We start from the raw sequence: 63,503 nt of genomic DNA on the forward strand, positions 1-63,503 counted from the left end.
AAAAGGAGAGACAGAAGGCTCGAGAAGAAGCCGAAAAGGAGAGAGAGGGTTGAAAAGGAGAGACAGCGCTCGAGAAGAAGCCGAAAAGGAGAGAGAGAGGGTTGAAAAAGAAAGACGAAAGGCTCGAGAAGAAGCTAAGAACGAGAGAGAGAATTCGAATGCGAAAAACAACTGCTTGCCATGAAGCTTGAGCTCCAACGTGCTGCGACCCACTCAGCGGAAGTCCATAGCACTAGAGAAGAAGGCAGCCGCCTGCGGATAGATGCCAGCAGATTACACCCCAGATTTGATGAAAAAAGGGACGGTCTCGACGTGTTCCTCAGGCGATTCGAAGGAATCGCGGGAAGTCAGAATTGGTCAGACGGTGAATGTGCTACCGTTCTTAGCACATATCTCAGCGGGGAAGCTCTAAGCGTATTCGGGCGACTTTCTCCGGACGATGCTGCAAGCTACAGAAAGGTAAAGGCCGCCTTGCTTAAGCGATTCCGACTCACCACCGAGGGATTCCGAGATAAATTCAGAACAGGGAAGCCCACAGATGGCGAAACGGCAACCCAGTATGCGGCAAGGTTAAGCCACTACTTTGATCGGTGGATGGAACTTTCAGAAATTGCACAAGAATACAGTGAACTTCGCGAGCTTCTCATCAAGGAACAATTCCTGAGTAGCTTTCACCCGAGCTTGTCGCTGTTTCTGAAGGAAAGAAGAGCCAAGACTCTTTCCGAAATGCTAGATCTTGCCGATCAATTTCTAGAAGCTCAAGGAGGAACGAATCTGACCAAGATTAAGATTACGAATTCGGAGAGCGCGGGAAAAACCGACAGCCGTGATGCCCGATTTAGCCCAAAGGCTCCACCGAAGTGCTACCTGTGCAACAAGTTAGGCCTTTACGCATCTTACTGCCGCAACAGCGCTACAAACAGTAGCCCAACAGTTTGTTTTATGTGCGGCCAAAGGGGGCACAGAGCCGCGGTTTGTCTGAACCTAAACAATCCCATCCCCCAGGTATCGTGTGTAAGAGCGTCCTCAGAGGACCACTTGGAGGATGAAGATGAAAATGGCTTTGTAGAACTGAAAAACGGCAAGAAGGTACCAGTCGTGAACGCCGTAGTGAACGCGCTGCCCGATGCCGAAATGAACAGAATGCCGATCCTGAAAGAGAAGGTAGGAGCAAAAACAATTAGTGTGGCGAGACACGGGAAACAGCGCTGTAATAATAAAACGAAGATTAGTGAGAGATAAGGTTCTCACTGGAACGAAGAGCCTCGTGCGGCTAGTGGACGGCTCGTTTCAGCGCTTGCCGGAAGCTGAAGTACATGTGCAGACTCCCTACTACAGCGGGAAACTAACTGCACTGTGCATGGAGCGCCCCATATACGACCTCATATTGGGAAGTATAAAAGGGGCCAAATTTACGAAGGGCCCAGAAAGTAGCCACGAGACAGAGAAATCCGAATCCTGCTCTTCGGAACTGTGCAGTGATCGGCAAGCGAAAAAGAAGTGGCGAAGGAAGCGCGAGCGTGCTAGCTCAAACAAAAGAGCAGTGAAGCAGACAGTCAAGCACGAAGATCGGAAGAGTCCCGCGGAGGAACATTCCGAGGAAGAAAAAAACGTTTCCGCAGGAAGGGACGGGCACTGCAGCAGAAAGCTGTACGAAGCCGAAAGGCCACGGAATAGTCACACGGACGCAGCGAAACGCGGAAGTCAGCTCAAAAGGGCAAGGTGTCTGAAACTCCGGCTAGGCTCAGCTTAGCGCAGGTTGTGGACATGTACTTCGTGCTTTTGTGCACATTACTTCACCTACCTTTCGATCACACAGGCAAATTCTGGAATGTGACTAAGAGGGTATTCACACCGGTCAATATTGTGAGCCTGTGTGTTTTGACGCAGGTGCCCTGCAATCCATCAATTGCCTTGTTTGTGTGTGCATACCTAAGCGCACAATTCTTTTCCGAGACGGCAAATATATCTACAGGGTTCAGGTGTGGCGAAGCAGAAGCCCAGGTTGACCGAGAGAAATACCCGCGAGTCGAAGAGACCCTTGCGGCGACAAAAGGCAACTGTGAAGGTCCTCACGTGCGCATTACGGAAGCGCAAGTAGGAAATGTAGGTGTAAGTATCGGCTAAAGTATGTATCATACATGTGTGCTCCCTGTGTAATGTTATGCTAATGTGTTGCCGAGTTGCGGCATGTATTGAAGTGAATCTTCACGGTTGTCAAGTGCTCTGTGCGTGCAGACATCATTGTATTCATGTGGTATTCTGGCATTCGCCATATAGACTGTGAGCGCAAGCATGTGCGCACGAATTTTGTGTTTTGTGAATATTGTTGCACAATATTCTTAAAGGAAGGAGCAGTGTCTCAAAATTCGGCGCATTTTCGAAAAAAAACTGGCGCTGAGCCTAAGCAATTGTGCCCGCGCGCGGTAAAATAAAACAAAAAAACGGCGTGGAAGGGCTTCCGGAGAGTGCGTAGCTTTGTGTACTACTGCAACTCAGCTCGCCGGCGCGGCGCCGAGGGGGGCATGGCCGCGCACGGTGTCGATTTTTCTCGAATGTCGGAGAAGTTTTTGCTCGTTGTCGACGCAAAGGGGGTACCTTGTCCGCGCTAAAGTGATACCCTCTCCCTTCGCTCCTGCGCCGATGACTCAGCGTGCCGAGAATGACGTAGATATTTCTGGACGGTGATTTCCGCGCTCGACCAATGGGGTCGCGCGCCCGCCGCGAGAAGGAGAAGGAGTTTGTGCAGTTGAAGCTGCGTTTATGTGCGCGCCTGCCTTGGCGTGACGAACAGACGCGGGCTGCGCCTATAAATGCGGGGCTGCAGCCACTGTCTGTTAGCCCGAGCCGCCGTTTAAGCTTCCGAGAAGCGCGCCCGCTCGACTCCCGGGAGAACACCACTCGCCCAGCCAAGGACCAGCGAGGCAACGTGCGCCAACCTGCAGGACGGCCCCGTCGAGCTCCTCAGGTCGTCGGACTGCCGCAGTGCCCGGTGAACAAATTGTGTTTTGTTTATTTGCCTTTCTCTCTGTTTGTGCACTTTAGGTGCAAACATTTTGTTGAATTGAAATCTCTCGATTGTTACTTTGCACGGGTTGCATTGTAGTTGTAAATCACTTTGTATCTGCTCGTACGAGTGGTAGTGAAATCCTTTGTATCGTCTCTTCGCTGTATAAGCTTTGGTTTTGTGAACCTTTGGCTCCGACCCATTCTCTGGCTTGCGACCGGCAAAGCTGAGCACAAACGACCAACCCCCCTGTCACTTAGTAGCTGGTCTCCGGCTGAACTTGCCACGCTGAGTCGAGGGCATCTCCTTTGTTACCGAGACCGCTACCCCCACACGCTCTAAGGGTGTCTGGGAGCGCACGCAAAAGTGCGCGAAGTGGTGACACGGGGCGACCACCTAATTCCTTATCAATTCTGCAATGAAACTGCCGCCGCTTCCGGGCGGAGCGCACCCCTCCCCTCACTTCCCACGCCCCACACCCTCCTCCTTCAGGACACACATGCCCCTGCCACACTTCCCAGTTACACATCCGCTCACTCGGATGCAACGAATACACCCAGGGCTTCCCCACTCAGACATCGCTCCATTGCACACCAAACGCATCAGATCACCTCCGAGACGCCCTGCGTGATCACAGAAATCATACCAGATGGCCACTCCACACCATCTATTTTTATTACAAATATATGGCACACACCGTCTCATCCGATGGCTTCATTGGAAACGCTACTACGCGATCTCCACCGTATTGCAGGCAAGCATCCATTGATTATCGGAGGGGACTTCGACAGTCAGCATACTGACTGGGGCTACCGCGCCACCACGGGACGAGGAAGGCGACTCTGGTCCTTGGTACAACAGCTCCGCCTCACAATACACAACAACTTCAACACTCCCACGGGAATTGGCAACAGTGTCAGCGCGGACACCAGCCCGGACTTGACACTGAGCTGCAACCTTGCGGGTATTACGTGGAACACAACACATTACACATTATTGAGCGATCATTACATCCTCTCCGTTACAGTACCGTACAAAGAACGACCATTCACCTAACACACAAACTCACCAACTGGGATGCGGTCCGTACCTTACGGGCGGCCCTTCCTGACGCTCCCATTACAGACATCGACCAGTGGATGGCATCACTCATGAACGATGTCTCCGCACATACTCGAACGCTTGACACCACACTAGATACGCCCACCCTCAACACTCGCCAGGCCCACCTATGGCAGGCCCACCATAGCATCCTAGAGCGCTGGAAAGGGCAAAAGCTCAATCGGACCCTTAAAAAGCGGCTAGCCGCACTGCAAACACAAATTACTGAGCACTCTGAGGAGCTCTGCCGATCCAACTGGGGACAAATTTGCGACAGTATGGCTGGCAATCTGTCCTCCAAACGCAGTCGGCAACTCCTCCATCACTTAATTGACCCCACGCAATCCAAAACAGCCACACAACACCACGTCACACGCCTTATACACAAGACCGAACTTTCTCCCGACGCACTCATCGACATACTTAGGAACACACATAAAACTCCCAGTACCTCAAACCTCCTGCCCCCCTATGCCGGCACCCCAAATGCGAATCTCGACGCGGAGATTACGGAAGCAGAAGTCAGAGCGGCCCTCCTGACTCTCCGCTCTAACTCCACTCCAGGAGTTGACAATTTCTCATATAGCATGCTCCGCAATTTGGACGATCAATCGAGTACTTCAACACATGCTGGCACGAGGGCACCCTTCCGCAATCCTGGCGTCACGCCAAAATCTTATTCCTACCCAAGCCCCACAAACCCTTTACACCTGCAAATCTTCGTCCCATCTCACTAACACCATGCCTGGGAAAGCTTTTGGAGCATGTCGCACTCTCCCGACTCACCCAACACATGACGGAGCAAGACCTCTATCCGCACAGCATGGTGGGCTTCCGTCCCCACCTCTCTGCCCAGGACGCCATGCTCCAGCTCACAAAGGATATTTTGAGACCTCATACCGGGCCACACAAAAGCTGTCCTCGCCTTTGATCTCTCCAAGGCCTTTGATCGCCTAGACCATAAAGCGATCATGGCGGTGCTCTCCCCCTTGAACATAGGAGAACGTATGTGAACCTATATTCAAGCATTCCTTACTAACCCGGCACGGCCGAAATTCACTTCGGTCCCCACACATCCCGCCCATACACCCTTAGTGGGGTTGGCACCCCCCAGGGATCAGTCCTCTCCCCTTTCCTCTTCAATGTCACACTCATCCCCCTAGCCCGCAAACTACTAACTATCCCTCACCTTCGGCATACACTCTATGCTGATGATATCACTCTATGGACCACCCATGGCAGTGATGGAGACATAGAGAATACTCTGCAGTCGGCAGCTACCCTCACCCAAACACATGCGCGGAGTATCGGACTCTCATGCTCTCCGGAGAGGTCGGAGCTCCTCATACACCGCCCCACAACCCGAAACTGCCCCAGCCCCACAACCCTCATAACCGTGAAACTGGAAAACCGGTACAGCCCGGAGGTACACACTCTCCGGGTACTGGGCCTTCACATACAGAACAACGCGAAAAACACTCTCACTATCCAGAAACTCAAGCAGACAGCGGTGTCGATATCCCACCTAATCCGCCGAGTTTCTGGACACCACCGGGGCATGAAGGAGCATGACCTATGCGTCTCATTCATGCCTTCGTCCTCAGCCTCTTTCTCTTCACGCTCCCCTACCTGAAAGTCCAGGGCACAGAAATCTCCACCCTTGATGCCATGATCCGAACAGCATTTAAGACAGCACTACACCTACCCCTAAATACCTCAACCGAGAAACTCCTCCAGCTAGGCCTACACAACACGATAGGCGAGTCAGTGCCTCCTCTATAGGCACACTGCACCCGCCAGGCACCGCCACCGTCGACGCTGCGTTCAGCGCCCCTCGCGGCCAGTTCCTCGTCCCTGTCAGGAAGGCTCGCCTCGCGACTTCGAAGGGATGGCGTCTGCCAGCGGCGTGCCACTTATTGTAGAGGCGGGATTTCGCGCTATTCACGATGCGGAAAAATTCTTTAGAGGAGCAAACATCAAGAAAGGCACGAAGCTTTTTGAAGCAGGACACGTACACAACGTGAAAGAGGTGGTGTCGTGCGACGGGAGCGAAGTAGCAGCCCGGTGCATTGCGCAGACGAGCATCACTGCGCCACCGAAAACCATCAAATTAACGGTAAGAAATATTTCTATCTAATGTCTGTTAGTGCTGCGATCTTACTTTATTTTTTTATGCAGCTATCTTCCAGTAGAGAGCTTGTTGCCGCGAGCTGCAGTTGCAAGGCAGGCGTCGCAGGCAAATGCAAACACGCTGCTGCCGTTGCCGTGTATTTGGAGCAGTGTGAAACGCTCTCTAAAACGAGCCAACCGCAAGCCTGGGGTGTTCCTACATTTAAGAAGGTTTACCCTAAACTTTCGAAGACGGCCCAGCGGCATAACATTGAAGGTAACTAGAAAACTCCAGTTTTTGAGTGAACGGCGCAAACCTGACTTGATAACATTCTCGTTTGCAGCACCTTCGGTTTTCGATATGAAATTCCCTGTTGAAACTATCCCTTCAAATGATGTACCCGCTGTGTAATCTGCCGCTCATATTTTTTTCATTTTTTCAGCAACTGCTAGGTCGTTATCGCTGCAACACGTGCGTCAATATTTTGGGGATATCAAATGTCCAATAAACGAGCTTTTACAAGCAGAAGAGGATGAAAGCTGTGGTGAAGCGCCTGTGCGCACTGAAACTCCTGCCGGCAACGTAAAACTTTTTGACTGAGATTGTTCAGAAAAGGAGTACCCCAGCTACTTCATGCAGGATTCTTGCGGAAAGCTTGTGCTAAAAAAGCGGAATTTCACTGCAAGGTTTGTTTAATTTCTACACAGTTAGGACAAGTGCCCTGATTCTTCGACATTAGGATATGTGATTACTGTACTAAATTATCACCCAGTCTTTCAGATGTGGAGGCAAAGATTTATGAGGAACATGTTGCTGTTGCCCCTGAAAACGTGCCTTCACTGTCCAAAAAGACGCTGGACGACAAGGCGCAGTGGATGCGAGCTAGGATTCCGCGCATAACTGGAACAAAGGTAAGCGATTCTTTGCTGCGCAAAATTTGGGCTTCCTCAGGTGTGAGCTCGGACGAGTTGCGAAGTCAATGACCGGAAATCGCAGGTGCAAGAAGAGGGAAGGGTTCCCAGAGATCCATTCGCATTCCTCGGCGTCTGTTGAATGTGCCATGAGTTAAAAACCTGTCTAGGAGGTAATGCAAGAGTCAAGCAAACGCCTTCCGCACGGGTTTGACCATTGTTAGACCAGAAACCGCGCGCGCGTGTTGGCCGTCGCGAAGGGTGGGCCCCGCAGTGGCACAGTCATTGGAATGGCAGCTGCGGAGCCGAACGAGCTCCTCCGAGGGCCTTAAATTCCAAGTAAAACCCGCCGGCCGCCAATGGTGAAAAAAAAACACCAATAATAATAATTGGTTTTGGGGGAAAGGAAATGGCGCAGTATCTGTCTCATATATCGTTGGACACCTGAACCGCGCCGTAAGGGAAGGGATAAGGGAGGGAGTTAAAGAAGAAAGGAAGAATGAGGTGCCGTAGTGGAGGGCTCCGGAATAATTTCGACCACCTGGGGATCTTTAACGTGCACTGACATCGCACAGCACACGGGCGCCTTAGCGTTTTTCCTCCATAAAAACGCAGCCGCCGCGGTCGGGTTCGAACCCGGGAACTCCGGATCAGTAGTCGAGCGCCCTAACCACTGAGCCACCGCGGCGGGTATTAAAAAAAGGGGATTCGGAGGACTCACTACGAAATAAAAGAACTTTCGCATACCACAGTAAAAGGTTGGAAATAGCAGTTCGCTGTGAGCAAACAAAATTGTGATAATGTGAGTAAACTTGCCCTTGGCGCAGAAATATCGTTTTGGCTGCAAAATATTTATTCTAAGCTCTAATTTTCTTTTGCTGTTTCAAGCCAGACAATTGGAACGAATTATTCCTCTTTACCGAGCGTATATTACAACTCCGTGTAAAAACGTCTACATTTAATGAACCCTGCAAAATTTATGAAGTGCGCTATTTGCTTTCTTTTCAGGCCTACAGAGTACTTTGCTGTCGGCCAGAAAATATTGACAGAAGAGCGAGGTCCCTCATTTTCGAGCAAGACTTCGGAGGGCCGACCGTGCGATACGGCATCGCGATGGAGCCCAAAGCCCGCCGAGCATTTGAGAATGAACACGGCGTTGAAGTTTCATTGTTCGGCCTGGTTGTTTCACGCAAGGAGTCGTGGTTAGCGTGCTCTCCGGACGGAATCTTTCTGTAAGTATATAATAATTTTTGTACAAGATATCACCTTTTTGCTATTTTGCCAGAACATCAATAACTTCCATTGCTGCATTTGATTATTCTGTTCTGAAACGCAGGACTCACGAGAACGAGGCTGTGCTTTTGGAGATAAAGTGTCCCTTCAGTCGCAGAGGTCAGACGCTGAGAACAGATCCACTTTTGACATATTTGCAAAAGAACGATGCTCTGGAGCTGCGAAAAAAGCACACTTACTACGCTCAAATACAGATCTCCCTGTACGCCCTGGAGCTTCAACACTGCTGGTTTTACGTCTACACGGAAGCTGATTCCCTGACGATTAAAATTTCCCGGGATGAAGAATACCTCGCCGAAGCGATTCCGGTGCTCCGGGAGTTTTACTTCGCAAAGTACCTGACATGCTTGAAAGAATACTACAACACGTAAACTGGGCACTCGTCGCAAATGGTGGCATCACAAGTGTCGCCTGTTGCACCCCAACGTCAGTGCGAATTCCCGGAAAGCCTTTGTCCGCTAGAATGACATCGCCAGGCTCTAGAAGGAATAACAGCTTGCCGTCCACTGTGATGGTCGCGTCCGAAGTCCTTCCGCCGTACCCTTCTGATACGAAAGTTATTGAACCGTTCGGTGCGATGCAGATTAAATGCTTCAGGGTGTACCTGCCCTTGTAGTGGGAAAACCACAGGTTGCGTGTCTCCACATCTGGCGGCATTTCGGTTTCTATTTCAGTACAATCTATAATAGCCCTGCACGTATCGTAGTGCCTTTTGAAGCTCGGCGGCATTGTGGGCTGCACTGCTAGTCGTGACGGCCAATAGATCCAGTCTTTCGTTGGTACTTTTATGTTCACAAGAACGGACTTGAATACCCTGGACGCCGTTGTGCTGTGCACGCAAAACAGTGAAGCGAGAAACGAAAACGGCAAGCCATGTTTCAGCTTCATCAAAAACAAAAGAAGCTTGTCCTCAACGGAAAGCTCCCTTAACCTTTGCGTTCCTGGCGGAAGAACACTTAGGAGCAACGAAAAGAGCTGAAATGACACCGCAGTGAAGGATTGCAGCGCAGCCTCATTACCATGGAGTGCTCTAAAACCTCCAAAGTACGGCTGTTTCCGCACAGGGCCCACGTTTTTGTCGCACAATTGAGCTGAATCACATGAGGTTCCGCGTTCAGCGGTGGTGGAAGTCCTGTGGTGCACATAGCAACTTGCGTTGCAATTTGATGTTGTCGAGATGAACGTAAATTCCCCGGAAAGGCATTCGGGCTCCATGTCGGTCATCGTGCATGCCTGCAATGCACGAAATACAAAAAAAAAGTAGCAGGTCAGCGGCTGCTGTTAACATTTTCCGGATTGCTTGCATACTGATCCTTTTCAAGATTCCGTGAGTCAACTTCCCTGCGTAGCAAAAACTCTACCATGAAGACGCTGCCTATCCTAGGAAGAGAAGTTGGGTGCAGCGCTAAGACATCTGTCCAAGCCGTACGCTGTGTATGCATTGACATGAATTGCCTTGGCGCACCCTTCCTTCGCGATTGCAGCGCGGGGAGAGTGAGTTGTACCTGCTAAGGAATGGCTTGGTAGAGCTGCACTTAACTACCTTTATCGCGAAAGCAACAAATTGCGGAAATGTGCAGGAATTATGTGTGTCTACAGCACTGCACCCTATTTTCTGTCCCCGGAACCGGCTTGGCTGCCATGGTGAAGTAGTTTTCGCTGCGCAAATAAGCTACCTCTCACAGTTTTGCAAACGCTCAATGCTGCTTTGAAGGAAAACCTACGTACAGTACTCACGGATTGAAATAGGACATTCGGAGCGCGTGGCCGTCGCTTCATGGAGCGCCGCCCGTAGATGCTCATGGAACCAAGGTGGTGCATTGTGGTATGGCGCGAGGGGGAGAACATCTACAAAGCAGAATTGTTCCTTCCAGTCGCCAACGAGCCGGCCTGTGGTTTACCACATGCCTGCGTGGCACTGCAAGGCTTGCGCTTCGAATGTCCTATTTCAATCCGTGAGTACTGTACATCGGCAAACTTCTTTTGTGACGCAGTTTCGTCACCGCCACTCGGTGGAGAGTTGGCGTCAGGTGAAACTGCATTCAGTGGGCGAGGATCATCGTCGATCTGCTGATCATGCTTTCTGCTCTCTCTTTCCTTTCGCCTGCAAATATTATGCAACAAAACTAAGCGGAAGTGCAAAAAGAAAAGAAATCAAGGTCAGTCGTCAAACGAACAGACGTTTCGCTCACCGCCGCCAGCACAATGTATTAAAACAACTAAGCTCTCGACCAGGCGGAGCAAAAAAAAAGTATTGTGACACGCCGCTCTGAACGGGGAATAAATACAGCAGCGTAGTACATTTAAAATGGTCTAAGAGATGTGCAGCAAGACGACAGGAATAGAGACGTTCGAGATTGTGGCGAACACATATGATAGTTTTACAAGCGCACCTGCATGCACCCATGTGCCTGCTGTCGTTTTTCAGGCCAATTACGCGTTCTTGGAGAAAATATCTAGCCCCGAAAACACAACAACAAGTACACATTAATGAACCCGAAGTTGATACATTTGTCAGCATACCTGTCGTGACGCCCGGACGAACCACTTGTGCTTGCTTTTTTGTACGCTGATGGAAAGATGCTTGGGTCGTAGGATGGGTACCCTTCTTCATTCGATTTAGCATTGCTTACAAAATGCCTGCTGCATATTTTTGATTTCCTCGAAGGCATCCAATCCGTACCATCTTCGCTGCATAGTTCAAAATAACAACAAATATACATGATACTCCGCTACACGTTTGCAAGGAACAATGCTGCGGCGCTTTTTATCTATCGTCATACAAGTTCACGAAAGTGCATCAAGACAGTGCCAAAATACTTGATTTTTCCTGCACTGTAAAACTGCAACGAGTCCCTATGTCTACAGCATGGTATGAGAACAAGAAAAGGAGCTCAAACTTACTTTTGGCGACGAATAAGCCGAATCCAGCGCTCACGCCGTTCCGTCTCCCAGTGTCGCGTCGGGAATCCATAAAACCTTGTCCCAGGCGAATTCAGATACGTATTACTGCATCCTACTACACAGCAATGTGTCCTGCTGTTGTTATTAGCCATTTTGTGCTCGGAAAGGAGGCGCACAACTGCTTCGCGACGGCGCGTGCAACACAGCGCGAGCTGTCAGACTGCCCCCGCCTTCCTGACAGGGACGCGCGCGCCGGCGCGCCGCCGCCAGTGGCGCGCGCGTCGCGCGGGAGTTAGATGCGCAGGGTGCCTATACTTTCTGTGCCTGGGAGAACACTCTCCTCAGGCCGTCGGGCGCCGGCAGCGCCACCGCTCGCATCTGCCACACGGCGGCGCTGTGTGAGTAGAATACGCAGGGTGCCTCGATGCCCACTCGCCTCCGCTCTCAGGGTGAGGACACTGCCCGCGACGGCAACATGTTGGGTCACACTCTCCCGTTCGGCTGCATAGAGCGCAATGCGGCGGCGGGCCGTTCGGAAGACAAAACTGCCACTAACGCGTGAAAATCCGCAAACCTGGTGTTCTAACAAGAAAGGGTGGTACCAGAGATGTTTCAAACAGTGAATCGGAGTTAGTTAAGCTAAAATATGTCATGTTTCGCAGCTCATCTGCTGAGAAATTCGGTGCCTTGCGAACACTCGTTACATTCTCACAGCGGTTGTAACATTTCCAGCGCTATCTGTACACCCGGATACTCTACATCTCGATTGCTTTTCCAACAGTCAGAATTGCTTATTTAGAGCTGGAGTTTCATAATCGCCAAGCACTGCCACTCGGGCAGTTCTAATGAGAATATCAAGCTTTCCTGTCAACGACAGTTTCGAGGATGTTTAGGCGCTCTAGCTGGTAAGCGAGTGTGTGAAGCTGTCGTCGCTGCATATGCTGTTTCTTTTATCTTGATGCCATGAAGGCACTCCTAACACCCCTCCCCCCTCTCACTCCATCTACTTCTTGGCGCCAGTTCACCCCGAATATCCAGGCGCCGAACCTACCTTAAGCGCGTCAGTAAACAAGAGAGCATGCGTGACTAATTACACTGTCGTCAACAAGAGGCGCCTCATTTTTGGTATCGCTTTTCAGTAAATCCCTACTGGGTAAAATATGCTACTTTGGTTGCCGTCACGTATAGCACGAGATAAGTAAAAATCGTCACGCGTGCTTCTGAGCAGGCATGTCCTGGAGCTTACTATTTTTCTCTTTCTTGATGACAGCAGCAGGGATGAGAGCTTGCCTGCCGCGCGTTTCTGCTCAACATCAGTCAAGTCCTCTCCTCCTGTCCCTTCACCTCTTTCATTTCATTTCTCTATTCTGTCTGCTATCCTTTATTTCCGCTGCCCCAACTCAGGTGCTTCCGTATCGATGTCAGATGCCGGGGCTAGCAGAAATATTTTCCTTCCTTTATATTATTTTAATAAAACCACTTACTACAACTAACCCAGAACAGTACCTAATGAGAGGTCTACTGCCTTGGCCAGTGACTATGGAGTAAGGCGGCAAGCCAGCGTCTTTTGGCAACTAGAGCAGACAATTCCGCTGAAGGGAGAAAGGCGGCCTGTGTTGCTCCGACTCCCCTTAGTTGAGTTTGGCGTGATTAGTGGCATTGAAATGAAGCCGTAATCTAGAGTTGAATTTTTCAGGTTTCTTTGTGAATCGGTCGCTTTTATTGTTTTTCCTTCATGCTTTGAACAGAAGGAAAACTAACGTTTTTTATTGTTAGGAACTGAAGTTTGTTGTTGCTATGTTGCTTTATTCAATTACAAATTTCACTGAACCGATTCACTGAACCGAGAAAGTATGAACGTATTGTTTCAGACACGTTCTCAGTTGTCCGCCCCAGAAGAGTGTGGCGACGGATCGCGTGGAAAAGAAATTTCCTATTGCTCTTTGGAATGCTTTGCATATGGCGGAGTAAGACAAAAGTCATCCCAGTTAATTTTGGACAAGCGGGTGTTAACCACGCAAAACAATAGTTATGTTCGGCAGATCGTCATCCGCGCTGCTGGCACACCTGAGAAACTTGGGATCTAGTAAACAGTTTTTACGTTAGAACAGCAAATGTAGCATAATCCAACAGCATTCGGCGACCCTGATACTGTAAATTATGACTACGCAGGAGGCGCCAATAAGCGCAGGCTCTTTTTCAGTGTAGCCAGCGAGTGGGGAACGCAGCGGCCAGTCATAACTTTCGATCGGCGTGCATTCGCAGCGACTGCATCATGCAAAAAACATTCAAAACTGGCAGAATATTGCTGCCACGAGCGAAACAACTATGTAGCATCAATTTCCAGTTTATTCGCATCATTGCAGTGGCCACGCAACCGCAAAAAAACGACGCCACATGTATAGCGCGCAGTATACGCGACCGGCGCGTGTGACCCAACATGCCGCTGCGAGGGGGAAACGGCGGTGCGGGGTGTTACAAAGGGTGTCCTCACCCTGAAAGCAGAGGCGAGGTGAGCGGGCATCAAGGCATCAAAAATATGTCGGGCGCGCCGGGTGCCTCCGCTCTCCTGGAGAATACGAGAAGCTGGGCTGGCGCTGATCCGCCGCGCGCAGTACAAATCTTGCTTTCGTGTTTAATTGCATTGGTCGTGTTTAATTGCATTGGTTAATTGCATGGTTTTGTGAGGCTTTTGCAGGTACGTATTCCGCATGCAATCTCTCCGACTGCACTTCCAGTGCGAAACTTGCATTCGTATTTGATTGTATTCGTGTTTTTTGTCTTTCGCACGCACGTGTTTTGTAAGCAGTCCTTCCGGCCGCGCTGACAATGCGAAGCTTTATCCGTGTTTATTTTTTTTCAGGCTTTTGCAAGAACGCGTTCCATATGCCTCGGTATGTCGTACTGTTGTGTTCCATTGTGCAAATCAAACGGAAAGAAAAAGGTTCCCGGGCTGTCGTTCCATGAAATACCAGCTGCCGCTGGTGTACGAGAGAGCTGGCTTGCAGTAATTCGGCGAGATAATTGGTCGCCTAATACAGAATCGAACTACACTAGAGTATGCAGCCGCCATTTCAGAACAGAAGACTTCATAGAAGGTAAAAAGCGGCGGCTCAGAAAGCATGCAGTACCATCCGTCCTTCAAGATTCCCCTTCACGTTTGCAGCCCAAAGCGACCTCTGAACGAACCACGGCAAGTATTACTAAACGTAACCGTGCTGTGAACGAACAGGCAACGAATGCTTGCACCAGTAGCAACACTACCTCGCGAACACTGCCGTGTGCGACGATGATGCTATCAGGTCCCGAAGCTGAAGAATCGGAGCCATGGACACTACAAGCACTGCAGACGGAACAACGGACCTTCATGCTGATAGACTGCCAAAATGAATGGGTGCACAAGGCTGCACAGGCATCTACATGCGATAGAGGCGTCCAGGTTGACAGCAATTGGGCTTCTTCTTTGCTCACTACAGAAAAGGCCAAATAGAAGAGAAAAGGAAGAGACCTGAGAAGCCAGATACTGAGACTACAGCAGACGCTTGACAAGTACAAGATGGAGCTCAAGAAACTGCAAGAGGATTCTTTGACAGCAGACATTTCCTACATCAGAGAAAGAGCAGCAGAAAAAGAGGCTTCAGCTTTGCTTCTCATGGATCAAATCAGCAATTTCAAGAAAAAAGGCCTACCTGGTCTGAAGAAACAACTCGACGTTGTGTGATACTCAGGCATTTATTAACAAAAGCCTACTAACATATTCGGGGGAAATGCTTTTGAAGCTACCTGACCAAAAGACCCTAACCAACTATATTGGAACAAGTGGTGAGACTGTGTTCAGCCAACTGGTGGAAACTCGGCTGATATCTGAAGCCCAAAACTTGGGCAATCCACAGTCAAAGGTCTGCTCGCTCATTGTTGACGAGATGAAGGTAAAGGAGAAGCTGCAGTACAATAAGCAACGTGACTACTTTGTCGGGCAAGTGGACATTGGGCTGGAAGAGCAAAATGCCGACCTTGTCTTAGCCAACTCGCTTTCGCGCTTTGTCCTCAGTGGATTGTCAACAACGTTTCGAATCCCAGTCACATACTATTTTACAAGAGGGCTAACTGGGCCCCAACTCCACCAGTTGACTATTTTTGTGATGCAAAAAGTGGAAGCCTGTGGATTTAGGATTGTTCGCCTTGTGACTGACAATCATAAAGTGAATGTGAACTGCATGAAACTGCTCGGAAATGGTGGGCTTACCTACCGGATCGAACACCCCTGTGACCGCAACAGGCTTCTTTTCATCAGGTTTGATCCGTGCCACGTGATGAAGAACGTGAGGTCACAGTTTCTGTCGCGTGACCTTGGCCCGAAAGGTGAGATTTCTGCTTCTCACGTAAAAGACCTGTACGAGCTGCAGAAAGGCTTGTCTGTAAAGCCTGCAGCATGGCGGCGCCGCCACGTGGTCATGTGGTCGGTCACGTGGAGCGGAGCAGCTGCCGGCGGAGCGGCGTGTCGGCGAAACTGAGTGGGGGGGGGGGGGGGGGGGGGGTGCGGAAGAGGGTGAATCACGTCCAGGGACGAAGATGAAGAAGGAACGCCCAGCGAAGCGGGGCGGCAAAAAACTGACTGCAATTCAACTGATCAAGCTCCACTCGGCCAGCTGTAGCTATCGCATCACTCCAGGTTTAACCAGAGCTAAACCACAACCATTTTTTTACCTACACTGGCTACACTAGTGTAGCGTCACCAGTGTAGCATGAAATCATTTTTTTTGCCAGTTGTAGACATAGTGTAGCTCCGCCTACCTACGCGAACGCATTTTTTAAACAAAAAGTGTAGTTTGCAAACTAGACTTGTTACACTGCGATTTTTACGAGTGTAGCGAGCAGACGACAGAACAGAGGCGGGAGTTTCGAACATGCGACGCCATATTTGAAACGGCAGCCTTGGCCACAACGGATCATTGCCTCAATGGACCGCGTCATAAACATACGTGCGGAAGACGGCAGCGAACTGCGGGCACGGCCGTACACCACGGAAGGTGGGCAACTCATTTTTTTCATGAGGATAAGCTGGTTTATGTTGCAGACGGTGAGTATATCAACTTTTCTCTGCTCTAGATGCATGACCCAGCCGGTCTCAAAGGGAATTTGATGTTTTTCCCTTTTGCGCCACGACTTATGTGTGTGCAGTTGGCGAGCCCATCCTCATCACACTTGAGGACGCTGGGCTTCATTTCGAGCAGAGCGCACCATCAGCAGGGTCTGCTCCGGCCCTTGCAGCCGCGCCGCCACCTGCAGAGGGCCTATCGACACCTGCCAAGACCATATCACTAATAGAGCTGGTGAAGGTCAGCGAACTTTCTGGCCATATATATACGCGTGCACGTACGTCTGTTTGAAAAGTTTATAGTTCACCGCACCGGTTCATTTCTGTGCCGCGGTGAAACTTTTGCAACGGACGTACGTGCATTAGTGCTGCGTATGCCAGCTGAACGGCAGTACCTATCGAAAAAAAAACTTCGCGAGATAGGTTTATCGGCTGATATCGCATGGATCACATCAAAACACAGCACTGTGTTTCGCTGGCTACTCATACTCAAAATCTACTTGCAGCAGTTATTGATGAAAATAGATATCAGAAAATTCCTCGCGCACCAACATTTGAAGCTATTCTAAACTGAATATTGTCCATTCTGCGGGCGTTGTGAACATCTTATATATATATATATATATATATATATATATATATATATATATATATATATATATATATATATATATATATATATATATATATATATATATATATATATATATATATATATTTATCTCATGCATGCATTTAAAAAAATGATTGTTTTTGTTTGCCTTTTAATATCTATGCTGACGAAAGTACTGTATATATGCCCGATTTTAACCTGTGTTTTTTTTGTCACGCTTGTTGCTTCAGAGTGCATAATGGGTAGCAGATGGTAAGGACATAGCATTTTTTGCTACTTTCACACGTACAGCAACCTCAACCACAACGCTTCTTAGCTAGGCGGAGAAGCCAAGCTCGGCTACGATCATAAAGGGACGCGCCATTGAGAAAGGGAAAGCAGTAAGAGCTGTGTAAAGAAAGAAAGGAAAGAAAAGGGTGCGAACGGCCCCTGCAGAATGCACGGTCGGATGACTGATCTACGTACGACATATATGCATGCATTGGTGGTTCCGGCGGCTTCCACTGCATGAGAGGTTGTGTGCGTTAATGCATTCGCCGCCCTAGATTTCACGCACGAAGTGCTGCATGTGAAGTAACGCTGCTTCCGGATTTTTTCTTGCCGGCTCCGCAACGAAACAATAACGCCCGAAGATGTTAAGTGGAGCCAATTGCAACCAGCTAAGCATCCAGAAAACCTAACTATCTGCGAGTGGTCCTATTAGATTCCACCTCGAAAAATTCTAGTTGGAGCCTACACACGCTGAAGACAACCGAAGATTCAGCAATAAGGCTGGCTGAATAATATTCGTATATAATAATATATTTATTATTTCCCGGAGTCTCAAACTCCCTCTTCGCTTTGTTTTCGTGATCACATATATTAATTTATGTAAAAATACGGCAATTATATGGTACTCTGTTCTTTTTCCTATGCAGGCCCGAACTTGTGACGGAACCAGTGCATGCATGAACTCAGAGTTCTCGACAAGCACTGTCATCACACCCCTCCAGGCTGGAAACAAGCGGAAGACGGGAGGACCACAGAGAGTGACGGACGCGCAAGCTGCACGACAAAGCGCTCGTGCAGTGAACTGGAAGAAATCCTATTTGGCAACTTTAAGTTGGCAGGGCCTGGCCGCATGCAGTCCACCACAGAGTACGTAGCTTTTAGTTCGTGGTAAATAAAACAGAAGGCATATAAATGTGCTGTTGCATACCGTTGTAATAGTAAACAGATGTTGATATGTTTGATTTGTAAAAAATGGCTATGTGTGTATATGCAAAATAATCATGGACAAGGGTTCTTATACGTAGATTTCATCTCAGACATCTGCTTCATGACGGACACTCCGCTAGTACCCATTTCGATCATTTTGCATTAATTCACACAGGAGCACGCCCTTGGACACATTGCGCATATGTGCCTTCTAAGGCACGCATGCCTTAAGGTGTAAGGGTTAAGTTAAAGGTGGGAGTTGTACAAGCATGCTTTTTACTTACCTTTTGAACCAATATACGTATGAACCTTACATATTTAATTTTCACCTTGCTTGCGTGCATATATAGCATACATAGTGTGTACAATGGTTGATGTGACCAAAACTTGAGCTGACAGCCTTTTATTAGCTCATGAAAGTGCATGGCCATGGGAGGGGGCTCCAAAAATTTATTCCATGATTTCGTTAGTCAGGAACAAAAGTTTATGCAATTGGAACATTGTGTCGTAGCATTAAAAGGAACGTTCCTAGTAGTACAACTTACTGTGGTACCACTAGGTCTCATTTAGGATGGGCGCTTCTTATATAGTATGTCTGTGATGGAAATGAACGGCAGAGAATAATGGCCCTGAAATTAGGACATTGATCATCAGCGAATGCATGGAACATTTAACAGGCTGCAAATAAAATTCCTAAGGATATTTAGTACAACTGCCAAGTGCAGTGAAATGATGCTGAAAAGCTATACAGTTAAAACCAAAACGCCTCTTATTTGCATGCATAACTGATTACTGCAGCCATTCGTGAAGTAGTTAATAGTAGCCAGTATCGTGGAAGGTCTACAAGTGCATTAACTGAAGCCATAACATCTACCTCCTATATTCAGCTCTGTTTCTAGTACTACAGCGTTCAACCAGAGGCACCAACTTGCCCAATCCAGACTAATATGAAGACTCGGCAGACTTTGATCAGTGATACCAGTTTCATCCGGAAAATAACTTTTCCGGCTCAATGTCGAGCTGGAGTGACATTCTCCGGTTGGAAATGGAAAATAATCCAATTGGTGTAGCTTCAGTTGAAGATGACTAGAAATGTAAAGTATCTTCAACTTATCTCGATCTTCAGGTCAATAATTCCATCCAAAATTGAAAGTTTCCACCTTGAATGGCGTGGTTTCCAACTCAAAAGGTGTAATTTCCAGCTCAGCAACCTAAAATGCTTGAAATGCGAGTCTTTTTCGCCATTGCTGCCATATGAAATGCTATGTGCAAGAAGTAAAAAATTCTTTGTTTCTTAATTATTTTCAGAATGTCAGAGGACTCAAAAGATTGGCCGAGTGGGTGCCAAGAAGCAGCGCAAAGTGCTCCAGAAGCAGCATGAACAAAAAAAAGATCACGAAAAGAGTGCAAAAAAGTGATGTGACATATTCGAGAAAGCCTTTGACAAACAATGAAAAACGAGGAAAAAAGGCATGATGAAAGAGTGGAAATTGAAAGAAAGAAGCTGAGTCTATTAGAAAGATTGGTAAATGTCTTAGAAAACAAGGCCAATAATGAAGTAGACTGTTAAAGCAGAAAAGCTTGTTGCTTTTATTGATTGCTAGTGCGCGTGCTATACCGGGTGTCCCAGTTAACTAGAGCCAAGGGTTAAAAAACAATCATTAGAGGCAGGCGAGTGAAACCAGTTGCATATTGGTGACAGTTATCTTGCGCACCCCAGACGCTTTTTGTTTCTCAAATAATAATTTAATTAGGTTTAATTACCTAAATTAATAAATATTGAATTTAGACAGCAAATTGTATTTGAAGAGTTGTCGAGCACATGAAACCCCCATTCCACCATTTACGTTAAGGAAATCCTCACGTGCGTCTTTTTTTCCCAGTTCTAAATAAAGCCCACGAAATACAAAATAAACCACGTGACTAACGCACTTGCGCGCCACGATCGTGCTGCTCTCAAGCGTCGTTTGAGCAAACGAAATCGCTGCAGCCCTGGCTCGACGGCCCCGCAGCAGCGGCAGGCCGATAAGTTGCCGGCGGCAATTCACACCGTCATATGTGTCACTGGCTGACGCAGACGAGAAACCACCGCCAACATATCGGCCTGCCGCTGGTGCGAGGCCGTCGAGTCAAGGCTGCAGGTGATTTCGTTTGGTCAAACCACGCTTGAGAGCAGCACGATCTTGGCGCGCAAGTGCGTTAGTCACGTGGTATATTTTGTATTTCGCGGGCTTTCTATGCAGCCGGGATAAAAAGACAGACGTGAGTGTATCCTTATCGTAAATGATGGAATGGGGGTTTCTGAAGGCGCTGTACAACTTTGCAAATGCAATTTGTTGCCTAAAGTCAATGTTTAATAATTTTGATAATTAAACTTAATTAAACTAATAAATAATTGCGATACAAAAAATTGCCTGCGGTGCGCAAGATGGCTGTCACTAATATGCAATTGGTTTCACTCGGCTGTCTCTAATAATTCATTTTTTAACCCTTGGTTCTAGTTAGCTGGGACACTCGGTATATATCTATGTATAAGAAACAAATTGCCATTTGATTTCTGCTGGAAGCTGCTTGGAATGAACTGGGAACATGTTTCAGTTGGTTTTTAATTGGTTTTAGGGGAATGGAAATGGCGCAGTATCTGTCCCACATCTCGGCGGACACCTGAACCACGCCGTAAGCGAAGGGATAAAAGAGGGAGTGAAAGAAGAAAGGAAGAGGAACGAAAGGAAGAAGAACGGAAGAAAGAGGTGCCGTAGTGGAGGGCTCCAGAATAATTTCGACCACCAGGGGATCTTTGCGTGCACTGACATCGCACAGCACACGGGCGCCTTAGCGTTTCGCCTACATCGAAACGCGACCACCGTGGTCGGGTTCGAACCCGGGTACTCCGGATCAGTATCCGTGCGCCCAAACCACTGATCCACCACTTCTTCCTTAAACCAATTTGCGCAATTAGGATTTCACCTGATATTAAATTAAGGTTAATACATACAAATTAGGTGTATTTATTCTCTAAATACTGTTCATGTATGCTGCCTGCAAGGCGTTATGAAATGAGCTTGAAAAGTTAATGTTAATTCAAGAACTAGAATAGCAAAACTGGCATGGGAAAATTAAACTTGGACAAAATACCCAGAAGCGCTGACATACAATTTATATTTGTCACTTCCTTATTCTAGCAATGAAGTCTGCTTTTTTGCAAGGGCTTCCTCGAATGTGTCACAGAGCTTCGTGCATATTTATTGTTTCAGTCATTTCCTGGTCAGTACTTATGTTAGGACAATCCATATGTTATTGGAATAATTTATTTCAGCAGAAAATAAGCGTGCCCTTCATACCTATGGGGGCTCTGTAAATAGAGATGTATTTTAACAAAACAGCATTTTTTTTGTTTTAATAAAACTTATATGTTGCCATTATATGCAGCGCTGGATTAGGGGGGGGAGGCTAAGTGCCTCACCTCGGACAGTGGCCTATTTATTCTAACCTGATTAGTATATGGAACCATGAGCAACGGATCTTCGAGCGACATGTATGAAGCGAGAAAACAGGAACGAGCAGACGGGGCCCCCGCCTAATGTAACAGCATGCGTTTAGCCTGATCTTTTGGGGAGAGCTTGTCGAGCTGCAAAAACAGGAATCCCCGCCACCCCGGCGGGACCATCTTTATTAAGAAGCGAGGTGCGTTTGCTTGGGAGAGTGTTCGTGGTTTCCTGCCAGTCCGTCTGTCCAGTGCTGACTGGAGAGTAGGGGCAAGGGGAAACACCTAAATCACGTAATGTGGGATGAGGACCTAAATCTCCCTTGCCCCTAGTCACCACCACGCCACCCTCCACCTCTCGGATAGTTCCGCCGCAGTCCTCACAGAAAGGATGTGCTGCAGTACCCAACAGTGCCTCTCATTCGACTTTTCTTTACCGTGATGGTAATTTGGGCGGGGGAGGGTGAGCCCGATAGCAGGTGATGATGAGTCTGATGGCAGAGTCCAGGCAGGAAAGGAAAGAAGACGTCACACGTGCTTTTTTCCGCGTGCCGTGGGGCATGGAATGTTCACTGTTCGGGCTAGGGTTGTGGAAGTGTGAAGGGGGAAGTTGGAGAGCTGGACCCAAAGGCCTGTCTCCAGGTCCCATTCCGGCTGTTAGATGCGGGCCCCTTGTTCGCCTGGGCCGTCTGTCGCGAGGCCGCGGTCCACGGGTTCCAGATTGGGAGTCTGCTGCTACGGGATCACGAAGAGAGGAGATGGGCTTCGAGGTGGAAGAGAGACTGAAAAGGGTTTATTTCAATTTTTACACAGTTCAAGAGTGAATGGGGAGCTCGTTGATCACATGCGAGATTACTGCTTAAATAGGGTCCCCAGGTCCCTAGTTGGGAAATTTAGTTAATTAAAAATGCGTCCAATCACTGTGATGTCGATCACCTGTCCAGTCTTTAGGATCCGCCTTCCAGGACGTCGCCAGGAACACACTCTCGCTACTTCTGGCAAGTTATGTACCGTGCTGTCCCTGCAGCAGTGATGAAAAGCCCGAATGGGGGCCCAATCGGCGTCGAAGGTCAGTCACCTGCACTGCGCAGCGCTGCGTGGGAACGAAAGGCCGCCGCTGCACTTGTGCAGATTGTTCCACGTAAGGGAAGAAACTTAGGGTAAGACGAGGTCGTTTCCGAAGCACGAGCATTCCGGTGTCGTTGGCTTAGTCAAACACAGCTGCATCTGCCGCGGCTCACTTGCAGCCCCACGCCGCACGCCGCCCCCGCCGACCATTAGGGGAAAACGACGTCGTTATGTCCCGGGTGGGTCGGACGTCGTGAACTAATGAGAATCATGCTCCCGAGAAACGTTCCCAGGCAGCGGATGACCATTTCACCCCGTAAACAAGGGGGGGGGGGGTTCTCGTTGATGCCGCCGCCTGCATTCGTGGCGCCGCAGCCACGCCGAGAGGCCCCTTGAAGCATCTGTCGATTAACGACTCCCAGTCACTTTAGCATTCTTGGCTTGTTGCCGTTCTCCATCTGTAACACTAACTAGTGGCTGCGCACCTTCGCGCGCACTCGACGGAAAAAGTAGGTCAGACTGGTCGCCGAACTTTCCAGAACGAAGTAGAAAAAGATGACTCAGAGGCGACGGAGGGCGTGTAACTTCGCCCGCGCTAGGAGTCGCCTTCGGTCTCGCGCTCGGCATCGACGGGGCGAAAGAAAAATCGAGAACCTCCCAGAACAGACGATTGCTCCTAGCCAATAGGAAGACGAGACCGGAACTGGAGAAGGAGTGAGTTTGTACGGAGAAGGAGGGAATTTGTACAAGGAAATCTATGCGTGTGTAAACGCTTGCTTTGGCGTTAGTAACAGCCAGACGCGGCGCGCGTCTATGAAAGGAAGTCGATCGCGGGCTGCGATTCAGCCCTGAGCCGCCGGTTAGGCTTGCACAAGCACGCCCGCTGAGGAGCTCCCGGGGGATGCACCACTCTCGGCCAGCCACGGACCATCCAGGCAGCGTACATGTGCCAGTCATGGGGACGGCCACCGTTGGACACCTGCGGTCGCGTCGGACTGACGAAGTGCCCGGTGCGGTGAACAATTAGCATCCATTCATGCGAAAATGCTGCGTCGGAAGCATCAAAGTGGTGCGTCTAAACGAAAGGCGAAGTTAGAAAGAAAAGAGCGTGAAAATAAGCTACCAAAGATCTCAAAGTTCCTACTGAATGCAGCTTCCGCGGAACAGTGTGATCGCTCTACCCAGAGTCCGTGTCAAACTCCCAATAGTACCGACTGTGCTTCTGTGGAGGACTTGCCAACTCCATCATCACCGTTTCCTGGCAAGAAGCAAGGTTTGACTCATCTTGGTTGTCTGGATCCTGTGAAAACGGTGTCAACCTCGGTCGTCCATATTTCTGAGCAACCGACGCTAAACCAGCCCTGTTCTGTTCCTGAGCCAGCAACGTCTATGCTACTCGGCCGGGCCCCTGCCACAGCGCTCCAGGTGGCCAGTCCACCACCCCCGATTTCTACTACACACTAAACAATTTCTCACCCTTAAGGGTGTAAATCAGCTGTCCCAAGACGAGCACCCTTTTCCAATTGTTCGGAGCTAAAAAAGGGTGCAAAGATCAGCACCCTTAAGGAAGGGTGCACTTAATGATACTTTAGAGGATGTAATGGTTACACCCTCATTAAAGGGTATTATTTTTCTATAACACCTCTACGAATGCATGTTGGAAAGGTGCTCCACATTGATCCACCCATGAAGGAAAAGCCTTGGACTGACGCACGCCCTCTAAACTTTCATGCTGTGTACCCTTCCTGAAGGGTGCTGATCTCCGCACCCTTTTTAGAACCCGAAAGGGTGTTCGTCTGGGGACAGCTGATTTGCACCCTTAAGGGTGAGAATTTGTTTAGTGTGTACTGCTGATCAACAGGTGCCAAACCTCCCCGATGAGCCTCCTTCTACTGACGAGCGCCAGGAAACAACACTCCAAGAACCGACTCGCTTGTTTTCGGTTAGATTGGCTTCAAATAATCAAGTTCCCACCCACAAAGTGTTCCTCGAGGGAACGAATGAGACGGCTTCTCGTTGCGGCAACAGAGAAGTACAGACACCCCCGCAGCAAGAGGTACGTTGCGAGATTCTCCGAAGTGCCCCTGCTAAGTAGCCGAGCGTTATTACTGACAGTTTTCGGAGTGTATACCTTAAAGGACTGTCGTATTTTCGAAATCGGGCAGAAAATTTTCTGTCTTCCGAAAGGCAATACAAAACTCAGAAACGCTATATGTCGCCTCATCTTTACGTGCGAAAGGCTGTAAATCGGGCGGCGTACGAGCGACACTGGTTAATGTACTCGGAGTCCAAAGGTTGCGTTCACTGTTTCATGTGCAAACTATTTTCGATTTCAAGCTCCCCCGGTGATTTCACCACGCACGGAGTTTCTGATTGGAAAAGAACAGAAGAAAAGGTTTGCGCACATGAAAATAGCGTCGAGCACCGGAACTGCGTGGCAGCATGGCTCGCCCGCTCTAACTCGAGCAGCACAATTGACAAGGAGCTGGTTAAGCATCTTGTCACTGAGACCGTTTACTGGACAGAGGTGTTGAAGCGCGTAGTCGTTGCAGTTAAGCTTCTAGCTGAGCGCAACCTAGCGTTTAGGGGCAGTGGGGAAATTTTTGGTTCACCGAAAAATGGTTAATTATATGGGAGTGCTTGAGGCCATTGCCAAGTTTGATCCCTTTCTAGAGGAGCACATCCAACGCTACGGAAACAAAGGAAAAAGGTCACCCATCGTATCTGTCAAAAACCACTTGTGATGATTTTATCGAGCATATGCAAAGACTGTCAAGGAACAACTCTTTGACGAAGTGAAACGGGCAAAATACTTCTCTTTAATTGTTTATTCGACTCCAGACCTTACTCACGTTGATCAGCTGTCAGTTGGCTTACGGTACTATTTAAATGGGAAGTGTACGAACGCCTTCTTGGAAATGTTCCAATCGAATCGCATACCGGCTTGTATCTTTTCAATGCCGTGATGTCCCTCTTGACGATCAGTGACATCTCAATTGATGATTGTAGGTGCCAAGCTCATGATAATAAGAGTAATATGACAGGAAAATACAAATGACTGCAAGGTCAAATCAAACACCTGAACGAATTTGCAGTCTACGTCCCGTGCGCTGGTCATTCACTGAACTTAGTTGGCGCGTGTAGCGTTGACAGTTGCCTTGAGGCAGTCAAACTTTTCACTGTAATTCAGAGAGCGCATGTGTTGTTTGTTGCCTCACCTAAGCGATGGAGGTATCTTTGGACAGCATGGGCGGAAGTGACCAGCAGCTTGTTTTGAAAAGTCTTTCTGAGACCAGGTGGTCAGGGCACGCGAATCATGTAAGGCCATTCTGAAAAATTTCAATACAGTCTTTTGTTGCCTTGAAGCTATATCGAAGACCGAGGAAGAAAATGGTGACACTAGGAACGAAGCGCACCCTTTCTTTAAGAAAATGACATAACTAGAGACTGCATTCATGGCGATTTTCTGGAGTGAAATCTTGGAGCGCTTTGACAAAACGAGCGTAGCACCTCAGAAACCAGGCCTAGACATTTCAACTGCTGTAGGCCTGCGGAGCTCTCTAGAAGACTTTGTCAATTCTTTGCGACCTCTCTTTGATACCTTCGAAGAGAGAACACGCATGCTAAGTACCAATCAATGCTATCAGGATGAGGGCAAACGCATCGTTTTATGTAAGCACACGGACGGAAAAAGCGATAGTGCGCTACAAGGTAGAAAAACGTTTATCGTAGAGACCTACAGTGTTATACTTGACAGTCTAGGCTCTGCTTTCCGAGCGCGAAAGGCTGCCTACACTGAACTCTGCGAAAGGGTCGTAATCTTAAAATTGCTGACAGAAGTTAGGAGCGAGGCCTCCTTGATACAGCAGGCTGAGAAGTTGGTGAAAACCTACAAAAATGATTTCGAGCCAGCATCTTCCGCTGAAATCGTTCAGTTTGCGAACTTTCTGCACACCTCTTGGTGCCAGGACACGAGTCCCCTGGGAACAATGAAGTTGCTGCACGATAGAAAGCTTATTGATGTGTTTCCGAACCTTTCAATTGCTTTGCGAATGTACATGCTTAAGCATACCCGTGGCAAACTGTGAGACCGAATGATCGTTTTCCAAGTTGTCGCTGATTAAAAATCGCCTTCGTTCGAGCCTCCTTGACAACTAGGTGAACTCGCTTGCTATCATGTCCATTGAAAGTGACCTCCTCCGCGATCTATCCTTCGAACAGGCTATATCTGATTCCTTCAAGGCGGAGGCACGAAAGATGCCATTTTAAGAGAGGACTGTTTGCGCTATACACGAACAGTTTCAATAAGTTCGCTATGTAGCCTCCCAGCCTCCACGTTGCCAATGAAACGCTGAGGAGTGTAATTAAAGATATGGAAATCTTCGTTGTTCATATCTTGTTTGTTCTATTTATTTATGTTTATTTTATTTTACAGGTACTGCCAGCCTTACTATCAGGCCTTAGGCAGGAGTAGACAACACCAATCACAAATTCAAAAACATCAAAATTAGCAAACAAGATACAGGACGCTGAATAATAAATCAGAACAAAAACAAAAACACAAGATACTATTTACAACATCAATATCATTTTTGTGGGGGGAGGCACATGTCACTCAGGACTTATGCACAAGTGCACAGAGGAATGACGAAACCGTTGGGCAAACAACCGTGTCGGCGTATAATGCATTCCAATCGCAAATATTGCGCGGAAAAAAAGGGAATTTTTAAATGCGTTAGTCCTGCACGAAAAATCTAGGACTTTTTTGGTGTGATATGAGCGCGTAGAGCGGCGGTTAGCTGGCAGAATGTATAAACTTTTGTCTATCCCCAACTGGTTATGATAGAGTAAGTAGAAAAATGTCATCCTATCCCGGTAACGTCTCAATGTGAGACTTTCCAGTTCTGCAGCTCCTAGAAGTATTGATGGGGACGTGCGCCAGCTGTATGAGTTATAGGTGAACCTAGCTGATTTTCTTTGAACTTTCTCAATTTCGGTAATATTAGATTGTGTATGTGGATACCAGACAATCACGGCATAGTCTAGGACGGGCCGGATAAATGTTTTGTAGGCTAAAATTTTATTTTTAGGTGAAGCGTTTTCTAACGTACGCCTTAAAAATCCTAGTTTCTTTACAGCTGTATTGTAGGTGTGTGTTACATGTTCATTCCACCTAAGATGTGATTAAATAATTACTCCCGAGTATTTGTGGCTGGAAACGACATACAAGCACTGGTTGTTAATATATAAGCAAATGTTAAGGGGTTCTTTTTGCGTGTAACGGTCATTGCCACGGTCTTTTTACGATTAATACTCATCTGCCAATTCGAGCACCAAGTTTGTATTTTAGATAGACAGGTGTTTAAAACTGCCTGGTCATTCGCATTACGTATTTCATGATACAGGACGCAGTCGTCTGAAAAAAACCTGATATTCACGCTTATGTCACTGACGATATCATTTATGAAAATCAGAAAGAATAGCGGACCTAAAACGGAGCCTTGTGGAATGCGTGAGTGAACGTTTGCGGAAGAAGCTGCATCATTGACGTGAACACATTGCTTCCGTATGAGAGGTATTCTTGAATCCACTTAATTAAGGTGTTGATATTTAGTATGGGCCTTAGTTTCAGCAGTAATTTGGAGTGAGAGACAGCGGTCAAATGCTTTCTCGAAATCGAGGAAAATTATGTAAACTTGGCTTTGCTTATCTAAAGCTGCTGCTAAATCGTGAACTGTTTCGATGAGCTGAGCTACGGTGGAAAACCCTCGCCTAAACCCATGTTGTCTGGTATCAACTATTGCGTTGTCATTCAGAAAGACAGATATGTGTTTGAATATTATGTGTTCGAGCAATTTAGCACATGTGCAAAGTAAAGAAATTGGCCTGTATGACGTGAGGAGGGACGGATTTTCTGTTTTTGGTATGGGAACGATCTTTGCGTACTTCCATTCGGTTGGGAGTTCCGCGCTTGATAATGACTTCTTGAATATTGAAAATAGGTATATTGAAGAACACTCGGCGTAGCGCAAAAAATATGCATTCGGAATTCCATCAGCTTCAGGCGATTTTTTGGTGTCTAGATTGAGTAAAAGTGCTAACACCCCTTCCTGAGTAATCGTGCCGTCACCAATTGGAAGAATGTGTTCATAAACTGGAAAGTGTGGGCTGATACCGTCATCATACGTAAACACCGAGCAGACGTACTGGTTGAGCGCATCTGCGATATTTGCATTGTCAGCGGTAAAAGTATCACCGATACAGAGTTTGGGTGCAACTTTCGTTTTCGGCGATAAGTGCTGCCAGAACTTCTCCGGGGAAGAGACCAGAAAGTTTTTTAGCGTTATTTTCTGAAAGTGATCTTTTGCGTTTTTTATTTTTTCAGCTAATGAACACGGATGCTAAGCAACCTGTTACAAGTGGAAATAGTGGGGCGTAGTTTGTGTTGTTTTCTTGCCTTTTTTAGCTTACGTTCTAGCCGCACGATTTCTTGTGTTACCCAGGGATTGCGTTTCTGCAGCACTTTTCGCTTCACCGGAACAAACTTTTGCACACATTCTAAGACGAGGCATTTGAAGGAACACCACAGGTCACCAATTGAATATTCATTTGACCCACACATAACTTGAAATGTAGAAAACGAGCTTTCCAGTGCATCAAGTACATCAATATCATTGGCACGGCAGAAAATAGGGACAGTTCTTTCTTGCTTTTCAATATGGGAATCGAAGTTCACTTCCAAAGTTAGGTAAACAGTTTTGTGGTCTGATATGCCTTCGAACACCTGAACTTGTGGGTTTCGACGAATAACAGCGGCGTTTGCAAGAAAAAGGTCCAGAATTGACAGTGTGTTTTTGTAAACACGGGTATGTTCATTGACAAGCTGAGTAAGGCTATGGAGAACTACTATATCAACGAAAGGCTCAGAAGGACTTGAAAGGGGTTCAGGAAAATCATTCCAATTGACAGATGGAACATTAAAGTCTCCCGTAAGGAGCATAGCACAGCGCTTTTTCCTGCAGGCGCACAAGAAGTCATTGTTTTCAAAGAAGACGTTGTCGCGGTTTGGTGAACGATAGAACCATCCTACAATTACATTCATTGAGAAAAAGGTTTACAACAACGCATTCAATTCCTGTAATATCAGGCAGCCTAGTAGCCTTCAGCGTTTCTTTGAGAACAGTAGCAACGCCGCCGCCACGGGAGTCTCTGTCGTGTCTCTAAATTTTGTACCCATTGGGTGTTATTTCCCAGTCGGTGACGCCACTATGTAACCAGGTTTCTGTTATTACTAGAACGTGGGGTTTGTGTGCGGTTAGAATGCTTTATAATTCGGCAGTTTTGTTTAGTATGCTTCGGGCGTTAATGTTTATACACCGATGTTCACATTTTTCTTTAACACAGTCATTAAGTCAATGCTGTTTAGGGCTTTCAGGGCGTAGACTGACTGGCACTCTTGCCATCTGAGCGCTGTCCCACTGATATATTTGTTTGTCAACCTTAATTTTGTCGTACTGAAGCTTTACTTTTATACCTGCTTTCCTTTGTTCAACCGTGCTGTCCCAAAGGTTTTTTCTAATCTGCTGAGTCACTGCTGAAAAATCTGATACTGCTGCTGAAAAATCTTCTGAAACTGAAATACTTTGCCCCTTGAGGTTGTGGCAGTTACGCAGCACGTTGGTTTTTTCTCGGTGATCTATCAACCTCATAATAATAGGCCGGTGCTTGTTTGCCTGCTTACGGCCCATCCTATGCATTCTCTCAACGGAAGTTACTTGAACACCTAGGTATTTAGAAAACACTTTATCATTTAGAGTAGTCATCAGTGACTCGGGTGTTTCGTCCGCCTCTTCTTCTTCAATACCAAAAAAAGATCAGGTTGTTTCGTCTGCTTCTGTCCTCTAAATCTACTAGCTTCTTTTCAAGACATTGTATTGTTCGTTCCATGTTCTCGAAGTGCTCTGCTAGAACGGAATATTTGGACGCTATGGCTTCCACGGTTTCAAGCTTAGACTCTAAGACTTACTCTTCTTAGCTTAGACTCTTCTTGTGATATTTAGCGTGATTATAAAGAACAGTATTTTTGTTGTTTTTGATAGTGCCACGTTTATTTGGTGTCGTCCTTGCTTGTCTTACATTTAACGAAAATATTTTCAAATAATGTTTTGTAATTACAGTTAGTAATTTTCATCTATATTCTAGTGCATATTTATGGTGTTTGTAACGCCTTAAGTATTGTATATATCTATTGCATATTTATAGAGTAACGTGTATAACGATTACTGCAATCTGATGCTTGAATTTTAATAAAGAATGTTTTGGATACAACCATGCATTTCCTCACGGGAATAAACTTAATGATGCAAACAAAGCCTAATTTCAGAAAAATCGACATCTGAGCTGTGTTGTCTTTTCTATGTTCTTGTTCGTTTTGAGCGCACAAAACTTTTTCGTGGAAAATTACACAAAGGAAAGAGGACTGCGGTGCTCGACAGAGAAATCGGAGCTCCTCAGAATCGGCAGAGATCCCACCCAAGCAACCCTGGAAGTAACCCTCGAGGGTCAACTCATACCCGAAAAGAACATCATAAGAATCTTGGGCATGTGGCTTCAAGGCAGCCGCAAATGCAGTCACACCATTAGCCTGCTAAGCAAAGCGGCAGAGCAGATGGGCCGCATGATCAACCGCGTCTCTCAAAAGAGATACGGCATGAGAGAGGAAGACACCCTCAAGCTAGTAAACAGCCTCATAGTCAGCCGAGTTACGTACTCCCTGCCGTAGCACGCAACCACAAAGGCGGAAAGAGAACAATCCGACACCATCCTGAGGAAGGCTTACAAGACGGCTCTCCACTTACCCAGAAACACGTCAACCGAGAAACTGCTACAATTAGGCATCAGCAACACTTTCGACGAACTCGCGGAAGCGCTGCTGGGAGCACAAAAAGTCAGACTAAGAGGCACTCCTGCGGGACGGGCGCTCCTGAAAAGGCTGGGTCGGGACATTCGCGGACTGACAGACAAATACGCGGAGATGCCGGACCACCTTAGAGAAAACTTTAACGTTAAGCCCATACCGAGAAATATTGACCCTAACCTTCACGCAAACCGACGCAAGCCTAGGGCGGAGTACGTAGAGAAAACGCTAGCCTCGGAAGAAAACACAGTATACACGGACGCTGCCGTCTACCCGTGCGGGTCAGAACACGCAGCCGCACTGGTAGTCGTAGACAGCAAAGGAAGAATGCTAACGAGCGCCGCAGCAAAAGTCGCGGGCGCAGCGGAGGCCGAGGAAATTGCCGTCGCGCTGGCGGCAGCAAAAGGCTACAGAACCGGTCGCCCACTCAACATACTAACAGATTCGAAAGAAACGTGCAAAAACTATACAAAGGGCAGAGTCAGCAAAACGGCCCTTAGGATACTCGGCGGGGTAGCCCCTGCAGGGTCGGAAAAACTCAGACATAATTTAATTTGGATCCCAGGCCACGCGGGAATAGAGGGGAACGAAAGGGCGGACAGCTTAGCTCGAGGGGAAGCAATCCGAGCCGGCCAGTCACACGCCCCGGGTCTTCACCTTCAAGCCTGCGAGGGGGGATACACAGCACTTTTAAACCTATGCAAAGGCGTCAGGATTAGATACCCGCCACCACACAAAGCTCTGACAAAGGAGGAGGCCACTGCTTGGCGCAGATTGCAAACGAACTCCTTCCCCAATTTATATATACTAAGCAAAATGTACCCATCACAATACAGGGACACCTGTCCGTGGTGCGGAGCCATACCCACTTTCTACCACATCACATGGGAATGCGAACGTAACGAGGCATTTCACAAACACAAACACCCGAGTGCGGAGCAATGGGAGAGCCGTCTCACCAGCAGCGAGCTCACGGCCCAGAGGGTCTTTATAGAGCACGCGACCGGTGCAGCACGACTCAGTGGAGCCTTGGAATAGGGGCCCACCCTTGCTGAAAGAAGACTCTAGTCGCCGGCGCAAGCACGAAGACGACGGAGCCTTCGATCCGCGAATCCCTTTGGAAATCAATAAATGTTTTCACTCACTCACTCTTAAATCCTAGGTTTTGCGGAAAACAGAATGCAGATTAATCACAAAGTGAACATATGTGTTGGTGTTTACAAGAGCGCGCGTTTCAAGCAAGTTTTGTTGTTTTCCTTATAACAATAACAATAATAGAAATCCCGTTGATCGCACTTCGTTCTTGTTGATTTGGTGGGATTAAAATGAACGTGCCATATTTCCAGTAGCATAGCAGGCGAAAGGGGGGTGGGGGTGGGCTCAGTATAGGGAAAGGGGGCCTGCATGCGCATTAGCCCAGGGCCCTCATTTTTCTTAACCCAGCCCTGATTATATGGACTGGAAAACACAGGTTCATTCCGCAGTTGTGGTCTCACATATATATGCTAAACACAAATATGTTCCACATGCACACATTCCGCAATGGACCTTGTTAGTTTCTTATCCTGTGCACTTGCAGTGCGAGCTGACATGACAAGAAAAGGTTCTACAGCCTTTTCTATGAGGTAAACATCTGTAGAATGTTAGTAGTACGCTACATTTCCTAGAATTCATGGGCCACTGCGACCACACAGGGCAAGCATTCCCTTCTTGATCGAGTTCCTTAATTGTTTCACCTATTGTAGTTATAGGCAAGCAAAACACAGATTGATGTGAAAAAGAAATATTGCAATGCATGTTGAAGGAACGGCGGCCAGGCAAGCTGACATTTGATAAACCGAGGTGATCAAGCCATAACCCACAGCTCTTTCTGCAGTATGCAGAGGGGAGTGAATATTGGTTGGGAGATATGCAATCACTGGTTTGCTCTGAAAACTGCATGAGTATGAATATGGCATTAAAGAAACCTACTTAGAAGAGGTATGCACATAAGCGGCTACCTCTTCAATGCTATTATGTTGTGAGGAGCGCTCAGCAAACAAGTGAAATAAGGACTCTTGCATGTGTCATCTTGTATGCAAGCTCTGCAAACAAAATACACACAGACAACATGGTTTCTTTCAAGGTGTTTTGTCAGGGACATCAGAAACCTCTTTCACTTGTATGTTGTACTACAGGCTTCACTAAACACGAAGAAAAAAATTTTCTATGCTGCCTCCGTCTATGCACTTTTGTCCTTAAAAAACACATTTTGGAGTGAATGTACGTGCTAGTTCATACAACACTTCTTGTCGAATCATCATGTGTCCTTGAATGTATATTTTGGAACATTTTATAGATTTACACAAGTATGCATCTTTAACACAGGACTTGTTAGCTGGGTGGCTCAGTGACTCTGGCACTTGGCTGTTCATCCCAAGGTCAAACGTATCATCCTGGCTGCGGCGGCCTCTTATTGATAAAGGTGAAGTACGAAAATGCCCATGTTCTGTGCAACGGCAGTGCACGTTAAAGAACCCCAGGTGGCCCAAATTAATCCGGAGCCCTCCACTAGGTGCCCCTCACAGCCCATATATGCGTTGCTTCAGCACCTTACCCAACAAACACAAAACCTTCTCAAAATCTCCCAGAAATAGCCTATCAGGACATTTGGGATCTCCCCTGGAGGTGCTCATTTTTCCCGAACATATCCAAAAAACGTCCCCACAACTTGCCGTGTCCAAAAAGTTGTGCGTCCCAGGGAAAGCCCAAAAGGTTAATGCTCGATTTCTCGGCTCTGGCTGAATTAAATTATTGCTTCTTTTTCATGCAGACTTCAGGCATCTAAGCGCACATATGTGCCAAATATCAGGCACATGCTTACGTTACAGGTGCTGTCATACATCTTTCCATTCGCGTGAATGCATGCTGGCTCGGTCATTCGGACTTACCTGTTTAAATGAAACGCGCTTTAACAAGGTGAAAAGTTGGACTGGTTGGTGCATGACCTTGAGACGGGAGCAGCGTAGCACGAAACAAAGAGAGAGGCGGGAGTCGACGCTAACAACCAGATTTTTAATGCACCTTCGTCGATTATATACATCTCGCTCGTGCAATAAGGAAAGGACAGAAGCAACAAACGCAAAAGATGTACACGTGGAAAATTATTAAGACATCGAACGCAGATAATCTACTTCTCTGTCACGAAGCGCTATTGAAGGTATGCTGACGCATACGTCGCTCTTTGGTGGGATGTTGAAGGCTTCTTCAATCTCCCTGATCCGTTCACAAAATATGACGTGATGACCATTGTGCCGATAAGCTGCGGAGCGCATTCGTGCTCTCTGCAATGTTTTGCTAATTCACTGCTTATGGCGCCCTTCAGGGATCTTTTGTGCTCTGGAAGCCGTTCATTCAAACAGCGTCCTATTTGACCAATGTAGGTGCGTCCGCATGACAGAGATATTTCATAAGCCCCACTTTTCACACATTTCACATGTATTTTTTTTCGGTACTTTTTCTTGCATTGATTTTTTCTTTGCTCGCTGTTGACTTTGGCGCACAGGCTTCTTAACTTGTTGGGTGCTGACATGAGCACTTTTACACCAGCTGTCGCGCCTACGTTTGTGAGACCGTGGGAAATGTCATTAATGTAAGGAATGAAGGCGTACGGCTTCCTTTGTTCTGATGTGGTTGTGACATATTTTTTGCCGCTAAGTGCTTGGTCTGAACATGACACCATCGCTGTCATGGGCAGCGCATATAGAAATCATCAACTCTGAAGCCTTGCGCACCCTGGGCTACATGGGGCGTAACTTAAGGAACTCATCAGCAGAAATGAAAAAAACTGGCATACTTAACGTTCATCACACCAAAGCAGCCATCTGGAATCAATCACAAGCATACCTCGCCGATACCAACGAATCCATTCGAATCCACGCTGCACGATTTATCTCCTCGACATTTTGAAAACAATTCAGCGTCACTTGATCAAAAAACCTTGAACTCCCATCCCTCGCATCACGCCGGCGCATATCTAGTCTGTGCATTAATCAACTTTAACAGCCATCATGCCTGGACAGGGTTCGCCCACCCCATCCTAACACCATAACCAATTCGTACCCTTCTACTCCTCACGGGACCTTCCAGCTCGGAGGGATGACCCTCATTAGACTTGCTAGACCCTGCCAATGATGTCCAGACGAAGACAAGTCCTCTCGTCGAAACGTTGGCAAGCACCTCTGAGGCTTTCCCATCCCTTGTTCACTTTGTGACATGAACCTTAATCATGCAAGATCATGCATTTTAAACCACAACCAGTCTTTAAAAAAAACACTGAGGACAACGCTATAAAAAATTTCTTTGTTAGTAAAATCCGATAGTTCTGCATTTTGTGCCTTTGTTGCCTCTTGGCCGGCAGCGATAGCTGCACTTATTGCTAAGAAATTTGGATTGGAAGCCGAAAAACTTTTTCCCTCCGCTAAGATTCACACTATGGACTCTCTGAGGACGAAATACGGGACCAGTGACGTAAAGCGGCGGAAACGGAAACGAGGTCTCCGAGATAGCTGCGGCGAGCGCTGCGCTCCCACCTAGCAGCAGCTGAAATGACTGCCAGCCGGACGTTGAAGGCTTCTATCAGCCGTTGTCGCTTCGATTACGTTTGCACCAACGTTACGATGGATCTCGTTCCCGATTCCGACAACGAAGTTCTCCAAAGAACTGCGGCCTGCATTTAGCGACCTCAACGCCACACAGCGTGCGATGCTTTTGAGCGCTGGGGCGGCGGGTCTGGCAAGAAAGTCCTAGCGCCGAGGAGTCGACAGCGTCGCTGTCATTGCCGAGCCACCGTCACGACTGACGTGTAGCGAATGGTGCGTGCGGGCATATTTGAATCCTGTAATAATAGTCCTCGTAGTGCTGGTTATGCAGCTAGCCCATCGTCTTGGTACGTTGACGATGCGAACACGCCGAGCGGTGCGTTTGCTAGCATGGAGACGCGTTGAAGATCGGCTATACTCAACTCATTTTCCTTGTCGCAGTTGCGTGCCGTTGCACTAACTTCGTCCGAGGAGCACTTAGGGAGGCATTTGGAGACCCTCTGCTGCTCCGCCCTTGTAAATAGAGGCGCATAACGAAGCCATGCGGGCACGCAGAACGCATAGCCACGAAGCACCCCAATACATACCGGAACTCAGCTGGCCGCCTATTGCGCGCGAAGGGCAGGTTTTCTTAGACTTGCAACATTCAGGTAGTCTTGTTTCTACCTTCCTCGTGTGATAAAAGCGCACTAGTGGTTTCAAAACAAAACTTGCATACTTCAATATCGACCAAGTACTTAACCTTCATGCACATTTGTCAGCCTCAGATACCTGGGGTCTCTTTTCTCCTGTTTCATCATCACGCTTTTACTTGCGAGATTGCCCTGTGGCGGCAACGCCTGTATTTTAGTTATCACTCTTTTCTACCTTACAAGAGCTTTGTTTCCAGAAAGAGCGGTGTTTTTGTGTTTAGGAGCTGGTAGTCTATCGATACAAACCAACTCCAATTTCTCCTCAGTTTCTCTTGAACACTAATTCCTACACGCACCCTAGCAACGAAAAGTTCATTGTTCCCCCACACAATAGTATTATGGAATTCCCTGCCCGACAGCATAGTAACGTGCACAGACAGAACAAACTTCCGCGATAAACTGAAAAGTCATATTATCTAATACGTCATTTCGCCTGATCAAACTGCACTACCTGCCTTATCTTCGCTTTGCCATACATTTGGTTATTGATTGTTTGCTGTTATTCCTGCACCTTGCCGTAATTTTCCCCTTTTGTCGTTTTCTCTTGCTTGTTTGCGTTGTGTTTTGCTTTTTTCTTTCTTTTTTTTCGAGCTTGTTCAAGAAATTTTAAACACATGTTAACATGCCTCCCTTATGTAATGCCTTCGGGTCCTTAAAGAGAAAATATATGAAATGAAATGAAAAAATTAGGATTAACGCCACGAAACGTCGCGTCACTTCACCAGCGTCAGCAAAAACAGGCCCACATTAAGTAACTGAGGGTACACTTAACCGCTGATTTGACATGCAAAGTATGTTCACTACAACGTGTGGTCAGCAAGACTTGTAAGACTATATATAGCTCCTTCAAACGTTGTTTTTGGCTAACTCTGATGCAAAGTTGCCCGTGGCTGCGCCCGTTTCACGAGTGCAACCACATTTGCCGCCACCTATCCATGTATTACCGTTTCCTCAAAACCAACCCTGCGCGGGCAAAGCACGGTGAAATATTCTCCACTTAGGGAGCAGCCTACCACTGCCTCAAGTATGCACTCAAGAAAGCCCGCACTGGTGTTGCATGCTCTCTTATTTATTTTTATTGGCCACTCTCAGAAGAGCGAGTGCTTGAGCTCGCGGATCTTCTTTTCGATCTGTGCGCTGAGCACCTTCTCGACGCGCGAGCGCACAATGCCCTTGAAGAGCATCGTGAAGTAGGTGGAAAAGAAGTTGAACATGTAGCTGAGGGGCCCGAGGCCGTTGATCTTGAGCGCGAAGCCCAGGAGCTCCTGGACCTTGAACTGGCGAAGCTGCACCACGCCGTCCACCCTGCGTGGGAGGAAGAAGCGGTGCGAAACGTTGATTGCCTCGGCTGCGCACCTCTGTTGTTATCAACTTCATCCTGAACAAAATATCCTAGTTGCCACCGCGTGACACTTAACCATCCCAATGATTTACTATGGCCTTCTTAAATAGCTAATCCGAGCGCAGGAAACATTTTATAGGGCACTATTTTCGCATAACCTTTCGAGGCTAACAAGTTTTCGCACTTTAATATCTTCATTCAGTTACGCGGTGTTCGCCACTCGGGGCCAAGAGATGACTTTAGTTGCTGAATGTCCGGGAAAGCTTGGCATACGTGCAATGCCTCGAACTCAAAACGGTGTGCCTACGCCATCTTTCGGACAGTGCCCATGTTAGGCGGTTAATTAACGTCTTCTGACCTAAGGCCTATGTAGAGCACAGTATACGGTGCAAGATGTACGTCGGCCAGTCTGGATGACGTCATGTTCAAAGGACATCCATTAGAACAATGCTTGCGCCTTTGTTCGTCTGTTTCCTCGAGCGCAGTTTTTCATCGTGGAGTTTGCGCCAAGAAAGCGACCTCGAGGCACCTGCCGTGCTGTCTAAGAGATGGCCGCTGTATGCAAGTGCAGTGATAAAACCGCAAGGAAAATATTAAGGACACATGAAGCCTCAAAGTAACAGTGAAAGGCGGGCTAATTCGTGGATCGAACTAGAATGCATTCAGTATGGCACACTATGTCAACCATGGAGGCTCTGTTTAGACTTTAGAGCAGAAATAGCTGCCGCACTCTCATGCAGTACGTTCACCCTTGCTAATGGCGACGCGCAACAGTAATCGGTCGTTCTTAAGCAGCCTAGCTGCGTGACGTGCTCATTTGGCGACGTCAACTGTTTTCTAAGTGGTAAGACTGATATCGTGACAGTCGCTGTTTCCATATACACTGGAGCTTACAATCAGCATTTGAGGAACGTTTCTCTGAACAGGGGTCTTAGAGGCAGAATTGCCTACTGGAGCACATTTTCTGCAAGATCAACCTTTTCGTGGGGCCACCCATCAGCAAAAGTGATGGCTGAAGCTGCGAGGATTGACGTTTGTGCACTCACTGGAGCGCTTCGAGGAGCACGCGCACGTAGTCGATGTGCACGTGCAGGTCGACCGTGGGTCCACGACCCATGAACTTGACGTGTGCCTTGCTGTCCAGGTCGAGGGCGCCCACGCCCACGTCGGCAAGCACGTCTAGTCCTTTGTCGTCCATCTGGAAGCGGCAATTACCCGTGCGCCGCACCGTCGAGAGGCCCGTGAGCGTAGTGTTGTACAGGCGCGTCTCGCCATGGAAGCGCACCAGGAAAGTGCGGTCGAAGCCAGCCACCTGCTCGGGCAGCTGCAGCGGGTCCAGCCGCTCCGACTGGCTCACGCTCTCAAGGATCTGGTCGAACACCTCATTGGCGTGCTGCTCGGCTACGCTCTGGTCTGCAGCATGTCAAGGGCAGCAAATCTCAGATAGCGAAATAAGTGGGACAGGAGAACCAAAGGCGGCACTCACTCTGAGAGGCTAGAGCGGTGGCAACGAGGCAAAGCAGCCAGGGCAGCATGGGCATGGCCGCTGCGAGGGGAACAAGTCGAGGCCTGTTAACAGGGCTGGCCGTCGGTCAATGCACCATGTGAAGCGCCAAAGAGGTTCTGCGCTTCAAGTTCGTTGTGATGAAAACTGCACACGTATGTGTTGTGGCAGGGCCCCATATGGATGACTAGTGGGCCAACATATTTTACATGCTTCCAAGTGCACAGGAGCTGCAGAGCGCCTACGCCGGGTCTCGCTAGCAAAACTAAAATAACTATTAAACGTTGCCGTAAAGCCATGTCAGAGAACGTATGCATGTATTCCCGTCACATATTAAATGGCTTATTTTTAATTTCGTTTTTTTTCTGCGACGTCATAGCTCATAATGGAAATCCACTTTTACCACTCATGCTTAAGATGACAGGGCTTGCTCGAGAGAAGCAAAAGATATGGTCATCGTATCCTGCTTCCTTGGATATACGAAGTAATCTTTCAGGGGGCAAGCCAGTAGCCATTACCATGTAAGCCCCCTAAATTTGTTCCTGCATTCCCTCTACCTGTATGCGAGTTTACTGGCTCCGACATCTCAATATGTTTGTAGTAATTCGGGTGGAATGCATAGATTTTTACGCAACACTAAGAACTCGCTTTGTTTTGCATTCACAGCGCCATTAGACAATGCTTTGGAGTTGCACACAAACGCCAGCTTGTTTTTTCATTAATCACTGGCCTTAGCGGAACGTCCCACCCTTGGTTTCAGTGCTGCATTCTGGCGTGTGCAATTGCTATGTGAGGTCAGGAAGGACTGCTAAAAGAAAACTTTTGGCCCGCTGTCACTGTGCAGAACAAAGCTGTGCCCTTGAGCTCAGTGATGCATATCTGGGCCTCTTGCAGTCACACAGTGCAATTTCTATTTTGGTGTTTCTAATGACGTGAAAATGGCGACAAAATCAGTATTGTTGAGTTTTCACTGTTCTGTGAAATGCTTAGGTGTTGTAGTTACAAGTGATTTTACGTTGTTTTTTCCAGGGATAAGCCTTGTGGTTCCAAATGGTTGGAAACGTCATAATTTACTCACGCATATTTGCGTTCGTAGTTGACAGCAATATGCTAAAATTGAAATGTGAATTTTTAATGTGCGCATAGTTCAAAAACAAACCCACGCACCTCTTATCATTGAATAAATAAGCACATGTCTTCTTGCAATGGCAGTCAGTATGAGGAGCCATAGAGCAGGCCTGTTCACATATTACAGTGAAAAATACTATTCATGACTTGGGAAAGGCTTCAAGTGCAATTACTTTTTTCTCTACCAGCAATCTAAAAACACTGCAGTGTGGTATTTAGAATAAGTGAGCCGTAATTTATTGTGCGTAATGTTGGCAATTAAAAATATGATTATTCCGGTTGTATTCACTGACGGTTGCTAGCAGCCTGTACTGTTATCAATGCGGATTAGCGATCGTCATGTCTTCTCTGTCTGCGTCCAAGTTTTATGCGCTAGTCTTTTAATTAACTGTACTGTTAGCCTGCCTTGTTCTAGTCAATGGGCTTGGTCCCGAGAATTCGCAATAAGAATCGCGTTGTCATGTTGCAATCGTTAACGTATCTTTGGGGACAGCGTAACTTTCAGCGTAGGCGCCCTTCTGCTATTCTGGAGCGGAAATCGTAGACCGTTGTGAGAACAGTTGTATCGCGGGGACTGGTAGCGATCGAACGAAAGGTGTACCCAATCGCGATGCAATGTGTTTTTCAGTTTCTGGAGTAGAAATGGTCACGTATCGTTTCCCACGACATTGCTTCAGATGATCAGGCGTGCTTGCGATGTCGCAAAGTTTTGTAGCGAATTGGTTCGTGGCCGTGAGGGTCGACCGTACTGCGATCCATGGTCACCACAGCCAACCGTGGTTTTACCTTCGACAAAAAATCTCGAAGTTAAAAAATGTTAATGAAATAGGTCTCTTGTGTAAAACCTCTGACGAGAGCAAAAGTTACGTGCACTTACTGGGAGTGCGCTTCGGCATCCCACTGAGGCTACGCGATCCAAACGGGAAATAAAGTGCACTCGTAGTAAAAGCGAAATGAACGGAATTTCCTGTAGATCCTGTATGTGGGGCGAATCTGTATACCCAACAGTATGTGTGGAGTGGCGGTGAGCCTGAGCTTGTCGCCGTCCCTCGTGAAAACCGAGAGACATGTTAAGGGGAATGGGAGTGACATGGAGGGTTGAAGGAACGGGAGACGTCGGGATGTGGATTCGAAGGTCGATGCGTGAGACGTCAGCGCTCTTGAAGGGTGCCGCACAGGCGAGGAAGCTTGCGATCCCGGTGGAGGAGAGGGTGGTGGAGAGCAGCATTGTATAATGTTCGTTTGAGGAGTGGCAGGGTTGCCTTGTACAAGGGGCAAGGTGGGCTCGGTGAGCCGTTTTGTGTCAGCGTATTATACCGAACATAGTAAAGAATATTGGTAAGAGCGAGGGCATCTGTCTATTGACTATCTTCTTTTCGTGCAGACAGTCTTACGACCCGTCGGATTAGTTTTGTAACGGAATGGCAGGTGTTGTGTTGTGCGTGGAGTACTGCATTCCTTATAACCTGCAAGGCGTTACCTGGACTGGTTGTTGATGGAAAGGGAAACAGGGGAGTGAACTGAACGTTGATAGGGGTACGAAAGAGAAGTAATATTTTTCAGGGGCACGTTAATTGGAGGTCAGATTGGGAGAGGAAATAGAAGATGGTGTCTGAGCCCTGCTTCCGAGTAGCCATCACCTGTCCGGATGACCTGTGGGTGCACCAGAGGGTCAGGTCGTCGCAAACGTGATGTGATGGAGGTTGGTAATTTGTGAGTTAACGCGGCCATGCCGAGATTGAATAGGGTTGGAGACAGCACTGAGCCCCGGGGTGTGCCACATATGAGTGGAATTGGAAGGTGAGGGTATGCGTTTATGGGTTTATAGGGGTTTAACGTCCTAAAGCGACATGGGGACGCCGTAGTGAAGGGCTCCGGAAATTCCGCCCACCTGGGATTCTTTCACGTGCTCTGACATCGCACCGTACACGGGCCTCTAGAATTTCGCCTCCATCGAAATTCGACCTCCGCGGCCGGGACCGAACTGGCGTCTTTCGGGCCAGCAGCCGAGCGCCATAACCACTGAGCCACCACGGGGGCGGTGAGGGTATCGTGCAAGCGTAATTGGACTGTGCGGCCGTGCAGAAAATTGTGGAAATAGGTGCCTTGTGGCCACATGTGGCTGGTTGGATGCATTCCAGTATATGACAGTGGCGGATGTTATCAAGTGCCTTGCGCACATCAACAGTAGCCACCGCATATACTTCAGAAAAGGAGGGGGAGGAGGAAGCTGACAAAACTGTGTTAGATGATTAAGAAAAGATCTTGGGAGGAGACGCTGGGACGGAAGGCAATTTGAGTACGCGGCAGGAAGGCCGTGGCGTTTTGATGCTCTTGCAATCGGTCTAGGACCATCTTTTTCACCGTCTTTCCTACACAAGAAGTAAAGGAGGTAGGACGAAGGTTGTGGATATTAAAGGTCTTGCCGGGTAAGAGGATGAGAATGGTGGAGGTCTTCCACTCTAATAGGAGTGTAGCCTCCGACCAGTGTTCGTTGGCGTAGGATCGGAGGTCTTCTCTAGCGGATTCGCGAAGGTCACGTAAGGGGGATTAAGGAACCTTGTCTTCTCCTGGGGCTGAACATTTAGAATTGTGGGCTATAGCAAGGTTCAGTAAGGCGGAATTTTGGGCGAGTTGGTGAGTGTTCATTTTCGCTCTCAGCGCAACACGAACGGGCCACAAGACGAAGGACTAGCACAAACAGGCGCCTGTTTGTGCTAGTCCTTCATCTTGTGTCCCGTTCGTGTTGCGCTGAGCGCGAAAATGAATATAGCAAGGTCTTGCTTAAAAAGTTGTAGGGGTTGTGGGGACTTTCCGGCACGACGTCCCCTCTGGTTAGCTTTCCCGCGATGCGTCCCAAGTTAGTTACCTTAACTAACAAGGTAGGGCGCCGGCGTCGCAGCTACACGATCGGACTGGACGGCGCGATGGCTGTGCGCAGGGAAGTCGAGACTCTCTTCCCAAGAGTGATGCCCAAAGGGCCAACATATGTTGGGACCAGTACCCCCTCCCCAAAAAATTCTATAGTACCAACCACCACCCACTCTGTGGGGCTGGGACGCTCGCCGCAAGCAGACGTGTCGTCCGCGGCGCTCCGCTGTCCGCCCGCGGGGCGAGGCATCTTGGGGAGGACAGTTCTCCTGCATCTCGTCCCGTCCGGCCGCATATCCCTTGCCCTAGCGTGGGCGAACGTTCGCTCGTAACCTTGCTGGTGAGTAGGACGACCTCGATCGCTTAGCGTATCTTGTTGCTACAGCAGTAAATGCCTGCTTGTGTCAGCCAGAGTGTCGTTCCTTTGTTTCCTCAGAGCAAGGCCCACCGTGGTCGGCTTGCGCTCGCTAGCGTACGCGATCACGGGGTGGGGTCCGGGCGATTTGAACAGTGTCAGCCGCGATTGAGTGGGGAGAACGTATTTATCTCCCCTGTTACAACCCGACAAGGGTTAAACATAGTAAAACTGATTAATGCCCATATATGCAGAATCCGTCACTTTCAACTTAACATTAGATCTCGGCGAGTCCTCATACCACTACCAGCGCAGTGGCGCATCCCTTAACCGCTGCGCCACTGCGCTGGTAGTGGTATGAGGGCTCGCCGGTAGGGATTGTGCGACCCATGTTTTGCTTCCAAAGCAACCTCTCGCGACAAGTCAAGAATTTAACTGCCATCTGCCACGGTGGTCAGTTTGCTCCGAATCCTGTGGGCAGGTTGTGATGGCGCCCCCAGGTTACAGGACCTAGGTGGCGCGACGTCCTCCTCCCACTGGCTGCAGCTTGACTAAACCCGCGCAAGCTCGGGCTAGTTCGGAGCACAGGGCACGAAAAAATTCTTGCTCGGGGTTGGTATGTCTGACAAATACTGCTGTCGCACTAAAAGGGTGAAAGGCGGATCTAGGTTTTGGTAAGGAGGACTGACATGCGCTACTTTTGCCGAAAGCAGGAATATATGCTTTCAGAGCTGTTAAAATTGTTCAACGTTCAGTACTACCTTTTCAACTGAACGTGCACGCGCGTCTAATCGCTGGACGGCTGCCCAGATATTACTTCATCTTCCGTTAACGTCGCGGCTTCCAAGGGAAGCTGCTCAAAGGCCTCTTCAGGATCTCAGTGTGGTTTCGGCTGTGTTGTCTGGTGACAATAAGACAAAACTGCATCCAAGTCTGCACCCAGCCGGAATAAATCCAAATACACAAAGGCCAATCATAAATTTCTCCACAGCCCCATTTATTAGAATACTTCTATAGACCTCAGCATCGAGCGAGAGAATTATCGAAACGCACTTTCTCAAGACTACCGCAAGCCGGTTCCGCAGCCGCTTCTACCGTGCTACTTCCAATTGCACACGACAGTCCAGAGAGCAGTATACCGACACCCAGAGAGTACTTATCACAAAGGTCTAATAGAGCAGTGATTACTCGATGCACTGCATCAGTGTTTGTAGGATGTAAGTTTTACAGGCGTGCACGTACTGAGGTTCTTTCTTAGCACGATGAATATGACCGTGTTCGAACCAATAGCCTAAACAGGATACCTACGGTGAATGCACTGCGAAAATAACGCGGGGACTGTGCAAGAGCGCAATATAATTAGGGTCGTTTGTTTTCGGGTTTTATTTTTTCTGGAATTTGGGGGCTAAAAATCGGGCAATATTGTTCGAGCTCAACTTTGGGTACAAATCGGCTTACTGAGAAAAAAAATGGGTAGTTGCGATTTTTTCGGGGCATCTTTTGAAGCGCAATACAGTTTCCTATTACAGTTCTTTTTTCTGCTACATATAAGACGCCCTATTTTCTGCTCATTTCTTTATAAACAGCATGTAAATCGCGGGTTCTAATAAAAAATTCTTAAGAGATTAAGATTTTTTTCTTAATCTACTAGAAATATTTCTTCGCATGCGTCACTAATCTACTACGCAGCATTCCCACGTCTGAGCAAGACCGGCCTGCCTTTACTTGTAGAGTTCTAAAACATTCAGCGCGACATTAACTACTTTTAACGCGTAAGACCCTCCTGGTAAGACATCTTCTCATAGCCACGTTTTGGCCTCGCGCTGCTAAATCGCACTTTTCAAGCATATGCCCAAATTCATCAGCATCATGAAAATAAGAATTAAAAGAAGTTTAAGGTTCCAGTTGACCTGTCTCAAATACGCACTAGACATCCACAAATTTTTTTCGGGGCGAATTAGCCTTGTGGACCATCATCGTATAGAAGGCTCATTTTCAGGAAGAAATGACCCCATTTTTAAGGAACATGCAAGAATCGGGCAGATATTACCAGAAAACGGAGTGCACTACATATATTCTGCGAAGATGTCACCAGCTCGTTCTCGCATTTCCGTAGCTGTAGCGGGGCCATAAGAAAGACAGCCCCTCGAAAAACGGCGACCTGTGCTACGAAGTTCTCCAGATATCGTCTATTTTTTGCGCCAGTAGACAAGAGGAAAATCATCTCTACCACATCGCGGCTGTTTAGGAGTCAGTTGAGATGAATGCTGACACAGAAAGAGAAAGTTGTTTTTACAAGATCTATAAAATAAAGGGTGGTCTCGAAAAGTAGGACAAACTATGGCTATCAGACACTACACTTTCCTATGCCAGCCATTCCAAACAAATACAAGCCATTCGATATTAATGTACACACCTTACATACCAGAGGGCAAAATGTGTTTATTAGTGATAAATACGTACAAGTTTACATGGACAATTTTTCTTTTCTCTTTACTGCAAGTGCAAGAATAATTTTCTATTATTTTGTCAGATCTTTTGCAGTGCGCACTTTGGTTATGTTTCATTCCGTGTTAATTTTCCCCGCGCCGAACCACGTGCTGTACGCCATGCCTGTGTGTGGCGCCTCAGACACATTCACGCTGCTGATTTGCAGCTTTGGAGTCCCTCTCCCTTGCATTAGGAAGGGAATAGACTCAGTTGCTCTGTTGATACACAAGCTGTTCGCATTGCGCAGCCAGAACTGGTGATGATGATGATGGCTCTTTCCTTTCGGTCACGTGTCCTAGCCTGATTGCGTTAGTTCAAAGGGATGAGCAGAGGCGCCGGAACAGGGCGTGCAGGGACGGCTATTTCAGGAGACGGCTCCTAAGTCGAATAAGGGTATCTGCAGGCTTCTGCTGAGCCCCAGGCCGCGACAGGAAAGTCTGGTTTGTCCATTCTCGTTTGTCACTAACTAAACGACATTCCCCGATTTTTTGGATGCCCAGATTATTGCCTTCAATAGCTCAATATCAGTACCTTACACTTCAAAATTCACATATTAAAAAATTTTCTCCAAGAATGTTGAACATGTGGCTAAAGTAAAGCGAGTTTGGAGCTTCCGTTTTTCGAATTTCATGCGAAGTTCACACATGTTAAGGTGCGCACTTCGTGCGTACGCAGCGGTCAGTTCATTGTACAGCCTCTCGTACAGGCCTAGCAAGTGCATAGCATTTACGCACTGGAACGGATTTAAGGCTCGAGAGGGGGCCTCCACTCTAAGCGCTAGATATATATATATATATATATATATATATATATATATATATATATATATATATATATATATATATATATATATATATATATATATATTAGCAGACAAGTTAAAGGAAATGAGGGGCCCGTTTGACATATTTATGAAGGGAGCCAACAGTCACCGAAACCAAGGTGCACAGGGAAACGTTCATTTTTTTTATTTTTTTTAATGTGTTATGCTTATCAGTGGGATAATAATACTTAGATTAATAAATCGCTTAAAGAAAATTACTTATAAAGCAGCAGAAGAAACAACCATGCCGCCGGTGGAATCCGAACCCACGATCTCCGAATATCGCGTCCGGTGCTCTTACCAACTGAGCTACGGCGACGGCTGTCCAATCTGCTGCTCTCGTGGGTATTTATGTTTACTGGGTGTAAGCGAGCCTTGAGAGTGTTCACCAGCTCCACCCTCGACCATAGCGGCGGACGTAGCACGTCCTGTAATACCGCGAGCGTAACGTAGAACGTCATCTAACGGCGAGGGCGGAAACTGTGCGAGAGCCCTCTTATGCTACCTATGGCATCAAGACTGCCAGAACCGAGACCCTCGTTAAGCTATTAGCAGACAAGTTAAAGGAAATGAGGGGCCCGTTTGACAAATTTATGAAGGGAGCCAACAGTCACCGAAACCAAGGGACATAGGGGAACGTTAATTTTTTTTAATGTGTTATGCTTACCAGTGGGATAATAATACTTAGATTAATAAATCGCTTAAAGAAAATTACTTATAAAGCAGCAGAAAAAACAACCTTGCCGCCGGTGGGATCCGAACCAACGACCTCCGAATATCGCGTCCGGTGCTCTTACCAACTGAGCTACGGCGACGGCTGTCCAATCTGCTGCTCTCGTGGGTATTTATGTTTACTAGGTGTAAGCGAACCTTGAGAGTGTTCATTATATATATATATATATATATAGTGAAGAAAATAGGCATTAGATCAGTCGCATTGCCATCGCTCCAAGCGAAATCCTGCTCAGCCTCACCGCCACCAAATAAACCACCCTTTCATTTTGTGCAGGTTCGGTTTGCCGTTCCCGTACGCCCTAGAACTCCGCAGCCGCACGCCACCGACCCCCAGTATGCCCGCAGATGCCATCCATCATGCCGTGCAGGTTGCCTCACCAGTCCTCTGTTCCGGTTCCCTCCGGCAGCGGGACCCCGCTCTCTTCAGCGAAACTGCGACCACGATGCAGAAGACTGGCTTGCATCCTACGAGCGTGTGAGCACTGATATGCTTGGGTATCGGGACCGAGGTCTTCACAGCATGACGATGAACTCTGCAGACGACGGAGGGAAGCCTTCACGAGGGTTGGTCAACTTAGGTTTATTTACATATTTACAACCGAAGCAGGGAGACCAAAAGTCAGAGATGAAGTGCCGTGAAACCAGCCAAATTTCGGCTTAAATACAGTGGATATTCCCTAGGCACCTAGCTAGGGAAACCGGTGGCTGATCAAGCGTCCAATGGGCAGACACACTCTTCATAGTCTCTTCCCTAACCCCGTGACCGCTCCGCCCTCACAAACACGTGCACAGGCGATAAGGATTCATGGCGCCTTGAGGTCCTGGAATGCTGTTTCCGACGGGTTGACCAGGTGCATAAGGTCATTGGCTTTGCAGGCGGTGATCCCCTCCGTGGTAAAGAGGAGTCCTGACGGCCCCGGGAATTCCAGAGGGTAAGATGAATCAGCCGTGTCCACCCCCGCTTTGTCTGGCCGCGCAGGTGCAAGCGAGCGAGGCGGGTACGGCGCCTTTGTTCGGGACTTTCTGCCGGTCCACGTGAGGGCGCAGTTCGGGAGAAATGCCGCATTCCATACTCCGGACGAAGGGATGAGAGGCCTTTCGTCACAGCTCACCGTCGCCAGGAGCCATTCCTAATCCTTTTTTCAGGACGACAGCACCTTTGGTCAAACATAGTTCGATGGCGCCTGCCGGGCTCGTCTGTTCCCGCTGTCGGGGCCTCCGATCATAACAGCACGTACAAACCATGGGACGATGCTACGAAATTCATTAACGTCATTTTTTATTTGAACCTGTGCTATCGCAACCACGAAGGGGACCTCTCCGAGGTGTTCGGGTGTCCTGCTGTCCGAAAGCTGCGTGCAGCTTGCGCAAACGTTCGCAGCATTCGGGCGAGACGTTTACGAGCTACATCGAAGATGTGGCCAACCTGTGCTCGCGCGTCAACGCTAAGGTGTGCGAGGCTGACAAAATAAAGCATATTTTGAAGGGTATCGAGCAGGACGCTTTTCAAATGCTGCTCTATCTAGATCTACGCACCATTTCAGAAGTCGTCAGTCTCTGCCAGAGCTACGACGAGCTGCGCAAGCAAGAAGCTCCTGACTCGCCAGCCCGCCGCGCCTGTCCGCTGCATCGCGGGGCTGTCGCAACAGCTCAAAGACTTCGTACGCGAGGAGGTTGCTCGCCAACTCTCCTTTCTGCCACCCCACCCCGGGCCGTCTGCATGCACGACGTCCGATCTTTGCCACGTCATCACCGAACGTGTAGCTGAAGCCCTTCCACCGACCCAGAAGGCTGCACTAGCACCTCAGCGCGCCCTGTCGTTGCCCCATTGACCTACGCTGAAGCCGTTGCATGGCCGAGGCCACCTAACTACTGCTCGAGCTACGCTACGCCTCTAGCGCGTGTGCCTCCGGTGCATCATTCGATGAGGATTTTTTTCCTACCACTACCACCAATCGGCAATCCCTGGCTTACAGGTGACAATCGCCCCATCTGTTACTCTTGCGGATTGCCTGGTGACGTGGCCCGGCTTTGTCGTCGTCGCGCGCAAGTATCCCCGCTACCTCCCCGAGTTGCTAGCTACTGGCATCCTCAAACTCAATGCTCAGCGACAGCCGAGCCGCCCCAGAGTAAACCTCTTTCCCCCGACCACTCCGCTTTCTCCAACCAGCGCTCACCTTCACACCGCTCCCTCTCTTCCATGCGCCGGCGCCCCACTCTTCCGCAAGAAGAAAACTAGATGCCGCAGTTCCTGAGGCGAGAACTGCGCCACCAGCGAAATGTCAAAGGCCTCATTTCTCTCCCGACAATCTTATTCAAGTTTTTGCAGAGGGTGTTTCTGTTCTGGCGTTCATCGGTACCGGGGCTGCAGTTTCTGCGATGGCCGCAATATTTTGCCATTCCTTGCTAATAGTGACAACACCACTTTCTGGATGCTAGTTGTGCGCGGCAAGCGCGCAGCCTATTGACCCGTTAGCGATCTGCACTGCCCGAGTTGTTATGCAGGACGTTCTGTACGCAATTGAATTCGTCATTTTGCCAAAGTGTTCTCATGACATAATCTTGGGTTGGGACTTGCTGTCGCGCCATAACGCCGCCATCGATTGTGCACGTGCTCAGCTGGAGTTCTTTGCGTTCAGCGATTCATCGTCTGCCGCTGCCGCTCCTGCTGCTTCTCACAAAGCCGTCGTTGCCGAAGAAGTTGACCTGCCTGCGTGCTCTGCTGTTCTTGTGCCATCACTTGTGACTTCCTTCGCGACGGAAGCGTACTTTTTACGCCATCGCCCATATTTCTCCACCGCAACTCACTTCCTTACCTTACGCCGTCCTCACCCTGTCAGCTGGCCTGCGTTGTTTGTGACGGGTACGTTTGCGTATCCTTCCGCTGTGCGTGGCGGTGAGGGTCTGGGAACCGTGCAGTTCATTGATTTCATTTTTCACCGGGATGGGAATGATAATCCACCGTCCCTCGCCGCCCTCAGCGCGCCGGATCCCGCTACTGGCGTTTTCCTTCGCTCCATGCATCGACGCAACTCTTCCTGCACCGCACCGCAGTCAACTTCTTGCGCTGCCTCATGAGTTCCGTTCCTCCTTCGATTCCCATCAGCCCGCTTTGAGCTGCACGTCGACTGTCGCCCACCGCATCGACACCGGTGGCCATGCCCTTCTGCGTCAGCTGCCCATATACCGTGTCTCCGCCACTGAGCGCCATGCTATTCAGCAACAGGTTGGCACCCCGCTTAAGAGTGGCGTGATTCAGGTCTCCCATAGTCCATGGGCCTCACTCGTGGTAGTCGTGAAGAACGATGGCTCTATTCGTTTCTGCATTGATTACCACCGCCTGAATAAGATAACACAGAAAGACATTTACCCTCCACCGCGTATGGATGACGCTCCGGACTGCCTCCAAAGAGCACAACTCTTCTCTCGGTTTCCGCTCTGGGTACTGGCAGATCTCCATGGCAGAAGATACAAAAGGTTTTGCGCGTTTCGTAACTCGATCTCCACTAAAGGTGCCTCACAGTCCGAGACGGTATAACAGGCGAGATCAGGTAGCACTTGACTGAAGGAAGGTAAAGTAGAGCTTTATACAGGAATTTACATATTTACAACAGAATAAAGAGCGAGAACAATTACATGGAACTGGCTCAGGTAAAATATTCCCTCCTTGGCATCGCCGGAGATGCAAGGGATCTAAATCTAGCTCAGAAGAATATTCCAGGCTCAGGGGCCCGGTTTAAAGACCTAATACCCCTGTCACACGGGCACTTGTAAGGCCTTAGAAATTAAGGTCCTTTGCCCCAAAGGCGCGTGACGCATCTACACGTCAAAGCGTCGAGACCTTTGCGATAAAGGTCCGTAGCAATAAAGGCGGCCGTCAGCGGCCTTAATGTTGCTTAAAGGAGAAACCCAGACGGCAGCGCCAGCTAGCGAGCTTGAAGAATAAAAAATTGACGCAATTTTTAGTTTTGAAACCGTAAAAAAATATCTAATTTATCTTATTTAACGGTTAATTTTGCGTTACAGTGCAGTAAACCGTAGAGGAGGCTATGACTAAAGACATCCACACTGCTAAGAATGGACTTGAACGCTTTTCAGCAGCCGCATCGACACAGACGTGCTGGCACATCTCGCTTTGCTGTGTTTTCTTCGTTTGCTCTTTGTTGTGCGCGTGTTTTGAGTTTGCTTGTATGCACAAAGACACAAGCAACAAAGCACGCTTCTCGAACACGACGAGGAGCCGAACGGAAAAGTGCGCCTACCGTGGTCGGACCAAGAACAATGAAAAAAAAAACTTTGCTTCAAAATATCCGTTTCTCACCATCAGAACGCTCGTTTATTATCGTGATAGCTACTTTTTCCAACATAAACGAAAGCACTCTTAGCTGAAGTGCTACCGTCTGCTTTAATTTCATAATGTTACTAGCGTCGCTTCACACACAGCGGTGACTTTTGGCATTCATGGAGGCCGCGTTCAAGCTCCTTTGGATTTGCCGTGGAGCAGCGTCGCTGCTCCTTTTCGGTTTTCCTCCTTTAGTGCAACAAGACAACTTTACGGCAAAGGCCGAGAAGAAGTCCCGTGTGACAGGGGTATAAGATCCTGGCCCACATTTTGCGTCACTCAGTCACAACAAACAAACACATGGTTGGTTTACAAACTGCATGTCACGTCTTCCAATTTCCGCAAGGTTGAACACCCTGATGAGTGAAAAAAGTTGCGCGAGTTGGTAGATATTCATTGTTCACAACAGCGCAGGAAACACGGAAAAAAGGGGAGTGCTTGTTTTGTATACTCTCCAATTTTGTCCGTGTTTCCTGCGCTGTTGTGAATATTCAAAACCCTCTCCCTAAAATACACGACACGTAAAAACATCAAAATTGCTTCCTAAAAACTCGTGACCCTGGCGGCTCCCAGCATTAGGGCAACCATCGATCTCCACCGAACAGCTACCGCCGCAAGTGACAAATGGGAGCGTTGAACCCTGTTCCTAACTACTCGTCTTCGTGACGACTGTCGACAGGCGTCCCCCGAAATCCGGAATTTGGCGCCAACCATGCCGTTGCTGCCTTTGAACGCGCGGCGGCATCCCTTTTGTCCAGCTGCGTTTCGTTGGGCCAGCCCGCTTCGCGACAGCTGTTGGCATACACCCTCGTCGGGCGTTGGAATCGTCGGGGCACTTCATTGCTCGCAGGCAGGCGGGAGGGTCCGGACCCGTGTCGCCCGCCGGTGTTGACCCTTCAAAGGCTCTGCCGACCTTCCAACCCAGACTGTCTTTGCTAGGACGAGGCGTATGGCGGCTTTGACAGGGTGAATGCCCCCCCCCCCCTCCCCCCGCTTATGGCACCTGTGTCTCGAAGCAACTCCAGGGAAGACAATTAGCAAACCGTGCGACCCTACCTCGTGTCTGTGCGTGCCGCATCGTTGCCGCAAAACGGGGACCTCGGGGAGTTCCGGGAAAACGTGCCCTCCCCCCCCCCCCCCTAGCTCTGTCGCTGCCTTGGCTGTCAACGTCCACCCGGTTCGCCCTGCTCGCTCCTTTGTCGACACACCGACGGCGGTTAACAAGGAAGTCGCCGCTTCGAGGCGCCGTGACCGATCAAAAGGACGGATGGTCCCAACAAAGCCGCGGGCATCCACTGATCACTTACACCAATGATCGCCCAAAACCGTATTTTTTACTCTGACTGCCTGTATGAATTTAACGCCATGCCTTTCGGCCTCTGTAATGCTCCGGCTACTTTCGAGCGCATGATGGGCACTATTTTGCGCGGCCTGAAGTGGAAGTCGTGTATGTGCTGTCTGACGACGTCGTGGTCTTTTCGCCTGACTTCGAGTCTCACCTGTACCGGCTCAAGCACGTCTTGACCTGCCTTACGGACGCCGGCCTGCAGCTCAACTTGAAAAAGTGCGACTTTGCTGCTCGCGAATTTGCAATTTTAAGCCGCGTTGTGTCAAAGGATGGCGTCCGTCCCGACGACGCCAAACTTCGTGCTGTGACTGTTTTCCCCAAACCTATTTCCATTAAAGAACTGCGCAGCTTCCTAGGCCTCTGTTCCTATTTTCGGTGTTTTATTTGGAACTTTGCTGTGATGGTTGCCCTTTAACTCAGCTCCTTTGCAGCAACGTGGATTTCTCGAGGAAGTCGCCTGCATGTGACGATGCCTATAACGCCTTGCGCACGGCACCACCCAACCTGCGCCACTCTGAGCTGCAAGCACCAACCGAAGTACACTCGGACGACTATAGGAAGCGCAAAATACCGGGCGACGGACAGAGTGAGGGACACAGAATACAGGTTCACGAGCGCTCGTGAACCTGTTTTTTGTGTCCCTCACTCTGTCCGTCGTCCGGTATTTTGCGCTTCCTATAGTTTACAACATGCATCACCAACTAGCCCGGCAGCTTGCTCTCCTGAACTACACTCGGACGCCGGTGGTATTGGACTGGGTGTTGTGCTCACTCAGCGCAAATCTGGATTCGAAGAATATGTAGTTGATTACACCAGCCGCATCCTGACTAAACTCGAGTCCAATTACTCCGTCACGAAAAAAATTTGCTTGGCCATCTTTTGGGCCCTCGGTAAATTTCGCCTTTAAATCTATGGGTGTCCCTTTGGCGTGGTCACGGACCACCATGTCATTTGTTGGTTTTCTTCGTTCGGCGCCTGGCTCGATGGGCCTCCAAGAATACACGATACGCGTCGTCTACCGGTCGGGCATCAGGACGCCCACCGCCACCGGCCGAGATTGCCAGCCTCTGCGCCCTCGAAGCCACTGCGCTTTCGCTCACCATCAGCGGCATGCCTTCTGAAAAGGCGCGTTCACACTTGTCCAAAAGTCCGGCGAGTGAAGCGGATTCGACCGCTTTTGACGCCGACCGGGGCGTAAAGCGCCGCGGCGAAGCCGATCGGTCAGGACCGATTTCCGCCGCCGGAAAAATTCCGCGGCGACGAACATGGCGGCGCCCTTCGAAGCAGCACCCCTCACCTCGGAATCAATTCGTCGTTGTTGCTGCCTTTTTCAATGCGTTCACTGACCATGAATGGGGCAACGGTCTTTCGCTTCCTGTCACCTCACATATAGGAAAACGTATAAGAGATAAATTAGCTTTATTTTTATTTCCAGTGGCGATTCTGTCGCTTCTAGGCTTAAGAGGAGCATCGGTTTGGATTGGGCTGAAGAAATTTTATTGATCTAAAAGATCAATGGGGTGGGATTAATGGCCCCCAATGGAGGGCAACCTTGGCCACCCACTCTGCGAGCTTGGCTTGCGTGCTCTTGTCCGGCTTCCTGAGAAGCATAAGCCAGGCCTCCCCGGGAGGGAGCCGGTAGAAGGTCTTTTGGAGGTGGATTTTCCTCACAGTCCCATAGGAGGTGTTCTTCTGTTGCTATGTTACCGCAGTGTAAGCAGTTGCAATCGATGGGTTGTGGGGTAATTTTAGACAGAAGAATGGGGTCGTGACTGCCCCAGTTTGGGCTCTACGTAGGTTTCTGGCTTGTTGTCTGGTAAGGTGCCGGTAAGGTGAAGGGTAAAGTTTCCGCGCCTCACTGAGTTGATTGTTCATTTCCCGTAAGTGAAAGATTCATTGATGTGGGACTCCGAGACACTCCCTGATGCCTCCAAGTTTGCTAGGGCTCGGGCATATCGGTTTGCCATCTCGTTTCCCGCATTTCCCTCGTGTGCCGGGACAAAAATAATTTCTGCGCGGCTTACTCTTTGACTATTTTTGATTAGTCCTGCGGCTGCAAAGCAACTCAGGCCTTTGTTGTAATTTTAGATAGCAATCTTAAAGTCGCTAATTACTGTGCTTATGCTGTCGCCCCTGAGCGCTAAGACAATGGCTATTTCTTCGGCCTCTGTTGCTGAAGTGACTGTCGCTACGGCAAAAAACGTGGTCGGGTATTCTGTCGCTCGAACCATGGGGGTGACGAATTTGCCTTCCTTTCCTCTGGCCGCGTCAACATAGACTGCTGCTGGGTCGCTACTGTATAGGTCTTCGATTCTTTGAGCACGGTTCGCTCTCCTAAGCTGCATGTCTTTCCACTGTCATGTTTTTGGGGAGAGGTAGGATTTTGACGTACTGTCTATCGTGACCGGCAGCATCTCCCTGCAACTAGCTACAGTCGACCGCCGGCTCCATCCCTAGCTTGTATAGTTCCATACGGCCTGCAGCCGAGGCTGACAGCCTTAATATTTGTGCTTCCTTACGCGCCTTTATCAGCTTTTCCAGTGCGTTGTACATGCCTAGTTCGAGCAGCTTTTCAGTTTTGGTGTATCTGGGAAGCCCTAGAGCTGCTTTGTGGTCCATTCTAATGGTCGCCTTAACCCATTCTAAGTCTCTTGCCTTTAGGTTGCAGTAGGGTAGAGATTATGTAATGCGGCTGATCATGAAGGCTCGCACTATTCGGCATAGACCTTGCTCTTTCATCCCCCTATGTTTATTAGCTACTCTTCTGTTCTGTCCTAGTACATAAATGGTTCATGCGACTAAATGCTAACAAATGTAAAACAATGCATGCGGCACGTCCCAATAACATTACTGACAACACGCGAACTTACTTTCTTCGCGACACTTCCTTTCAATCCGTCAACACATACAGATACCTAGGTGTTCATATTTCACGTAATCTATCATGGCATATGCACGTCGAACACGTCACTAATAACGCTAACCGGGTTCTTGGGTACTTGCGTCGAAATTTCTTTGCTGCGCCTCTGCCGATAAAACTAACACTCTACAAAACATAATGCGGCCAAAGCTAGAATATGCATGCGCAGTATGGGATTCCAGTCAAATTACTCTAATAGACACACTTGAATCCATTCAAAATCGCGCGGCACGCTTCATCTTATCTATTTCCGTCACGACAGCATTACTTCCATGAAAAGCACCCTTGCCCTGCCGGACCTTTCTTCGCGCCGTAAATGTTTTGTCTTTTTCATAGAATGCATCATCACAACCCTGTATTAAAGGATCATCTTTTTGCTCGCCCATCATACATATCCTCACGTTCTGACCACATGTTTAAAACTGCTGTCCCATTTTTCAGAACAAAAGCGTGTCATAATTCATTTATTCCCAAAACTAGCGCACACTGGAACGACCCTCCTCCCTCCATCGCTGCAATTTCTGACATTAACAATTTCAAGACCACTGTATTTTCTGCCGCTTTGTAATATAATATTGTATAATATACACTGTTTATGCTATGTAACATTACCACTCCTTTCTGTAATGCCTTCGGGCCTGAAGAGTATTTGAAATAAATAAATAAATGTTTACTTGTGGCCCGAATGGCCTTGAGGGCATCTTGACCTTCCTCATCTGTATGGAAGGCGAGGCCAAGGATCTGGAGGCTATCCACTTCGGCGATATCGTTTCCTGCCAGTTTGATGTTTACAGTTTCCTCGCATTAATGTTTTCCCACTGATCGCATCCAGCGCGTGACCTTGTCTCCACTGCAAGGACTTTGGGCTTTGTTGCGGCGTACTATAGCCCGATGTCGGTGGCGTATGAGCTCACTGTGTCTGCAGCTTTCTGTAGTGCCTCTTCAACCTGTTGCTTTGTACTCGTATTGGTCCAAATAGTACTATCATCGGCATACAGCGCATGTTTGACATGTGGGATTTTGTGCAGGAGCTTCGGGAGGGATCTCATGGCGACGTTAAAAAGAAAGGGGAGAGGACTGCCCTTTGTGGTGTGCCGTTGGTGCCCATTTGAATCACCGATCCTTGTAGCTCCCCACATTTATTTGAGACTGTTCTGTTACTAAGGAAGTTTCGGATGTAATTGTATGTGGTGGCCTCTACATTAATCTCGGAGAAACCCTTAAGATTCGATGGATGGGATAAGTTATCGAAAGCCTTGCACAGGCCTAAGCTAAGGATGGTATGCAGTCGTTCTCCCTTATCGTCTGGGGAAAGACGTCGTTTTGAATCATCCAGAGTATGTCCTGAGTCGAGAGGCCGGGGCTAAAGCCAATTCGGTTACTAGGGAAGAGTTTTTCTCTGTCGGCATAAGCTTTGAGTCTGTTGAGATTTGCGTGCTCTAGGGCCTTACGTAGGCAGGAAGTTAGCGAGATAGGCCTAAGGTTTCGGAGATCGAGTTTCTTGTCCGTTTTGAGAATGAATATAGCCCTAGCATGCTTCCAGGGGTCTGGGACAGAACCGTTGTTCCAGCACTCATTGAAGTACTTCGTAATGACTGTGACTGACGCATCATCCAGGTTACGGAGGTTACGTCGGTTTGGTCTTGACAAGCAGATGGCGCCACTAGGCTGGTCTTATCGTTCCGGGTCTCTTTGCATACGCTGAACTAGTGGCGCTAGTGGGAATGTACCTCTGTTAACGTGCGTAAGCGTGCATACGGTTATGGCACACAGAAAGCGTCCATTTATGCTCTTTTTTTAACCATATCTATGTACGCCGCGAGTGGTGACATGTTGGCCGGGAAGCATGTGGAAAAGCGAGAAACAGCAGCGGCGCGGCGGTTCCGCCTCGCCCGGGCTTCAACAGATGAGAACAGGTCCTAGTTTTTCCGCCGAGCGAAGCGGATTCGCTCGCCGGATTTGTGGACAAGTGTGAATGCGCCTTAAAGATTAATGGATTGCATCTCTTCTCGACTTTCTAACCGCTGCATCTACGGTTCTGCAATCACGCGCCCTTCGCCGCCAAGCTTCACATTTTACCATTCGCGATAACCTCCTTCATCGGCGCAACTACAACCCTGATGGACGCAAATGTCTTCTGGTTATTCCACGACATCTACGCTCCCAAACATGCACCTGTTTACACGCTGACCCGCAATGGGGTCACCTCGATGTATTCCAGACATATACTCGCATCCGTCTCAGCTACTACTGCCACGGCATGTACAACTTCATCCTCAAGTACGTCTGCTCGTGCCCGGCCTGCCAACGCCGTAAGCAACAGCCTCATCGCGCCGCTGGTGAGCTGCAGCTACTACCCTGCCCACCTCGCCCCATCGATCGAGCTGGAATCAATTTGTAAGGCCCTCTCCCGTACACCGCTGCTGGCTCATTGATGCCATTGATCACCTGGCCAGGTATGCTGAGAAAGCTGTGTTCCCGGCTGCTACAGCGCGTGATGTGGCGTCGCTCATTCTACAGCGTTTCGTTCTTCGGCACGGTGCTCCTCGTAACCTCCTCAGTGACAGAGGACGCGTCTTCTTGTCTATCGTAGTTGAAGCTCTGCTCGCCGAGTGCAACATAATTCATCGCACATTTACCACCTACCATTCCCGAACAAGAGGTCTAACTGAGAGCTCTAATTGCGCCCTTGGTGATATGCTAGCCATGTACGTCGCTCCCAACCACACGAAGTGGGACCTCGTTCTCCCATATATGGAACGTACGCATATAGCACCATTACACAATCCACCACCGGCTTCTCTCTGTTTTTTTCTGGTTTACTGCAGGCATCCACCCTTCCTATTGACACAGTTATACCCTACCGCCCTGCAGCATCTGAATGTACAACTGTCTCTGAAGCTGCCCAGCATGCCGAACACTGCCGCCAGATCGCACGGTCGCTCACGACAGACACTCAGGGCTGCCATATACACCGCTATGACGAAGATAAGCTTGCACGGGCCTTCCTACCCGGTTCACCCGTGTGGCTGTGGATAACAACCAGTACTCCCGGCCTCTCCAAGAAAGTTCTTTCGAAATATCACGGCTCCTACCTCGTCCTGGAGCGTACATCTCCAGTTAACTACACAACTTAGCCACTCACGCCGTCTGCCGATCTCCGCCGCCGTGATCACGAGACTGTGCATGCTCAACGCCTCAAGCCATACTATGACCCGGTGGTGTTGTCGGCACCATGGGTCGCGCCAGGATGGCTCCTTTTCTCCCCGGGGCCGCTGTGAAGAAGATGGACATTAGCTCAGCAGCATTGCCATCGCTCCGAGCGAGGTCCTGGCATACCACCACTGCTTCCGTCGTCCTCACCAAATAAACCACTCGCACAATATTAAAAATGAAATTGGCAATGGCTTAACTTCGCTAACCCTGAAATTCAGCGAAAAGCAAGGACGCTTGCTAAGCGTCTGATGCTCGTGCATGGCAGCTCCGCTATACGCTGGCGACAGCCGTTCTGTATAAACCTACACGACGACGTGTCTATGACGTGGTATCACGTTTTCATAGAACATCCCCATCGGATGCGATCACGTGGCTTCACCTCGCCCCAAAGGTCACTCAATGTCAAAGGTCATGGGTCAACAGCTGTACCCCATATGGTCATACAGGGCTAACGTGGTTAGGCTGAAAGTCGTTCAAGGTAATTCTCCGGCCTACGCGACGACTGCTTTACCTAGTGTAGTGAAGCTTCTCGTTTCAAAAATAGCCGAGAAATGCTGCATTTTTCGTCAAAGAAAAAAGACATGCGTGCAGTCTGAGCAAGGGACCTTACGGCCTTCTTTTTATTCATTTCCTTGCCTGTGTCCACATGGCGCAGAATGCAGAACCGAAGATGACCTCGGATAGTACCGACCCCCTGTTCTCTGCGTTAAAAGGCGGGGAAGTGTTTATTGCCGTTCTCTTTCCCGCTCCTTCCCTCGCCGCACCTGCCAGTTCGGTGAATCGTCACTCCCTTCTTTTTGAGGCCAGCTGCGCGGCACTGGGGCGAGCACGGGGCAACTGCATTTCCCGCAGTAGTTCCATTCCTAAGCTGAGAGTGGGTCGCACTCAGCTGTTGGTTCGCTGAAGCTTTCGTTGACAGCTCGCCGCTTAATGAACATCGGGACAGCCGCCGTGGCTGCTGCGCTTCTTGTCAACCCGCAAGAAAAGGTGCTTTGCGGTGACACGTGCTCCGCGTGGCGAGCTGCAATCTCTCAAGCGACAGTGTTCCGGGAACCCAAGAAGGGCCTCGGTGGAATTTTGAAACGAAGTACTGCGCGGTGAAGATTTCCGGAGTCGCATTCGGTGAATAGTTCGCGGTCATCCCATTACTAGACCAGGGGGCTAGTATGCTCCTATGGCGTTGTTCACTAGGAAAACGGAATCTGGCCGATGTTTGATCGGAAATCTCGAGGCGCCCCATGTGACACTTTCCTAATGCTATGGGTTTCAGTGGCGGGGGTGTGCTCTTAGCGAGACGGTCTTGAAAGCCATATATGTTCCCAAATCTTTTCAGGCATCTCTCAGCCTCTCACACTGCCCTTAACGAACCCCTCTAGGGTAGCTTATCTAGTGAGTGTCGCCTTAAAGGGGCCATGACAGCCTATTTTCACGCATATGCTGCTTATCGCCTTTAATTCCCAACAGGTTAAATTAAAATTCCCCCAATTTTCTGTTGATTCTGTGCCGTAAATGTTTAAAACTAATTTTTTTCGTTTATTTTGCGAACTGCTTGCTGGTTTGGCAACCTCTGATCGCTGACGTCACGAGTGCATACACGCCACGTGTCGTCTGCTGCGAGCTGTTGAGGTGCTTGCATGCACACCGTAGACAGCGGTCGCTCGAACAGCTTTTTTCTTTTAGCCTAGTGAAATAAAATGCATTTTTCGTGTTCTCTTTTGGGAAGCCTTCATCTTAGTACGCGAGCTGAGTGATCCTCGGGAAAGCGGACTTGCTCGTGGCGCCCATTTTCCGATTGTGGAGGGAACAGAAATCGATGGACCCCTGCTTTATTATTTACACTTAGAAGCATGCTTTTCGTATGTTATGAGTGTGGTCTATTTTGAACAGTCAAGGGCTACCGTATGTGAAAAGCGGCACGTGCCGTGCATGCCTTCGCCTATGTGTGCCGTGAAAGCCGCGGCGTTTTGTAGCTAGCTACCAAGTTCTTGTCCGCTATTCATCGCTCGATAATTAAACTCAGATTATCTAAAGGCGCGCTACAGCAACCTTTAGGCACGAAAAGAGCAGAGGAAAGTGCCGAGTGCGGCGACTTCCGCGCTGCCTGTTTGCGTTTGTAAGTCGAACATACATTTCCTTCGACTCATAGAACCTTTTTGCAGGAACCAAGCCGCTTGGAAAACCTAACGTGACTCTAATGCTTTCACTGTCCGCACCGATGAATAGTCGCCGCCGTAAAAGTGAGTGCTTCGAAATAATAGTACAGCATTTTGCTGTGCGTACGCATTGTGCCCCAGGAGTGGGATGATTACGACAACTGCAGCCCGCACTGAGGCTGTTTACATGGCTGTCCGGAAACAGTACTGCTCGCTTGCGTGGCATAAAACGCCAGGTGGGTTATCCTTATCTTAAATATTACGTTCTCTTGCTCACAAATTGAACTTTTACTCATGTACACACCATGATAACACTGCAATAAGCGCCGATGATGCTATATCGGCTGCTTGGGAAACGCTTCGCGTAGGATACCGGCACTTTCCGCTAATTGTATCTGCTTTCTCTTATGTCACCAACATTTAATTTTAGATCGGTTTAGCTAAAAATACGTTCGGGCATTACTTGAATTAAAAAAAAACAACCAGATTTGTTGTCCACAGTCGACGACGATGGCTGCTGCCGCATGCCTTCTGCACATGCTATGCAGACCGGGTCACGCATATCGGCACTTCCCCCTTATTGTACTCGCGCCCGGCGATGTAGGCAGTCGTCGCTTTGAGGGCACTGTAGCCAAAACTACGCTTGGCAGCTATTTGCGGGCGCTAAAACTTGCGAATTCGCTCTCCGCAATCGCCGAAATCGCACACACGAATGCTGCGTACTCGCTAGGCCTCGTCACGAAAGGGGCCGGCGGTCCACCGTCAACCGAAATTCAAGAATATGGCAAAAGTTCCTCACTGATTAGTAAACAGAGTGTGAATATGTGATATGTAGCCGCTTGTTTCGCTTTTTTCGATACGGTTAAGGTACACAAGCGCAGTTTTTCCGGCCGTCGCCTCCCAGGGAGTGAAGCTTTCGCTCGGCCGCACAAGCCCAGGCGACCGCGGCGAGCGGCACCGTCGTGCGGCGTTTCTGCCCGTGTCGCTTGCCTCGCCGATCGGTTCTATGCGCAGGCACCGAATGAAAGCACATCTTCGCTGGTGCACGCACATCGCGTATGTCGCTGTGGCTAGCATGAGGTCCAATAAGTTTTAAAAATTTTAAGTTTATAGAATGTCATACCAACTAGTCCCCTACCACTCTCTTCTGGTTCCCACTAAGCGGACTCTTTAACATTACTACGATACGCGATCGTTGATCGTGCTGGCGTCGTCGTCGGTCTATCGTGACATACCAGTGCTTCAGCGACGCATCTGCGTACTGATCAGCCCGGCGACCGTCGATCGCCGTCCCATCGGCC

At 48.6% G+C, this 63,503-nt stretch overlaps 1 protein-coding gene and 1 long non-coding RNA gene across 2 annotated transcripts; both read right to left on the reverse strand.

Moving 5' to 3' along the window:
• Positions 1 to 9,458: 9,458 nt before the first annotated feature.
• On the reverse strand, positions 9,459 to 11,516 carry LOC144130520 (uncharacterized). The gene is made up of 3 exons (XR_013314136.1): positions 11,327 to 11,516; positions 10,391 to 10,526; positions 9,459 to 9,655 (listed from the first exon to the last, which is right to left on the reverse strand). It is a non-coding gene; the product is annotated as an uncharacterized LOC144130520 (long non-coding RNA).
• Positions 11,517 to 38,023: 26,507 nt separating this feature from the next.
• LOC144109962 (mite allergen Lep d 7-like) lies at positions 38,024 to 60,100 on the reverse strand. Its single transcript, XM_077642768.1, has 4 exons — positions 59,979 to 60,100; positions 39,804 to 39,863; positions 39,364 to 39,730; positions 38,024 to 38,280 (listed from the first exon to the last, which is right to left on the reverse strand). Exons 1-4 carry the CDS (start codon positions 60,019 to 60,021, stop codon positions 38,064 to 38,066), a joined length of 687 nt encoding a protein of 228 aa, XP_077498894.1. The 5' UTR covers positions 60,022 to 60,100; the 3' UTR covers positions 38,024 to 38,063.
• Between the last annotated feature and the right edge of the window lie 3,403 nt (positions 60,101 to 63,503).

The sequence above is a fragment of the Amblyomma americanum genome, chromosome 1 (assembly GCF_052857255.1).
Source record: "Amblyomma americanum isolate KBUSLIRL-KWMA chromosome 1, ASM5285725v1, whole genome shotgun sequence".
Classification (NCBI taxonomy): domain Eukaryota; kingdom Metazoa; phylum Arthropoda; class Arachnida; order Ixodida; family Ixodidae; genus Amblyomma; species Amblyomma americanum.

Excerpts from the sequence above, each read along its gene's own strand:
- LOC144109962 (XM_077642768.1), bottom strand. The coding sequence starts at position 60,021 with ATGCACAGTCTCGTGATCACGGCGGCGGAGATCGGCAGACGGC. Across the intron at positions 39,864-59,978 it reads GGCGGAGATCGGCAGACGGC|CGGCCATGCCCATGCTGCCC; the intron begins GTGAGTGGCTAA and ends TTCCCCTCGCAG. Across the intron at positions 38,281-39,363 it reads GTGCTCCTCGAAGCGCTCCA|GGTGGACGGCGTGGTGCAGC; the intron begins GTGAGTGCACAA and ends CCTCCCACGCAG.